The following is a 72089-nucleotide window of genomic DNA, read 5'->3' as shown; positions in this document are numbered from 1 at the left end:
GCTCTTGGGCTCCCTCCGGTGGTTTTAAGTGGTATGGCTGCTCCTTGGATTTAGCAGTCTGCAGCTGCTTCCACTGATTGTCTTTCTGCTCGGCTATTTATGCCTGGCTCTTCCCTTCAGCCAGTGCCACTTGTCAATGGTTCCTGGTTGGATTCACATCTCTCTTGGATTTCCCTGATATCCTGACCAGTTCAGCAAAGATAAGTCATTGCTTTGCTCTTTTCTGTCCACATGTTGTGGACTTATTCGTTCTGTGCATTCTATGTTTTGTTCAGCTTGTCAGTATGGATTAATTCAGTTAAGCTGGAAGCTCTGGGATGCAGATTTACCCTCCTCACCTTTAGTCAGGTGTGGAGATTTTTGTAAACTCTGTGTGGATTTTTGTAGTTTTTAATACTGACCGCACAGTATTCTATCCTGTCCAATCTATCTAGCTAGACTGGCCTCCTGTGCTTCATCCTGGTTTCATTCTGTGTATGTCTTTTCCCTCTCCACTCACAGTCATTATTTGTGGGGGGCTATCTATCCTTTGGGGATGTTCTCTGAGGCAAGATAGTTTTCCTGTTTCTATCTTTAGGCTATGTGCACACGTTCAGGAATTCATGCAGAAAATTCCTGAGAATTCCGGACATTTTCTGCATGAAATCCGCAAGAAAACCGCATACGTTTTTGCCGCGATTTTGCCGCGGTTTTAATGCGTTTTTGCCGCGGTTTTGACGCGTTTTTGCCGCGGTTTTTTCCGGACACTTCCCAATGCATTTTGGAGTGGGAAATCCGCAAAAGAAACGCAAAAAGATAGAGCATGTCCGGATTTTGTGCGGTATGCGTTTTTTTTGCGGAAAAAAACGCATCATGTGTACAAAACATCCGGAATTCATTCTAAATGATGGGATGCTTATTGTATGCAGTTTTTTTGCGGTTTTATAGCGTTTTTATCGGGAAAAACCGCGGAAAAACCGCGAAAAAAACGCAACGTGTGAACACAGCCTAAGGGGTAGTTAGTTCTCAGGCTGTGACGAGGTGCCTAGGGAGTGTCAGGAGCATCCCACGGCTACTTCTAGTGTTGTGTTGAGCTTAGGGACTGCAGTCAGTACAGGTACCACCTCCTTCAGAGCTCGTCCCATGTTGCTCCTAAACCACCAGATCATAACAGCCTGTGGGATTGCTGAAATAAGTGTGTCAAGTTCATTGTAAAACTTATCTTTAATGTCATCTGGATTAGTCATCGTGGGAGCATAGGCACTGATCAGAGCTGGCGGGTTTCCCATACAGCAGTCGACACACAATAAAGAAAAAGAAAATGATGGTACTCCACCTTGGCACATGGAATGTGAGAACTCTGCTGGATAATACCAAGACAGACAGACCAGAGAGAAGAACGGCATTGGGTGCTCGGGGGCTAGCTTGTTACAAGATTGATATAGCAGCACTCAGCGAAACACACCTGGCAGACAAGGGTCAATTGACAGAGCATAGTGGTGGATATACATTCTTCTGGAGTGGTCGAGGCAGCACTGAAAAACGAGAAGCAGGCGTGGGATTTGCTATCAAAACTCATCTTGCTCGTAAACTTACCAGGCTTCCAGAGGGCATCAACGACCGTCTGATGACATTTCAGCTCCCACGTACAAACAAGAAACACGCAGTCTGCACCGCACATCATCATACTGAGTGAGGGACTATGAGGGTCGTCACACTGAACAGGAACTGTCATACTGACTGGTGGGCCGTGGAGGCCAATATACTGAATAAGGGAGTGTGGAGGGCTATCATACTGAGTAGGGACCATCCTATTGAGTGGGGAGGTAGATAAGTAGTGTTTATTTTTAAATGTCTGTAGGGCCATCATTCTGAGTGAAACACTGTGGGGCCCATCATGCTTAGTGTGAGATTGTGGGGGCCATCATACTGAGGAGACTGTGAGGGCCACCATACTGAGTGAGGGACTGTGGGGACCTACTGACTGGTGGGGTCTGGAGGGGGTATGGGGCTGGGAGCCATCATATTAAGTGAAGGACTGTGGGGTCATCATAATGAGTGGGGAACTGTGAGACCATTATACCAAGGGGCCAGTATACTTTGTTGGGTGGAGGCCATTATACTGAGTGAGGGGCTATGGGGATATCGTGCTTTATTGACAAAATGCAATAATGGTGGATGGGCAGGAACTGTGGATAGTGACTGATACTCTGGTGCTGAACAGTATTCTTCATCCTATGTCTCTCCAGCTGTTGCAAAACTTACAACTCTCTACAACAGCAGGATTGCAAGATTGCAAGAAACTAAAGGACATGGCGCCACCTATTGTCATTGAGATTAATGGACAGCACTGAATAGTGTGTGTGGAGAAAATCCTCTCTCAGCACTGTTACAATGTGTCAGGCAGCCTTCCAGTCTGTTTATCTTTTGGGTAATCATCCTTAACTCCATGAAACCACGTAGCATAGGAGACACATGAGGGTGCTTTCACACTGCGTTTATGGTCATACATGAGAAAACATTTATTTTAAAAAAAAATTATTCTGATTACAGTTATTGATCAAAATATCTTGATGTGTGAATGGAGGTTTTTGTTATCTTGTTATACTCCATGACTAAGGGTGTGGAAAATAGCTGGAAACGCGTTAGTGTTTGTACCGTGTGTTGCGGTGGAATTTGAATGAATTTGGAGTAAAGATGTCCTCCTGATCGTTCTTCATGAAGGGAGTGGATGTGCCTTGAGCTTTTCGTGGCAGCATAAACTGTAGAGAATATCTCCTTGAACCTCTTGCGAGATCTGGTTAGTCTGCACCAGGCGGTGCTCGTGCTGACTGTCACTGGATGGGCCGTCTCACGGTAGGAAATGTTTATGAATTTTTCTGTCGTTACTCAGGAAGGAAGCATGGAAACTACTGAAAAGCCCAGCTGCCCGTGCAACCACTCCGGCCAGTAACTCCACTAGAAATGGGACCAGCGATGCCGAACCTTTGCCTGATAGTGCTGCCGGTCTTTGGGGTCTTTATCACCCCAGGTAAGCAGAGCTGGTGGTAATACATCCTGGGCTTGGTACTAATGGCTGACCATTCTGAAATCTAGGACCACCACTGATAGATGAGACCCTATCGGTAGATAATCTGAGACTAAATTCTGGGAATAGATTTGGGTTTGAATTCTTCAGGGGGAGTGAGGACACTGTGGTTAGGACTAATTTTACACTACTAGTATACAAAACCAATAATACCACCATATAGTGACTCAGTGCCTGCCAAAATAGTGCCACAGTCGGTGCCACCAATAGTTCCGCCCTCAAAATAATAGTGCCGCACACATACTGCCCTTAAAATAATAACATCACACTTATTGCATTCTTCTTAAAGTAATAGTGCCGTTTGTAGTGCTGAAGAAAAAATACAAACCCGGTGTCATGCAGCTGCAGTGCAATACAGCGCAACCTTCACCAGGGGGAGTTTAATAGGGACGCAAGACTGCACACACTGAGCAGCTGAACAGATGCCACCTAGTGGCAAGAGAGTAGTCAGAAAAAGCCGAGTCAGGGCACAAGATAACACGTCAGTACAAAAAGTATTAAAACAGAAAGGATAGTCAGGACATGGCAAGAGATCAGTAAACCAGGGCGAGCAAAATACGGTACAATAGGGACAAATCAAGACAGAGTCAATAGCCAAGCCAGGAGACCAGAATCAGAGAATCAATCAGAACAGACAAACGCAGGGAAAGGGCAGACAGAGGGGGATATAACAGACACAGGACAAGTCAGGGTTCACAGCAGGACAAACCAAGGGTTTCCAGAGTCAGGTTCACAAGCCGAAGACAGAACTATAACTGACACTGCCAGCAAGATTCATGGGAGCTAAATAGCAAACCCGAACCCAGAATGAGGCAGAACAAAGTTAACCCTTGACATGATCCATCCAAAAAAGGACAGACACTAATAAACTCTGGAACGGATCATGACACCCGGGTTGCCCAAGACAGGGCTACAATCCAAAAATTGTATCACTCATAAAGCGCACTACAAAATAAGAGTGCCACACACAATGGTGCAGAACGAGAGCTGCATTTAAGGCCTTCCAAATAAGATAATTGCTCCCATAATAATAGCGCCATGCTAAGTGCCTCCAAAATAATAATACTATAATAGAATGCCAAACCCAGTTCTCTGCCAAGATATGGCCAAAAACAATTTCCCCAAAATAAAGACACACATAAAGTCCTCTACAAAATAATACTACCACCCACAGTGCAATAAACTTCTGCAGTGCCATACTAAAGGCCTCCAAAACATTAATGCCGCACTCAGTGCCGGTGAAATAATAGTGCCACTATAAATGCGATTAAAAATTGTACCGCACTCAGGGCTTCCAAAATATTAGTGCTGCGATTATTGCACCAAAATAATAATGCCCCAAAATTGTACCGCACTCAAAGCTCCTGAAATAATAGTGCCACACACATAATCCTTCCCATAATGACACTGCTTCTTGACTGCATATTCCAAGATGGGACCTCCGAGATACCAGGCCTCTCTTACCACATTGATCCTTATACCCCCCAGACTAATTAATGCCCCTTAAATTAAAACACAACAATTAATTTCTTTTGGATAATTTGGCCACAGCGGCCATTTTATTAAATAACAAACATAACAACCAATTATACATTTGTATAAAACTTGAGGGGAGGGTTCTTGGAGCTAATAAATCTGGCACCTAATAGGCAAAGCCCAAAACCAACATGGAAAACCCCTTCTTTACCCTCAGCCGTAACCACCAGCTCGAGGGCACCATGTAACCCGTTTACCGGGCAAACCAACCCCAAAGCTCCCGAGGTCAAATCCCCGTCCAGAGCCAGTAAACCAAAGCCAGATCAGCCCCATGAAACCAACTCCAAGAACCCCGCCCCCCCGCCAACCAGCTACTGTGACAACACTGCAATATCAACCCTTACAAAAACAAATTTAGCATTTAAATCCCCAGCTATTCCCTCATTACGGACCAAAACAAGGGAGGGTGGGTGGGCTTCTCAGGTCAGTTATTCCAGCAGTAATGGCCCCTTTCCCGCACTTTCCCATGACCCGCCCCTCCCCCCCCCCAGCAGACCACCCCACTACTCCTCCCCATCCCCTGAACCAATCCCTTCTCCCTGCATTAATATTTAAAAATTTCTCCCCTGCGTTCCCTTGGCAACGCAGTCATGGGGGGCTTTCCTTAACTCCGTTCCTACAGCCCCCCCTCTCTAAATGCCTAGAAAATAATAATGGCGCATTCATTGCCAACCACATATTAGCACCGTAACTTTAAGCTTCTGGGCCACAATGCAAAATCTCCGCCAGGGCCCCCCAACTATTATTTATGTATCTTCTGTATACACTTCTCATATAAGCCAAAAATACTGCCCCTGCTCCCGCCACTGCAACCCGTATACCCACATTCAGTATCATCCCAAAAAATAGTGCCGCACTCAGTGTCACCAAAATAATAGTGGTGCATTCAGTGTCATCAAAGAAATAGTGCCACACTCAGTGCCCCCAATATATTATTGCCACACAATAGCACACCCCCAAATTATAGAGCAACATTCGGTGCCCACAAAATATTCTTGGCAATACGTCCATTTAACTCTGTTGTTCTGATCTATGTCCGAGCCTCTGCAGGCTGGGGCACATTGTTGCAGTCTCAAATGGATTTTTGTGGTTGCCTACATGTTCTAAGGGATCCTTAGTGGTCCCCCCTAGAGATATGGACCACCACAGGTGGAGTATCATTAGTGAGGATGAATGTTGATGTTTCCTCCAACAAGTCAATCCCATCCTTCCACTTCTCGCACTATACATCAAGTACGGGGCCATAGGAAGTATGGTGTAACTCTTTTGAGTTGTGGGCCATGTGGTCACCTAGGGTTGGAAACATGCCGTAACACTGATGCCATGTCTATCTCCAAAGTTGTCATGGATCTAGTTGATGTCTCTTCTACGATTTCAGTACAAGCTGTGGAGCCGTGTGAGCTGAGAACTCTTAGTTCTGAGATATTCGTCCCACTAGGAGAATGGATTGTCCTCAACTGCACCTTCACCTGCCCTAATAATCCCAACTGGGAAACCAGGTTACAGAAGAGAAATCATCAGTTGGAGCTAAACTGGACATCGGTTGAAGTTCTTGTTGATGACTGGGAGAAATCGAATCTGGTTTGTTTACAGTCATTAGTTGACGGAAGCGAAAAATATGACGTGACGGTGGTCATGGCTTATGGTAAGAGGCTCAAGTGGTCAAAGTTCATGAAAAGTCCGAATATTATGGCTATTTACATTTTGAAATTCTCCAAACCTATATAAACTGTTGGTTTATGATATGATGTTGGTCTATGATGCGATGGCGGGCTCTAATGTGATGGTGGTTTATGATATGATGGTGGTTTATGATTAAGGATGAGTGAACCTGTTCAGAAAATGATGGCCAAACATAAATTCGGCACGAATATGGCACATTCGGATTCATGATCGGAAACACGAGCAAAATTTTATACAATCGGTATATTTAAAGTAACAGACACGATTCGGACGCACGGGTATCAAAGTCCACTGATAATGAAAGTTTACACAAGAAATATGGTACAGAGCTTGATGATTGCACAACATGATGGTACAGGGCTTGGCTGTTACGCGACATGATGGTACAGTGCTTGGCTGTTACGCGACATGATGGTACAGTGCTTGGCTGTTACGCGACATGATGGTACAGTGCTTGGCTGTAATGTGACATGATGGTACAGTGCTTGGCTGTTACGCGACATGATGGTACAGAGCTTGATGATTGCCCAACATGATGGTACAGTGCTTGGCTGTTACGCACATGATGGTGCAGTGCTTGGCTGTTACGCGACATGATGGTACAGTGCTTGGCTGTTACGCACATGATGGTGCAGTGCTTGGCTGTAACGCGACATGATGGTACAGTGCTTGGCTGTTACGCGACATGATGGTACAGGGCTTGGCTGTTACGCGACATGATGGTACAGAGCTTGATGATTGCACAACATGATGGTACAGTGCTTGGCTGTTACGCACATGATGGTACAGTGCTTGGCTGTTACGCACATGATGGTACAGTGCTTGGCTGTTACGCACATAATGGTACAGTGCTTGGCTGTTACGTGACATGATGGTACAGTGCTTGGCTGTTACGCACATGATGGTACAGTGCTTGGCTGTTACGTGACATGATGGTACAGGGCTTGGCTGTTACGCAACATGATGGTACAGTGCTTGGCTGTTACGCGACATGATGGTACAGGGCTTGGTGATTGCACAAGAAAGATAGTACAGATCTTGGTGGTTGCAAAACACGATGGTACAGAGCTTGATGGATACACAACAATTATGGTACAGAGCTTGATGGTTGTACAACAATGATGGTACAGAGCTTGACAGTTTCCCTTTAAAAGAGATTCACAAACTTTGATGGTTACACAAGAACTCATAAGCTACTACCCACATCACCTCCTACGGACCACAAACCAGAGCCGCTGCCACCTGAATTACTCTAGACTGCCTAGAACCAATAAGCAGTGCTTTGGTGCCCACATGTGACCCCAATGTGCTCATGGGATAAGTTAAAATGCAGAGCCCTACATGTGACAACCATAATACCATAAATGTGCCTGGCCCATTATGTTCAGAAGGTCCACAGTTAGGTATTTCACCCAAGGTGCCTTCTTCTATGAAGGGCCATTACTTTTCTTAATGGAGTAGTGGCCACATTACATTTATGCATTAAGTGAAATCATTAGGCAGATAATAACTAAAATGACTGCTTACTTTACTGGTCTTGAACAACGCAGGGATGTTTTGTAAGAATATGCGATTGTAGTGGCGCTCCGGTGGTTCTCTTCAATTTACCGTAACTCCTTATGAGCAGTTACATTCCTTCTCATAGAATATAACGTAGAGTTTTCTGTACATGTGTGTTGTAACAGCAAAAATTCACCAATTTTTTTTTACTTTGAAAATGGTTGATCCCAATCTTGATTGAGAAGGTCCCTTCGAATGCTTTATCGAGAAACTATAACAATATATGAAGCCTATAAAAGTCTTTCGACTTTAAATGTGACCTCAAGGGTCACTGGCACACACATATTTTAACCCCAAGTCATTTTTATTTTTATCTGTTTCAGCCCTGCCCAGCAATGTGACAATAGACTTGGATCAGGATATGGAGGAGGGAAAGTCCCACCACGTCATCTGCACGGTCTATGATGTGGCTCCTGTGAAGATTCTCCAAATCCAATTGCTCAGAGACAACACGGTCATCCAAAATAAAAGGTTCAAAGAATATGGTCAAAAGGGCATACAGACGGTGAACAACACGTTTGAAGTCACAGCAAGTCGCTTGGACAATCTTCAGAACTTCTCCTGCCGAGCCACCTTAGATGCGCAACAAACATCTCTATCAGTTCTTCCAGTGTGACTGTAAGGACATATGGTAGTTTCCACCACAATCAGAAATAAGGCTGGTTTCCCAACAACAAGTTTTGCTGCCTGTTTATGACTCCATGTGAATCACAGAACAGGAATTAGACGATCTTCCAACAGAGCTTTTGAGTTGACTTCTGTCAAACTTTATTGTTGGACACTACACTGAAAAGAAGGAAACCATTGGAAAAGATGTCAAAATGTCCAAATTTTCATACTTTGGACTCCATCTCACTCTTAGAGGTCAATCGCTGCTCCTCAATGACATATTTGAATCCCATTTTTCAAGTATTCAAGCTGGAGTCTTTGATAGTCATTAACTGGCAGCCAAACGTGATGTGAACCGACCTCGGTGTCTGACTCCTCAAGGATCCTTGGTAATGAAGAAAACTTCAATTCTGCAGCTTAATGCAAAATGTTTTACTTTAGTCCCTTTGTCCCTTGGTCAACTCTCTTGGCCAAGGGGAACATTCAAACTTCATGCAAACATTCGGTAGAAGCCATGGATCTACATATAATAACGCAAAGCACAAGGCTTCTATTAGGCCCAAAGAACAAAACAATCCACCAAGTTTGAGAACTTATCCACGACAAACTTTCTGGAAAAATATATTGATACTAGGTACGATGATGGCGGAAGGGTTGTAGAAAGTCCATTGGGACCTTTCTGTCCATGCATTATGATGGGGACAAAATTGATTTTTGATATTGTGCCCTCTCTTTTTTATGAATACATCAGTGCAAATCAGGAACTCACGAGCATGAGCCTATGAACATGTTCCTCCTTTCCAACTGATCATTTATAGATTTCTAAATTCACAAATTTTAGTTGTTTCTCTTCTAACTCCCATTAAGAGTACGAGGCTGATTGACTTAATGCATAAGGTTCAAGTGATCGTGCAATCAACAGCAGTATGAGACAAAGGGGAGAGGAGGGGGATGCAGCTGCAGTTTCCATATCTGTGTGCAAGGCAGCTAGTATGAAGTTAGCGTGATGGGGAGAAAAGGAAATTAGACATTTAGTTGTCTCACAATGCTGAATCTTCTACCCACATATCCTAGTGAATGAGATTTGGAAGAGAATAACAAACGTCCTATCAGGAAAACCATGTCTAATCAGAAAACAGATAGAATAACATAATACATTCAATCTTGGAAAAAGCTTCAAAATAAATAAATAAGCAGATTAGACACTAAAAGCGTATTAGTCAGTATATGCTTTAAATTTTGTACTTTTGTAATAGGAAAGATATATATCTTGGTACCGTGTTAGCCAGTAGATAGAAAAATATTTAGAATTGAGAGTCCTCAGTGGTTGACACCATCTTTTCAGTTAACCATTAAAAGGTATCAACCACTGAGGACTCTCAATTCTAAATACTTTTGTTATATAATCGTTAGGTCCTCCAGATGTTCCTGTTGTCACCATTACTCCTGGACCAAATATCCAAGAAGGAGATTTCTTTAACATAACCTGCAAATCAGATGGGTCTCCTAAGCCCGAGTACGACTGGATCATCCCTACTGGTGCTGATGTGACCTACACTCAGAAGAAGTCACTAGTATCCGAGGGCTGGTGAAGTTCACAATGGAGTCTACACTTGTGAGGCCAAGAATGTACATGGACTGGTCAATGGTTCCATGAGTCTACAGATTACAACAAAGGGTATCTGCTTTTATCAATCTGTCTGGATTACCATGGCCACATGGCCAAAACGAACTGACGAACTCAAGAGATGAAGTTAGATAACTTCGACACACATTGATTTTGCAGCCGTTTGATAAATATTATATCCTGAACTCCGTCATTGCTTGAGTTCCTCCGCGTGTGTCCTCCAGCAGCACAAGGAACCCTCATCCAAATCCGCGCAGCATCACCTTAGAGGTGGCTTTTCAAGTCTTAGGTAATTCTGCAGTATTTGTAGGATCTGGTTTTTAGGGTTGCTGGATGCCTCGAATGTAGAAACCTCCCCCAGTGATCTGCCTGTCATGTCATACAGAAATCAGCGCGGGTCATTGTTCCCTCCTCTACAGGACCAGCAATATATAGATCTATAGACACCGAATACTTTCCTCTCCCTCACAAATGGCACACACTCCTAAAACAGTAATCACAGATGTATCCATTCTTTTCCTGGTTATACAACTTCCCAAGAACAGGCAATGTGGTGCCCGCCAACCACTGAATTGTCTTCCACTTCTCTACAGTACATTGAGCAATGTGACTCCTACCTCAGAATTGCCCTTTTATTTTCTCAGTGGTTCCATTAGCGCTTTCCTTTTCCCATTGATCACAGTAGGTTTTTTCTTCCTTCTTTCAGCTTCCCCAGTGGTCACAGCAGTGCTCCTCTCTCTTTCCCCAGTGGCCACAGCAGTGCTCCTCTTCCTTTCCCCAGTGGTCACAGCAGTACTTCTCTTCCTTTCCCCAGTGTTCACAGCATTGGTCCTCTTCCTTTCCCCAGTGGTCACGGCAGTGCTCCTCTTCCTTTCCCCAGTGGTCACAGCAGTGCTCCTCTTCCTTTCCCCAGTGGTCACAGCAGTGCTCCTCTCCCTTTCCCCAGTGGTCACAGCAGTGCTCCTCTCCCTTTCCCCAGTGGTCACAGCAGTGCTCATCTCCCTTTCCCCAGCGGTTACAGCAGTGCTCCTCTTCCTTTCCCCAGTGGTCACAGCAGTGCTCCTCTTCCTTTCCCCAGGGGTCACAGCAGTGCTCCTCTTCCTTTCCCCAGGGGTCACAGCAGCGCTCCTCTTCCTTTCCCCAGGGGTCACAGCAGTGCTCATCTCCCTTTCCCCAGTGGTCACGGCAGTGCTCCTCTTCCTTTCCCCAGTGGTCACAGCAGTGCTCCTCTTCCTTTCCCCAGGGGTCACAGCAGTGCTCCTCTTCCTTTCCCCAGGGGTCACAGCAGCGCTCCTCTTCCTTTCCCCAGTGGTCACAGCAGTGCTCCTCTTCCTTTCCCCAGTGGTCACAGCAGTGCTCCTCTCCCTTTCCCCAGTGGTCACAGCAGTGCTCCTCTCCCTTTCCCCAGTGGTCACAGCAGTGCTCATTTCCCTTTCCCCAGCGGTTACAGCAGTGCTCCTCTTCCTTTCCCCAGTGGTCACAGCAGTGCTCCTCTCCCTTTCCCCAGTGGTCACAGCAGTGCTCATCTCCCTTTCCCCAGTGGTCACAGCAGTGCTCCTCTTCCTTTCCCCAGGGGTCACAGCAGTGCTCCTCTTCCTTTCTCCAGGGGTCTCAGCAGCGCTCCTCTTCCTTTCCCCAGGGGTCACAGCAGTGCTCCTCTTCCTTTCCCCAGGGGTCTCAGCAGTGCTCCTCTTCCTTTCCCCAGGGGTCACAGCAGTGCTCCTCTTCCTTTCCCCAGGGGTCTCAGCAGCGCTCCTCTTCCTTTCCCCAGGGGTCACAGCAGTGCTCCTCTTCCTTTCCCCAGGGGTCTCAGCAGTGCTCCTCTTCCTTTCCCCAGGGGTCACAGCAGTGCTCCTCTTCCTCTCCCCAGGGGTCTCAGCAGCGCTCCTCTTCCTTTCCCCAGGGGTCACAGCAGTGCTCCTCTCCCTTTCCCCAGTGGTCACAGCAGTGCTCATCTCCCTTTCCCCAGTGGTCACAGCAGTGCTCATCTCCCTTTCCCCAGTGGTCACAGCAGTGCTCCTCTTCCTTTCCCCAGGGGTCACAGCAGTGCTCCTCTCCCTTTCCCCAGCAGTCACAACAGTACTCCTCTCCCTTTCCCCAGTGGTCATAGCAGTGCTCCTTTTCTTTTACCCAGGGTGTCACAGCAGTGCTCTTCTTCTTTCCCCCAAGGATCACAGAACTGCTCTTCTTCTTTCCCCCAAGGGTCACAGCACTGTTCTCCTTCCTTTCCCCAGTGGTCACAGCAGTGCTCCTCTCCCTTTCCCCAGTAGTCACAGCAGTGCTCCTCTCCCTTTCCCCAGTAGTCACAGCAGTGCTCCTCTTCCATTTCATATTACCTATAGAAGCATCTCTTACTTTACCCTTAAGCACAAGACCATTTTTCCATATTTTGCCAGTGATAACAGGGCTGTTAATTTCCCCCTCCTTATCACAATGAGGGTCCCTCGTTGTCTGATCATGTCTTTGTTTTCCACTCTTTCCTTAATAGTCACAGCAGTGTTCTCCCTTTTCTTCCAATAGTCACAGCAGAGCAATCATTATTGATTATTACAATTTCTGTGCTTTTTTTCCCCACATTTGATGCCTAATTTTTATATTTATGTCCATATTTTGTGTTTTGCAGGGCGACCCCACAGACACGTAGGAGTCATAATATCCTCAGTGCTCGTCTTTATCATCACTTCTTTCATCTTATGGAAGACACTAATCCGGCGGTCAGCCTCAAGAGATTCAGAATAGCAGTTTATGACTTGGACAGCCTGGAAAGTGGGAATATAACTAAAGGGGTAAATCCCAATATCTCACAGGTGAGAGTTTGTTACATATGCACCCAGGATGGACAATACTTTGGGGCAAATTTTTTATTGTATTTGTTTTTTTTCCCAATTGAATTTTTTTTGCAGGAATGAACCACAGTCTCCCTTTGCGGTGATTTTATATAAGCTAGAACATTTTTGTTCAATTTTTGCCACATTTTGTGAAATGTGTCCTAAAAAGTAATAAAAAAGGATAAAGAAAAAATCATAGACGATTTAGGTCCTTGTGCAAAATTTATGAACACGTGCGCCAGTTTTAAGAATTACACAGAATAAAGAGCAACAAATACCACAAGAAAAAAAGGAAAGTGACTTGGGAAAAAAAGCAAATGATAAATCGGAAGGCACTTGTACCCTAAGTACTTTAGCAATCTAAAGTTGCGCCCTTTTTTTAATGACATTTTTTTTGTTTATTGCATACTTAAAACCAAAAAATACATGAGAAATAACAACACCCCCCCCAGCATATAAATTTGCAAGTTATATAAACACTAGATGATGGCCCGATTCTAACGCATCGGGTATTCTAGAATATGCATGTCCACGTAGTATATTGCCCAGCCACGTAGTATATTGCCCAGCCATGTAGTATATTGCACAGTCACGTAGTATATTGCCCAGCCACGTAGTATATTGCCCAGCCACGTAGTATATTGCCCAGCCAGGTAGTATATTGCCCAGCCACGTAGTATATTGCCCAGTGACGTAGTATATTGCCCAGCCATGTAGTATATTGCACAGTCACGTAGTATATTGCCCAGCCACGTAGTATATTGCCCAGCCACGTAGTATATTGCCCAGCCAGGTAGTATATTGCCCAGCCACGTAGTATATTGCCCAGTGACGTAGTATATTGCCCAGTCACGTAGTATATTGCCCAGCCACGTAGTATATTGCCCAGCCACGTAGTATATTGCCCAGCCACGTAGTATATTGCCCAGTCATGTAGTATATTGCCCTGTCACGTAGTACATTGCCCAGCCACGTAGTATATTGCCCAGCCACGTAGTATATTGCCCAGTCATGTAGTATATTGCCCAGTCACGTAGTATATTGCCCAGCCACGTAGTATATTGCCCAGCCACGTAGTATATTGCCCAGTCATGTAGTATATTGCCCAGCCACGTAGTATATTGCCCAGCCACGTAGTATATTGCCCAGCCACGTAGTATATTGCCAAGTCACGTAGTATATTGCCCAGTCACGTAGTATATTGCCCAGCCACGTAGTATATTGTCCAGCCACATAGTATATTGCCCAGTGACGTAGTATATTGCCCAGTCACGTAGTATATTGCCCAGTCACGTAGTATATTGCACAGTCACGTAGTATATTGCCCAGTGACGTAGTATATTGCCCAGTGACGTAGTATATTGCCCAGTCACGTAGTATATTGCCCAGTGACGTAGTATATTGCCCAGTCACGTAGTATATTGCCCAGTCACGTAGTATATTGCCCAGTCACGTAGTATATTGCCCAGTCACGTAGTATATTGCCCAGTGACGTAGTATATTGCCCAGTGACGTAGTATATTGCCCAGTGACGTAGTATATTGCCCAGGCACGTAGTATATTGCCCAGTGACGTAGTATATTGCCCAGGCACGTAGTATATTGCCCAGTCACGTAGTATATTGCCCAGTCACGTAGTATATTGCCCAGTCACGTAGTATATTGCCCAGTGACGTAGTATATTGCCCAGTGACGTAGTATATTGCCCAGGCACGTAGTATATTGCCCAGTCACGTAGTATATTGCCCAGTCACGTAGTATATTGCCCAGTCACGTAGTATATTGCCCAGTGACGTAGTATATTGCCCAGGCACGTAGTATATTGCCCAGTCACGTAGTATATTTCCCAGTCACATAGTATACAGCACAGAGCCACGTAGTATATTGTCCAGCCACGTAGTATATTGCCCAGCCACGTAGTATATTGCCCAGCCACGTAGAATATTGCCCAGGCACGTAGTATATTGCCCAGTCACGTAGTATATTGGCCAGTTACGTAGTATATTGCCCAGTCATGTAGTATATTGCCCAGTCACGTAGTATGCAGCACAGAGCCACATAGTATATTGTCCAGCCACGTAGTATATTGCCCAGCCACGTAGTATATTGCCCAGCCACGTAGTATATTGCCCAGCCACGTAGTATATTGCCAAGTCACGTAGTATATTGCCCAGTGACGTAGTATATTGCTCAGTCACGTAGTATATTGCCCAGCCACGTAGTATATTGCCCAGCCACGTAGCATATTGACCAGGCACGTAGTATATTGCCCAGTCACGTAGTATATTGCCCAGTGACGTAGTATATTGCCCAGTGATGTAGTATATTGCTCAGTCACGTAGTATATTGCCCAGCCACGTAGTATATTGCCCAGCCACGTAGTATATTGCCCAGTGATGTAGTATATTGCCCAGTGACGTAGTATATTGCTCAGCCACGTAGTATATTGCCCAGGCACGTAGTATATTGACCAGTGACGTAGTATATTGCCCAGTGACGTAGTATATTGCCTAGTGATGTAGTATATTGCCCAGTGACGTAGTATATTGCTCAGCCACGTAGTATATTGCCCAGGCACGTAGTATATTGACCAGTGACGTAGTATATTGCCCAGTGACATAGTATATTGCCCAGCCACGTAGTATATTGCCCAGCCACGTAGTATATTGCCCAGCCACATAGCATATTGCCCAGGCACGTAGTATATTGCCCAGTGGCGTAGTATATTGCCCAGCCACATAGTATATTGCACAGCGACATAGTATACAGCACAGAGCCACGTAGTATATTGGCCAGTTATGTAGTATATTGCCCAGTCACGTAGTGTATTGCCCAGTCACGTAGTATATTGCCCAGTCAGATAGTATACAGCACAGAGCCACGTAGTATATTGCCCAGTCACGTAGTATATTGCCCAGCCACGTAGTATATTGCCCAGCCAAGTAGTATATTGCCCAGGCACGTAGCATATTGCCCAGTGACGTAGTATATTGCCCAGCCACGTAGTATATTGCCCAGCCACGTCACGTAGTATATTGGCCAGTTACGTAGCATATTGCACAGCGACGTAGTATACAGCACAGAGCCACGTAGTATATTGCCCAGTCACGTAATATATTGCCCAGCCACGTAGTATATTGCCCAGCCACGTAGTATATTGCCCAGTCACGTAGTATATAGCACAGAGTCACGTAGTATATTGCCCAGCCACGTAGTATATTGGCCAGTTACGTAGCATATTGCACAGCCACGTAGTATATTGCCCAGTCACGTAGTATATAGCACAGAGCCACGTAGTATATTGCCCAGTCACATAGTATATTGCTCAGTCACGTAGTATATTGCCCAGTCACGTAGTATACAGCACAGAGCCACGTAGTATATTGTCCAGCCACGTAGTATATTGCCCAGTCACGTAGTATATTGCCCAGCCACCTATTATATTGCCCAGCCACGTAGTATATTGCCCCGGCACGTAGTATATTGTCCAGCGACGTAGTATATTGCCCAGTCGTGTAGTATATTGCCCAGTCACGTAGTATATTGCCCAGTCACGTAGTATACAGCACAGAGCCACGTAGTATATTGTCCAGCCACGTAGTATATTGCCCAGTCACGTAGTATATTGTCCAGCGACGTAGTATATTGCCCAGTCACGTAGTATATTGCCCAGTCACGTAGTATATTGCCCAGCCACATAGAATATTGCCCAGTCACGTAGTATACAGCACAGAGCCACGTAGTATATTGTCCAGCCACGTAGTATATTGTCCAGCGACGTAGTATATTGCCCAGGCACGTAGCATATTGCCCAGTGATGTAGTATATTGCCCAGTCACGTAGTATATTGCCCAAGTCACGTAGTATAGAGCACAGAGCCACGTAGTATATTGTCCAGCCACGTAGTATATTGTCCAGCCACGTAGTATATTGCCCAGCCACGTAGTATATTGCCCAGTCACGTAGTATACAGCACAGAGCCACGTAGTATATTGTCCAGCCACGTAGTATATTGTCCAGCCACGTAGTATATTGCCCAGTGACGTAGTATATTGCCCAGTGACGTAGTATATTGCCCAGGCACGTAGTATATTGCCCAGTGACGTAGTATATTGCCCAGGCACGTAGTATATTGCCCAGTCACGTAGTATATTGCCCAGTCACGTAGTATATTGCCCAGTCACATAGTATATTGCCCAGTGACGTAGTATATTGCCCAGTGACGTAGTATATTGCCCAGGCACGTAGTATATTGCCCAGTCACGTAGTATATTGCCCAGTCACGTAGTATATTGCCCAGTCACGTAGTATATTGCCCAGTGACATAGTATATTGCCCAGGCACGTAGTATATTGCCCAGTCACGTAGTATATTTCCCAGTCACATAGTATATTGCCCAGGCACATAGTATATTGCCCAGTGACGTAGTATATTGCCCAGCCACGTAGTATATTGCCCAGCCACGTAGTATATTGCCCAGTCACGTAGTATATTGCCCAGTCACGTAGTATATTGCCCAGTCACGTAGTATATTGCCCAGTGACATAGTATATTGCCCAGGCACGTAGTATATTGCCCAGTCACGTAGTATATTTCCCAGTCACATAGTATATTGCCCAGGCACATAGTATATTGCCCAGTGACGTAGTATATTGCCCAGCCACGTAGTATATTGCCCAGTCACGTAGTATATTGCCCAGTCACGTAGTATATTGCCCAGCCACGTAGTATATTGTCCAGCCACATAGTATATTGCCCAGTGACGTAGTATATTGCCCAGTCACGTAGTATATTGCCCAGTCACGTAGTATATTGCACAGTCACGTAGTATATTGCCCAGTGACGTAGTATATTGCCCAGTGACGTAGTATATTGCCCAGTCACGTAGTATATTGCCCAGTGACGTAGTATATTGCCCAGTCACGTAGTATATTGCCCAGTCACGTAGTATATTGCCCAGTCACGTAGTATATTGCCCAGTCACGTAGTATATTGCCCAGTGACGTAGTATATTGCCCAGTGACGTAGTATATTGCCCAGTGACGTAGTATATTGCCCAGGCACGTAGTATATTGCCCAGTGACGTAGTATATTGCCCAGGCACGTAGTATATTGCCCAGTCACGTAGTATATTGCCCAGTCACGTAGTATATTGCCCAGTGACGTAGTATATTGCCCAGTGACGTAGTATATTGCCCAGGCACGTAGTATATTGCCCAGTCACGTAGTATATTGCCCAGTCACGTAGTATATTGCCCAGTCACGTAGTATATTGCCCAGTGACGTAGTATATTGCCCAGGCACGTAGTATATTGCCCAGTCACGTAGTATATTTCCCAGTCACATAGTATACAGCACAGAGCCACGTAGTATATTGTCCAGCCACGTAGTATATTGCCCAGCCACGTAGTATATTGCCCAGCCACGTAGAATATTGCCCAGGCACGTAGTATATTGCCCAGTCACGTAGTATATTGGCCAGTTACGTAGTATATTGCCCAGTCATGTAGTATATTGCCCAGTCACGTAGTATGCAGCACAGAGCCACATAGTATATTGTCCAGCCACGTAGTATATTGCCCAGCCACGTAGTATATTGCCCAGCCACGTAGTATATTGCCCAGCCACGTAGTATATTGCCAAGTCACGTAGTATATTGCCCAGTGACGTAGTATATTGCTCAGTCACGTAGTATATTGCCCAGCCACGTAGTATATTGCCCAGCCACGTAGCATATTGACCAGGCACGTAGTATATTGCCCAGTCACGTAGTATATTGCCCAGTGACGTAGTATATTGCCCAGTGATGTAGTATATTGCTCAGTCACGTAGTATATTGCCCAGCCACGTAGTATATTGCCCAGTGACGTAGTATATTGCTCAGCCACGTAGTATATTGCCCAGGCACGTAGTATATTGACCAGTGACGTAGTATATTGCCCAGTGACATAGTATATTGCCCAGTCACGTAGTATATTGCCCAGCCACGTAGTATATTGCCCAGCCACATAGCATATTGCCCAGGCACGTAGTATATTGCCCAGTGGCGTAGTATATTGCCCAGCCACATAGTATATTGCACAGCGACATAGTATACAGCACAGAGCCACGTAGTATATTGGCCAGTTATGTAGTATATTGCCCAGTCACGTAGTGTATTGCCCAGTCACGTAGTATATTGCCCAGTCAGATAGTATACAGCACAGAGCCACGTAGTATATTGCCCAGTCACGTAGTATATTGCCCAGCCACGTAGTATATTGCCCAGCCAAGTAGTATATTGCCCAGGCACGTAGCATATTGCCCAGTGACGTAGTATATTGCCCAGCCACGTAGTATATTGCCCAGCCACGTCACGTAGTATATTGGCCAGTTACGTAGCATATTGCACAGCGACGTAGTATACAGCACAGAGCCACGTAGTATATTGCCCAGTCACGTAATATATTGCCCAGCCACGTAGTATATTGCCCAGCCACGTAGTATATTGCCCAGTCACGTAGTATATAGCACAGAGTCACGTAGTATATTGCCCAGCCACGTAGTATATTGGCCAGTTACGTAGCATATTGCACAGCCACGTAGTATATTGCCCAGTCACGTAGTATATAGCACAGAGCCACGTAGTATATTGCCCAGTCACATAGTATATTGCTCAGTCACGTAGTATATTGCCCAGTCACGTAGTATACAGCACAGAGCCACGTAGTATATTGTCCAGCCACGTAGTATATTGCCCAGTCACGTAGTATATTGCCCAGCCACCTATTATATTGCCCAGCCACGTAGTATATTGCCCCGGCACGTAGTATATTGTCCAGCGACGTAGTATATTGCCCAGTCATGTAGTATATTGCCCAGTCACGTAGTATATTGCCCAGTCACGTAGTATACAGCACAGAGCCACGTAGTATATTGTCCAGCCACGTAGTATATTGCCCAGTCACGTAGTATATTGTCCAGCGACGTAGTATATTGCCCAGTCACGTAGTATATTGCCCAGTCACGTAGTATATTGCCCAGCCACATAGAATATTGCCCAGTCACGTAGTATACAGCACAGAGCCACGTAGTATATTGTCCAGCCACGTAGTATATTGTCCAGCGACGTAGTATATTGCCCAGGCACGTAGCATATTGCCCAGTGATGTAGTATATTGCCCAGTCACGTAGTATATTGCCCAAGTCACGTAGTATAGAGCACAGAGCCACGTAGTATATTGTCCAGCCACGTAGTATATTGTCCAGCCACGTAGTATATTGCCCAGTCACGTAGTATATTGCCCAGCCACGTAGTATATTGCCCAGTCACGTAGTATACAGCACAGAGCCACGTAGTATATTGTCCAGCCACGTAGTATATTGTCCAGCCACGTAGTATATTGCCCAGTGACGTAGTATATTGCCCAGTGACGTAGTATATTGCCCAGGCACGTAGTATATTGCCCAGTGACGTAGTATATTGCCCAGGCACGTAGTATATTGCCCAGTCACGTAGTATATTGCCCAGTCACGTAGTATATTGCCCAGTCACATAGTATATTGCCCAGTGACGTAGTATATTGCCCAGTGACGTAGTATATTGCCCAGGCACGTAGTATATTGCCCAGTCACGTAGTATATTGCCCAGTCACGTAGTATATTGCCCAGTCACGTAGTATATTGCCCAGTGACATAGTATATTGCCCAGGCACGTAGTATATTGCCCAGTCACGTAGTATATTTCCCAGTCACATAGTATACAGCACAGAGCCACGTAGTATATTGTCCAGCCACGTAGTATATTGCCCAGTCACGTAGTATATTGCCCTGCCACATAGTATATTGCCCAGGCACATAGTATATTGCCCAGTGACGTAGTATATTGCCCAGCCACGTAGTATATTGCCCAGCCACATAGAATATTGCCCAGGCACGTAGTATATTGCCCAGTCACGTAGTATATTGGCCAGTTACGTAGTATATTGCCCAGTCACGTAGTATATTGCCCAATCACGTAGTATGCAGCACAGAGCCACATAGTATATTGTCCAGCCACGTAGTATATTGCCCAGCCACGTAGTATATTGCCCAGCCACGTAGTATATTGCCCAGCCACGTAGTATATTGCCAAGTCACGTAGTATATTGCCCAGTGACGTAGTATATTGCTCAGTCACGTAGTATATTGCCCAGCCACGTAGTATATTGCCCAGCCACGTAGCATATTGACCAGGCACGTAGTATATTGCCCAGCCATGTAGTATATTGCCCAGTGACGTAGCATATTGCCCAGTGACGTAGTATATTGCTCAGCCACGTAGTATATTGCCCAGTGACGTAGTATATTGCTCAGCCACGTAGTATATTGCCCAGGCACGTAGTATATTGACCAGTGACGTAGTATATTGCCCAGTGACATAGTATATTGCCCAGCCACGTAGTATATTGCCCAGCCACGTAGTATATTGCCCAGCCACATAGCATATTGCCCAGGCACGTAGTATATTGCCCAGTGGCGTAGTATATTGCCCAGCCACATAGTATATTGCACAGCGACATAGTATACAGCACAGAGCCACGTAGTATATTGGCCAGTTATGTAGTATATTGCCCAGTCACGTAGTGTATTGCCCAGTCACGTAGTATATTGCCAAGTCAGATAGTATACAGCACAGAGCCACGTAGTATATTGCCCAGTCACGTAGTATATTGCCCAGCCACGTAGTATATTGCCCAGCCAAGTAGTATATTGCCCAGGCACGTAGCATATTGCCCAGTGACGTAGTATATTGCCCAGCCACGTAGTATATTGCCCAGCCACGTCACGTAGTATATTGGCCAGTTACGTAGCATATTGCACAGCGACGTAGTATACAGCACAGAGCCACGTAGTATATTGCCCAGTCACGTAATATATTGCCCAGCCACGTAGTATATTGCCCAGCCACGTAGTATATTGCCCAGTCACGTAATATATAGCACAGAGTCACGTAGTATATTGCCCAGCCACGTAGTATATTGGCCAGTTACGTAGCATATTGCACAGCCACATAGTATATTGCCCATTCACGTAGTATATTGCCCAGTCACGTAGTATATTGCCCAGCCACGTATTATATTGCCCAGCCACGTAGTATATTGCCCTGGCACGTAGTATATTGTCCAGCGACGTAGTATATTGCCCAGTCACGTAGTATATTGCCCAGCCACGTAGTATATTGGCCAGTTACGTAGCATATTGCACAGCCACGTAGTATATTGCCCAGTCACGTAGTATATAGCACAGAGCCACGTAGTATATTGCCCAGTCACATAGTATATTGCCCAGTCACGTAGTATATTGCCCAGTCACGTAGTATACAGCACAGAGCCACGTAGTATATTGTCCAGCCACGTAGTATATTGCCCAGTCACGTAGTATATTGCCCAGCCACGTATTATATTGCCCAGCCACGTAGTATATTGCCCCGGCACGTAGTATATTGTCCAGCGACGTAGTATATTGCCCAGTCATGTAGTATATTGCCCAGTCACGTAGTATATTGCCCAGTCACGTAGTATACAGCACAGAGCCACGTAGTATATTGTCCAGCCACGTTGTATATTGCCCAGTCACGTAGTATATTGTCCAGCGACGTAGTATATTGCCCAGTCACGTAGTATATTGCCCAGTCACGTAGTATATTGCCCAGCCACATAGAATATTGCCCAGTCACGTAGTATACAGCACAGAGCCACGTAGTATATTGTCCAGCCACGTAGTATATTGTCCAGCGACGTAGTATATTGCCCAGGCACGTAGCATATTGCCCAGTGATGTAGTATATTGCCCAGTCACGTAGTATATTGCCCAAGTCACGTAGTATAGAGCACAGAGCCACGTAGTATATTGTCCAGCCACGTAGTATATTGTCCAGCCACGTAGTATATTGCCCAGTCACGTAGTATATTGCCCAGCCACGTAGTATATTGCCCAGTCACGTAGTATACAGCACAGAGCCACGTAGTATATTGTCCAGCCACGTAGTATATTGTCCAGCCACGTAGTATATTGCCCAGTCACGTAGTATATTGCCCAGCCACGTAGTATATTGCCCAGCCACGTAGTATATTGCCCAGGCACGTTGTATATTGCCCAGTGATGTAGTATATTGCCCAGCCACGTAGTATATTGCCCAGCCACGTAGTATATTGTCCAGCGACGTAGTATATTGCCTAGTCACGTAGTATATTGCCCAGTCACGTAGTATATTGCCCAGCGACGTAGTTTATTGCCCAGGCACATAGTATATTGCCCAGTGATGTAGTATATTGCCCAGCCACGTAGTATATTGCCCAGCCACGTAGTATATTGTCCAGCGACGTAGTATATTGCCTAGTCACGTAGTATATTGCCCAGTCACGTAGTATATTGCCCAGCGACGTAGTTTATTGCCCAGGCACATAGTATATTGCCCAGTGATGTAGTATATTGCCCAGTGATGTAGTATATTGCCCAAGAATAAAAGAAAGAGCAGCGTCCATTCCAGGTGAAAAGTGTTCACGAAAAATCCTTATTTTGCCATCACAGGAATACAACGTTTCGGCCAAAATGGCCTTTGTCAAGTATATCATTGAGCGTGCACCATTTATCTGAGTGCTGTTGGTTGATTGCCTTATACAAGTAGTATATTGCCCAGTGACGTAGTATATTGCCCAGTGGCGTAGTATACAGCACAGAGCCACGTAGTATATTGCACAGCCCACGTAGTTTATTGCCCAGTCACGTAGTATATTGCCCAGTCACGTAGTATATTGCCCAGCTACGTAGTATATTGCCCAGCCACATAGTATATTGCCCAGCCACGTAGTATATTGCCCAGTCACGTAGTATATTGCCCAGCCACGTAGTATATTGCCCAGTGACGTAGTATATTGCCCAGTGGCGTAGTATACAGCACAGAGCCTCGTAGTATATTGCCCAGTGACGTAGTATACAGCACAGAGCCACGTAGTATATTGCACAGCCCACGTAGTATATTGCCCAGCCACGTAGTATATTGCACAGCCCACGTAGTATATTGCCTAGTCACGTAGTATATTGCCCAGTCACATAGTATATTGCCCAGCCACGTAGTATATTGCCCAGTCACGTAGTATATTGCCCAGCTACGTAGTATATTGCCCAGTCACGTAGTACATTGCCCAGTGACGTAGTATACAGCACAGACACATAGTATATTGCCCAGCTACGTAGTATATTGCCCAGCCACGTAGTATATTGCCCAGCCACATAGTATATTGCCCAGCCACGTAGTATATTGCCCAGCCACGTAGTATATTGCCCAGCCACGTAGTATATTGCCCAGTCACGTAGTATATTGCCCAGTCACGTAGTATATTGCCCAGTGACGTAGTATATTGCCCAGTGGCGTAGTATACAGCACAGAGCCACGTAGTATATTGCCCAGTGACGTAGTATACAGCACAGAGCCACGTAGTGTATTGCACAGCCCACGTAGTATATTGCCCAGTCACGTAGTATATTGCACAGCCCACGTAGTATATTGCCCAGTCACGTAGTATATTGCCCAGCCCACGTAGTATACAGCACAGACACATAGTATATTGCCCAGCTACGTAGTATATTGCCCAGCCACGTATGTCACAGGTTAAAAAATAAAAAATAAACATACCATCCGAAGAGCCCGTTGTAGTTCGGTCAAATGACCGTGACGTCATGGCAGGTCCTTCTCGCGCAGGCGCGCAGGGCCTGTGATGACGTCGTGGTCACATGACCATGACGTCATGGCAGGTCCTTCTCCCATACACGGCATCGGAACCTGCCGCTTGCATGGAGCGGTCACCGGAGCGTCGCGAAAGGTGAGTATATAATGATTTTTTATTTTTTTTAAATTATTTTTAACATTAGATGTTTTTACTATTGACGCTGCATAGGCAGCATCAATAGTAAAAACTTGGTCACACAGGGTTAATAGCGGCGGTAACGGAGTGAGTTACCCGCGGCATAACGCAGTCCGTTACCGCCGGCATTAACCCTGTGTGAGCAGTGACTGCGGGGAGTATGGGGCGGGCACCGGGGGGAGGGACTAATCGGACTGTGGCCGTCGCTGATTGGTCGCGGCAGCCATGACAGGCAGCTGGCGAGACCAATCAGCGACTTGGATTCCATGACAGACAGAGGCCGCGACTAGAGTTGAGCGACCTTGACCTTTTTAGAGTCGAGCCGGGTTTTGCGAAACCCGACTATGTCCAAAGTCGGGTCGAGTGAAATCGGCCGATTATGACGTAAAGTCGGGATCGACCGAAACACGAAACCCAATGCAAGTCAATGGGGCAGCATAGTCGGCAGTGAGTGGGGGCCAGGAAAACACCTAGAGTGGCCATTTTAATGTCAAAACCATCCATTCTTCTTAATGAAGCTTGTCAAGCGTAATTTACCTTATAATAATTGGAAGGCATTTGAAATTGGGGGTCATTTGGCTAAAGTTGTGGGGGGTAGGGCTGGTTCAAGTAATTAGTGGGCCCAGGAAATCTGGACCACGTCACGGCAGTGGAGCAGGGAGAGGTAAGTATTTCAACTTTGCAAGTGCTGTGAACCTGAGCAAGCAGGGGGGGCCCACTCGTTGGCATTGGCACTGGCACAGGGCCCCTCAAAGTACAGCGGTGTGTTTGCACGGCGGGGGCGCCTCCCACCGGCAGCAACACTTTTGCGTACTATGAGAGGCCCTGTGCCAGTGACGTCGCCAACTAGTATTCCTCCCCCCACCTGATGAAGGAACCTGCACTTTCATCTGCACCTTCCTCTTTGTCCCCGTGTAAGGTGGTATGGTATGCGGGAAGAGCAACCTGACTTTCAGCAGGGTCACAATGTTGTTGTGTAGCGTGCACGGGGAATGTTGCGTTATGGGTCAATGTACCAGCAGACTCATCTATCACTGGCTGGGCAATGGGCACGATGAAGTGGAAACACAGATATAGGCCCAAAGAAGAAAGTGGGCTAAATGCAGTTCAAAATTGGTAACACAGGAATAACCAGGGGGCATTGCAGTGGAGGACAACTGGAATGAGAGGCTGACACAGAGAGTAGGGCCAAATCAGTAAGTAGTCGAAATGCAGTTCAAAATTGGCAACCGTAGTAAACAGGCGGCACAGCTTTGTTCAGTGGAGGAGAACAGCAAGGAGTGGCAGACACCGATAGTAGGCCCCAAACCAACTAGTACGCCAAATGCAGTTGTTCCATTTAACCACAATTTAATGAGAGCCTGAAGATAGAAGCTCAGGAAAGGCAACCTGGGGAACACCTTGGAGTGTAACACACCATCTCTCTCCACCCCATACCCATTTTGTATGGCCTAATGCAGTGTACTTTTCTACAACTACTAAACGAGAGTCGGAAGACCGAAGCAATGGCAAGGAAACCTGGGGAACACCTTAGAGTGTAACACACCCTCTCTCTACACCCCATACCCAATTTGAAGGCCTAATGCAGTGTAGTTTCCAAGAACTACTAAACGAGAGCCGGAAGATCGAAGCTCAGGAAAGGCAACCTGGGGAACACCTTGGAGTGTAACACACCCTCTCGCTACACCCCATACCCAATTTGAAGGCCTAATGCAGCGTAGTTTCCAACAACTACTAAACGAGAGCCGGAAGATCGAAGCTCAGGAAAGGCAACCTGGGGAACACCTTGGAGTGGAACACACCATCTCTCTACACCCCATACCCAATTTGAAGGCCTAATGCAGAGTAGTTTCCAAGAACTACTAAACGAGAGCCGGAAGATCGAAGCTCAGGAAAGGCAACCTGGGGAACACCTTGGAGTGTAACACAACGTCTCTCTACACGACGGAAGGGCTGATTCTTAGGAAGGAAGGCTGTTGGAAATAAGCATTGCGCGTCCGAGGGTGATTATATTCTTATTAGGTATATACTCACCCTCGGACGCGCCCTGCTTCTTTATTTGGAATGAATGTTTATTTGCAATGTGGTGTTGACTTTCTCTATTATTTTGGTAATTAATGATTTTATTATTTTCATTATTTTGCATCTTCTCGGCAATAATATAAAGAAGACGCGACAGGACAACACTCGGTGGATGCCATATGTGTGTTTTCAATTTAAAAAAACTTTCAGTTAACTACTTGCAGGAGAAAGTAATTGTAGCTGGTGGCCATTTTTAGTACTGTACCAGATTAGAGTTGTGTGTTTGTTTTTAATGTTAAAATGTCTGCATTTGATATCTCACCAGTATTTTCTTTTTTATAAGCAAAATACTTATTTTTATATTTTCTGATGTTGGTTCCAGGGGTACACGGCCAGCAGTGCCCTGGTCAGTGTAGTAGTAGTTGAAAGAATGGACCGCAGACAGGCATCGAAGGCCTAAAATAATAACACATGGCTGTAGGCAATTTTAAATTGGTTCCAGGGGTACACGGACAGCAGTGGTGTGGTCAGTGGAGGCCTAGTGGAAGGAGTGACCGCAGACAGGCATCGAAGGCCTAACATAACAAACTTGGGCTGGCTGTAGGCACTTTTAAATTGGTTCCAGGGGTACACGGGCAGCAGTGGTCTGGTCAGTGGAAGTCTAGTGGAAGGAGTGACCGCAGACAGGCATCGAAGGCCTAAAATAATAACACATGGCTGTAGGCAATTTTAAATTGGTTCCAGGGGTACACGGGCAGCAGTGACCTGGTCAGTGTAGTAGTAGTTGAAAGAATGGACCGCAGACAGGCATCGAAGGCCTAAAATAAAAAAATTGGGCTGGCTGTAGGCAATTTTAAATTGGTTCCAGGGGTACACGGCCAGCAGTGCCCTGGTCAGTGTAGTAGTAGTTGAAAGAATGGACCGCAGACAGGCATCGAAGGCCTAAAATAATAACACATGGCTGTAGGCAATTTTAAATTGGTTCCAGGGGTACACGGACAGCAGTGGTGTGGTCAGTGGAGGCCTAGTGGAAGGAGTGACCGCAGACAGGCATCGAAGGCCTAAAATAATAACACATGGCTGTAGGCAATTTTAAATTGGTTCCAGGGGTACACGGACAGCAGTGGTGTGGTCAGTGGAGGCCTAGTGGAAGGAGTGACCGCAGACAGGCATCGAAGGCCTAAAATAATAACACATGGCTGTAGGCAATTTTAAATTGGTTCCAGGGGTACACGGGCAGCAGTGACCTGGTCAGTGTAGTAGTAGTTGAAAGAATGGACCGCAGACAGGCATCGAAGGCCTAAAATAAAAAAATTGGGCTGGCTGTAGGCAATTTTAAATTGGTTCCAGGGGTACACGGCCAGCAGTGCCCTGGTCAGTGTAGTAGTAGTTGAAAGAATGGACCGCAGACAGGCATCGAAGGCCTAAAATAATAACACATGGCTGTAGGCAATTTTAAATTGGTTCCAGGGGTACACGGACAGCAGTGGTGTGGTCAGTGGAGGCCTAGTGGAAGGAGTGACCGCAGACAGGCATCGAAGGCCTAAAATAATAACACATGGCTGTAGGCAATTTTAAATTGGTTCCAGGGGTACACGGACAGCAGTGGTGTGGTCAGTGGAGGCCTAGTGGAAGGAGTGACCGCAGACAGGCATCGAAGGCCTAACATAACAAACTTGGGCTGGCTGTAGGCACTTTTAAATTGGTTCCAGGGGTACACGGGCAGCAGTGGTCTGGTCAGTGGAAGTCTAGTGGAAGGAGTGACCGCAGACAGGCATCGAAGGCCTAAAATAATAACACATGGCTGTAGGCAATTTTAAATTGGTTCCAGGGGTACACGGACAGCAGTGGTGTGGTCAGTGGAGGCCTAGTGGAAGGAGTGACCGCAGACAGGCATCGAAGGCCTAAAATAATAACACATGGCTGTAGGCAATTTTAAATTGGTTCCAGGGGTACACGGACAGCAGTGGTGTGGTCAGTGGAGGCCTAGTGGAAGGAGTGACCGCAGACAGGCATCGAAGGCCTAAAATAATAACACATGGCTGTAGGCAATTTTAAATTGGTTCCAGGGGTACACGGGCAGCAGTGACCTGGTCAGTGTAGTAGTAGTTGAAAGAATGGACCGCAGACAGGCATCGAAGGCCTAAAATAAAAAAATTGGGCTGGCTGTAGGCAATTTTAAATTGGTTCCAGGGGTACACGGCCAGCAGTGCCCTGGTCAGTGTAGTAGTAGTTGAAAGAATGGACCGCAGACAGGCATCGAATGCCTAAAATAATAACACATGGCTGTAGGCAATTTTAAATTGGTTCCAGGGGTACACGGACAGCAGTGGTGTGGTCAGTGGAGGCCTAGTGGAAGGAGTGACCGCAGACAGGCATCGAAGGCCTAAAATAATAACACATGGCTGTAGGCAATTTTAAATTGGTTCCAGGGGTACACGGACAGCAGTGGTGTGGTCAGTGGAGGCCTAGTGGAAGGAGTGACCGCAGACAGGCATCGAAGGCCTAAAATAATAACACATGGCTGTAGGCAATTTTAAATTGGTTCCAGGGGTACACGGGCAGCAGTGACCTGGTCAGTGTAGTAGTAGTTGAAAGAATGGACCGCAGACAGGCATCGAAGGCCTAAAATAAAAAAATTGGGCTGGCTGTAGGCAATTTTAAATTGGTTCCAGGGGTACACGGCCAGCAGTGCCCTGGTCAGTGTAGTAGTAGTTGAAAGAATGGACCGCAGACAGGCATCGAAGGCCTAAAATAATAACACATGGCTGTAGGCAATTTTAAATTGGTTCCAGGGGTACACGGACAGCAGTGGTGTGGTCAGTGGAGGCCTAGTGGAAGGAGTGACCGCAGACAGGCATCGAAGGCCTAAAATAATAACACATGGCTGTAGGCAATTTTAAATTGGTTCCAGGGGTACACGGGCAGCAGTGGTCTGGTCAGTGGAAGTCTAGTGGAAGGAGTGACCGCAGACAGGCTTCGAAGGCCTAACATAACAAAATTGGGCTGGCTGTAGGCACTTTAAATTGGTTCCAGGGGTACATGGGCAGCAGTGTATGGTCAGTGGAAGTCTAGTGGAAGGAGTGACGGCAGACAGTCTTCGAAGGCCTAACATAACAAAATTGGGCTGACTGTAGGCACTTTTAAATTGGTTCCAGGGTAACACGGCCAGCAGTGGCCTGGTCAGTGTAGTAGTTGTAGAAAGAAGGGACCGCAGACAGGCTTCGAAGGCCTAACATAACAAAAATGTCAAAACAATGGTATTGTCAGTGCCAGGCATTGAAGGATGTCAGCGGCTAGACTACACATTGGTGAAGCTGTGAGAGATAATTTTGCTAGTGGTAGAGCACTGTTTGAGCTGGGGGGGGGAACTGTCTTGTGGCCGGCGGTACAGGCACAGGGCCCCTCATATTACAACGGTGTGTCTGACGTTGGGTGCGCACCACCACCGCCAGAGACACTTTATTGTACTATGAGGGACCCAGTGGCAGTGCCGTCGACCAAAAGCGGCCACACCCACCTCTTCAGACAAACAGCACTCTCAAGGGTCCAAGCGCAAAGTGGCGATAGCACGGCCCCGTGTGGGGAGTTTGGCCATTTCGTGAGGTGGAAACATGTCGTATGCTGGACAATCAGGTGAAGAAAATTACGAGATTGGAAAAGTCATTCAGAATAGTCCACAGGCAAGACCTTTTCATAGGAAAGCTAGGTGTCAGCCGGGCAGGGTGGGGCAAAAGATTTTGAAATCCAGTTGTGGTTCATTTTAATGAAGGTTAGATCATCTACATTTTGGGTAGCCAGACGAGTCCTTTTTTCTGTTAGTATTGAACCTGCAGCACTGAATACTCTTTCTGATAGGACACTAGCTGCCGGGCAAGCAAGCTCCTGCAATGCATATTCTGCCAATTCTGGCCAGGTGTCTAATTTGGATGCCCAGTAATCAAATGGGAATGACGGTTGAGGGAGAACGTCGATAAGGGATGAAAAATAGTTTGTAACCATACTGGACAAATGTTGTCTCCTGTCACTTTGAATTGATGCTGCAGTACCTGTCCTGTCTGCGGTCATAGAAAAATCACTCCACAACCTGGTCAGAAAACCCCTCTGTCCAACGCCACTTCTGATTTCTGCCCCTCTAACACCTCTGGTCTGCTGGCCCCTGGAGCTCGTGTGAGAACGATCACGGGCGCTGTGTGCAGGGAATGCCAGAAGCAAACGGTCAACAAGAGTTGATTGTTTTGTTGCTAATATTAGTTCCAAGTTCTCATGTGGCATAATATTTTGCAATTTGCCTTTATAGCGAGGATCAAGGAGGCAGGCCAACCAGTAATCGTCATCGTTCATCATTTTTGTAATGCGTGTGTCCCTTTTGAGGATACGCAAGGCATAATCCGCCATGTGGGCCAAAGTTCCCGTTGTCAAATCTGCGGTTGTGCTTGGTTGAGGGGCAGTTGCAGGCAAATCTACGTCACTTGTGTCCCTCAAAAAACCAGAACCCGGCCTTGCCACGCCACCAATTTCCCGTGCCCCCGGGAAAGCTTCCTCATTAAAAATATACTCATCCCCATCATCCTCCTCATCCTCCACCTCCTCTTCGCCCGGTACCTCGTCATGTACACTGCCCTGACCAGACAATCGCTGACTGTCATCAAGGCTTTCCTCTTCCTCTGGTGCAGACGCCTGATCCTTTATGTGCGTCAAACTTTGCATCAGCAGACGCATTAGGGGGATGCTCATGCTTATTATGGCGTTGTCTGCACTAACCAGCCGTGTGCATTCCTCAAAACACTGAAGGACTTGACACATGTCTTGAATCTTCGACCACTGCACACCTGACAACTCCATGTCTGCCATCCTACTGCCTGCCCGTGTATGTGTATCCTCCCACAAAAACATAACAGCCCGCCTCTGTTCGCACAGTCTCTGAAGCATGTGCAGTGTTGAGTTCCACCTTGTTGCAACGTCTATGATTAGGCGATGCTGGGGAAGGTTCAAAGAACGCTGATAGGTCTGCATACGGCTGGAGTGTACAGGCGAACGGCGGATATGTGCGCAAAGTCCACGCACTTTGAGGAGCAGGTCGGATAACCCCGGATAACTTTTCAGGAAGCACTGCACCACCAGGTTTAAGGTGTGAGCCAGGCAAGGAATGTGTTTCAGTTGGGAAAGGGAGATGGCAGCCATGAAATTCCTTCCGTTATCACTCACTACCTTGCCTGCCTCAAGATCTACAGTGCCCAGCCACGACTGCGTTTCTTGCTGCAAGAACTCGGACAGAACTTCCGCGGTGTGTCTATTGTCGCCCAAACACTTCATAGCCAATACAGCCTGCTGACGTATGCCAGTAGCTGCCCCATAATGGGAGACCTGGTGTGCAACAGTGGCAGGTGCGGATGGAGTGTTTGTGCGACTGCGGTCTGTGGACGAGCTCTTGCTTCTGCAGGAGGACGAGGAGGAGGAGGAGGAGGGGGTGCGAACGGCTACAGACAACTGTTTACTAGACCGTGGGCTAGGCAGAACTGTCCCAAACTTGCTGTCCCCTGTGGACCCTGAATCCACCACATTTACCCAGTGTGCCGTGATGGACACGTAACGTCCCTGGCCATGCCTACTGGTCCATGCATCTGTTGTCAGGTGCACCTTTGTGCTCACAGATTGCCTGAGTGCATGGACGATGCGCTCTTTAACATGCTGGTGGAGGGCTGGGATGGCTTTTCTGGAAAAAAAGTGTCGACTGGGTAGCTCGTAGCGTGGTACAGCGTAGTCCATCAGGTCTTTGAAAGCTTCGCTTTCAACTAACCGGTAGGGCATCATCTCTAACGAGATTAGTCTAGCTATGTGGGCGTTCAAACCCTGTGTACGCGGATGCGAGGCTAAGTATTTCCTTTTTCTAACCATAGTCTCATGTAGGGTGAGCTGGACTGGAGAGCTGGAGATCGTGGAACTAGCGGGGGTGCCGGTGGACATGGCAGACTGAGAGACGGTGGGAGATGGTATTGTTGCCGCCGGTGCCCTAGATGCAGTGTTTCCTACTACGAAACTGGTGATTCCCTGACCCTGACTGCTTTGGCCTGGCAAAGATACCTGCACAGATACAGCAGGTGGTGCGCTAAATGGTGGTCCTACACTGCCGGAAGGGATGTTGCGTTGATGACTAGCTTCATTGGCCGAGGGTGCAACAACCTTAAGGGACGTTTGGTAGTTAGTCCAAGCTTTCAAATGCATGGTGGTTAAATGTCTATGCATGCAACTAGTATTGAGACTTTTCAGATTCTGACCTCTGCTTAAGGAAGTAGAACATTTTTGACAGATGACTTTGCGCTGATCAATTGGATGTTGTTTAAAAAAATGCCAGACTGCACTCTTTCTAGCATCGGATACCTTTTCAGGCATTGCAGACTGAGCTTTAACCGGATGGCCACGCTGTCCTCCACCAGGTTTTGGCTTTGCCACGCGTTTTGGGCAAGATACGGGCCCGGCAGATGGAACCTGTGGCGATGTTGATGCCTGCTGCGGCCCCTCCTCCTCCTCTGCTTCAGAACTGCTGCCGCCTGCACCCTGTTCCCCCAATGGCTGCCAATCGGGGTCAAGAACTGGGTCATCTAATAACTCTTCTTGTACCTCCTGCGCAACTTCGTCTGTGTCACCGTGTCGTTCGGTGGTATAGCGTTCGTGATGGGGCAACATAGTCTCATCAGGGTCTGATTCTTGATCAGCACCCTGCGAGGGCAATGTTGTGGTCTGAGTCAAAGGACCAGCATAGTAGTCTGGCTGTGGCTGTGCGTCAGTGCACTCCATGTCAGATTCAATTTGTAATGGGCATGGACTGTTAACTGCTTCACTTTCTAAGCCAGGGACGGTATGTGTAAAGAGCTCCATGGAGTAACCCGTTGTGTCGCCTGCTGCATTCTTCTCTGTTGTTGTTTTTGCTGAAGAGGACAAGGAAGTGACTTGTCCCTGACCGTGAACATCCACTAACGACGCGCTGCTTTTACTTTTACCAGTTTCACGAGATGAGGCAAAAGAGCTAGAGGCTGAGTCAGCAAGATAAGCCAAAACTTGCTCTTGCTGCTCCGGCTTTAAAAGCGGTTTTCCTAATCCCAGAAAAGGGAGCGTTCGAGGCCTTGTGTAGCCGGACGACGAACCTGGCTCCACAGCTCCAGACTTAGGTGCAATATTTTTTCCCCCACGACCACCTGATGCTCCACCACTACCACTACCCTCATTACCAGCTGACAATGAACGCCCCCGGCCACGACCTCTTCCACTAGACTTCCTCATTGTTTTAAAAACGTAACCAAACTAACGTTATTTGTTGCAGTCACACAACTTACACGGTGAGCTATAACTTCAGTATGATTTAGCTACCCCTTTACAGGTTGGTGAGACCACAGCGAAAATCAGGCCCAATGTTACACACTCTTTTTTTGGTGGCTGCAAATTAGAGAGATGCCCCACACGCAGGACTGTCACTGAAGCACAAATGTTAATATTAATGTCACACTATTATTTTTTTTTTATTTTTATTTTTTTCAGGAACACTTTAGAAACCCCCCAAAAAAAAAAAAATAGATTTTTGCAGGGAGAATTTAGAAAACAAATGTAACAAACTATATGCTTTCTATGGGCCACTGAGTGAGAGATGACGCACACAGGAATCAGGAGTGGCACACAAGCCCAGAGGCCAATATTTTTCTACCAATGATTGATGGAGTTATTTTCTCTGGTAGATTTTGGAACCCAAATCAAGGAAAAAAAATGTAGGCTTTCTATGGACCACAATTGGAGAGAGAGAGAGAGAGAGATGGCACACCCAGGAGTCAAGACTGGCACACAAGCAGAAAGGCCAATATTAATCTCCCACTGTTTTTTTTGGTTGTTTTTTTTTTTTTTTTTTTCAGGGAGACTTTAGAAAAAAAAATAATAAAAAAAATATGATTTTATCAGGAAGAATTTAGAAACCAAATAAAATAAAATGATTTTTTCAGGGAGAATTTAGAAAACAAATAAAACCAAAAATAGGCGTTCTATGGCCCACTGACTGAGAGATGACGCACCCAGGAGTCAAGACTGGCACACAAGCAGAAAGGCCAATATTAATCTCCCACTGTTTTTTTTGGTTGTTTTTTTTTTTTTTTTTTTCAGGGAGACTTTAGAAAAAAAAATAATAAAAAAAATATGATTTTATCAGGAAGAATTTAGAAACCAAATAAAATAAAATGATTTTTTCAGGGAGAATTTAGAAAACAAATAAAACCAAAAATAGGCGTTCTATGGCCCACTGACTGAGAGATGACGCACCCAGGAGTCAAGACTGGCACACAAGCAGAAAGGCCAATATTAATCTCCCACTGTTTTTTTTGGTTGTTTTTTTTTTTTTTTTTTTCAGGGAGACTTTAGAAAAAAAAATAATAAAAAAAATATGATTTTATCAGGAAGAATTTAGAAACCAAATAAAATAAAATGATTTTTTCAGGGAGAATTTAGAAAACAAATAAAACCAAAAATAGGCGTTCTATGGCCCACTGACTGAGAGAGAGAGAGAGATGGAACGCTTAGTACTGGCACACAAGCCCAAAGGGCAATATTAATCTCCCTTTTTTTTTCCAGGGAGAATTTCTGAAACCCAAAAAAAAAATAAAATAGGCTTTCTATGGCCCACTATTTGTGAGAGAGATGGGACGCTCAGGACTGGCACAGATGGCACGCTCAGGACTGGCACAGAAGCCCAGAGGCCAATATTAATCTCCCTTTTTTTCTGGGAGAATTTATAAAACCAAAAAAATATTTAAATAGGCTTTCTATGGCCCACTATTTGTGAGAGAGATGGCACGCTCAGGACTGGCACAGATGGCACGCTCACAACTGGCACAGAAGCCCAGAGGCCAATATTAATCTCCCTTTTTTTCTGGGAGAATTTATAAAACCAAAAAAATATTTAAATAGGCTTTCTATGGCCCACTATTTGTGAGAGAGATGGCACGCTCAGGACTGGCACAGATGGCACGCTCACAACTGGCACACAAGCCCAGAGGCCAATATTAATCTCCCTTTTTTCAGGGAAAATTTATAAAACCAAAAAAAAAATTAAATAGGCTTTCTATGGCCCACTATTTGTGAGAGAGATGGCACGCTCAGGACTGGCACAGATGGCACGCTCACAACTGGCACACAAGCCCAGAGGCCAATATTAATCTCCCTTTTTTCAGGGAAAATTTATAAAACCAAAAAAAAAATTAAATAGGCTTTCTATGGCCCACTATTTGTGAGAGAGATGGGACGCTCAGGACTGGCACAGATGGCACGCTCAGGACTGGCACAGAAGCCCAGAGGCCAATATTAATCTCCCTTTTTTTCAGGGAGAATTTATAAAACCCAAAAAAAAATAAAATAGGCTTTCTATGGCCCACTATTTGTGAGAGAGATGGCACACTCAGGACTGGCACACAAGCCCAAAGGCCAATATTAATCTCCCACTGTATTTTTATCAGGGAGAATTTATACACCCCACAAAAAAAAATACAGAAAAATGAAAAGGCTTTCTATGGCCCACTATGTGAGAGAGATGGCACACACAGGGATGGCACTCTAGCAGAAATGCCAAATTGCCAATCTTAATCTCCCACCAAAAAAAAAAAAAAAAAAAAAACAGGGAATGTCCTACAATTACTATCTCCCTGCCTGCAGTAATCTCAGCCAGGTATGGCAGGCAGCTACTATCTCCCTGCCTGCAGTAATCTCAGCCAGGTATGGCAGGCAGCAATAAGGAGTGGACTGATGCACAAATGAAATAAAAAGTGTGGACAAACAAAAAAGATAGCTGTGCAGAAAGGAAGGAACAAGAGGATTTGTGCTTTGAAAAAAGCAGTTGGTTTGCACAGCGGCGTACACACAGCAATGCAGCTATCAGGGAGCCTTCTAGGGCAGCCCAATGAGCTACAGCGCTGAGGGGAAAAAAAAAAAAAAAAAAAATTCCACTGTCCCTGCACACCGAGGGTGGTGTTGGACAGTGCAAATCGCTGCAGCACAAGCGGTTTTGTGGTTAATGGACCCTGCCTAACGCTATCCCTGCTTCTGACAAAGCGGCAGCAACCTCTCCCTAAGCTCAGATCAGCAGCAGTAAGATGGCGGTCGGCGGGAACGCCTCTTTATAGCCCCTGTGACGTCGCAGACAGCAAGCCAATCACTGCAATGCCCTTCTCTAAGATGGTGGGGACCAGGACCTATGTCATCACGCTGCCCACACGCTGCGTTTACCTTCATTGGCTGAGAAATGGCGCTTTTCGCGTCATTGAAACGCGACTTTGGCGCGAAAGTCGCGTACCGCATGGCCGACCCCGCACAGGGGTCGGATCGGGTTTCATGAAACCCCGACTTAGCCAAAAGTCGGCGACTTTTGAAAATGTTCGACCCGTTTCGCTCAACCCTAGCCGCGACCAATGAATATCCGTGACAGACAGAAGGACAGACAGACAGAAAGACGGAAGTGACCCTTAGACAATTATATAGTAGATCATATGCACAGCCCAATTGGAACATAAACCTGTTGGCTCATGAGATCAGAGGCAAGCACTAAATCAGTAATAGTATGAATGACCGCTCCCTAGCATAAGGGGTCAATAACCCATGAGGTGACTCATAGTGAGTCCCATATGCATATATATGTAAAGACAGTGAGATCCAGCCCGGGATAACATTACCCGAGGTGCAGCATATGAAGAGGGGAAGGTGACAATGATATCCCACGTGTATCACTCCCTGACGAAGCTCTTCTCGTGTTGTTATTTCTCAGGTATTTTTTTGTTTTAAGTATGTTTTAATTGTTGTGCTGTGTTCATATCCACAATAAATATTTTTGGTATGTGATTTATCCTATATTGGTGTGGTGCGCATTTGTTGCAGCCGTGCCGTGCTTTTTCCCTATTGTGGCATATGTTCTACTGCTGATTTTCCACCCCCATTTGGTATATATGTATATATATATATATATATATATACATACACATATATATATATATATATATATATATATATATATATATATATATATATATATATATATACAGTGGGGCAAAAAAGTATTTAGTCAGTCAGCAATAGTGCAAGTTCCACCACTTAAAAAGATGAGGGGCGTCTGTAATTTACATCATAGGTAGACCTCAACCATGGGAGACAAACTGAGAAATAAAAATCCAGAAAATCACATTATCTGTTTTTTTAACATTTTATTTGCATATGATGGTGGAAAATAAGTATTTGGTCAGAAACAAAATTTCATCTCAATACTTTGTAATATATCCTTTGTTGGCAATGACAGAGGTCAAACGTTTTCTGTAAGTCTTCACAAGGTTGCCACACACTGTTGTTGGTATGTTGGCCCATTCCTCCATGCAGATCTCCTCTAGAGCAGTGATGTTTTTGACTTTTCGCTTGGCAACACAGACTTTCAACTCCCTCCAAAGGTTTTCCATAGGGTTGAGATCTGGAGACTGGCTAGGCCACTCCAGGACCTTGAAATGCTTCTTACGAAGCCACTCCTTCGTTGCCCTGGCGGTGTGCTTTGGATCATTGTCATGTTGAAAGACCCAGCCACGTTTCATCTTCAATGCCCTTGCTGATGGAAAGAGGTTTGCACTCAAAATCTCACGATACATGGCCCCATTCATTCTTTCATGTACCCGGATCAGTCGTCCTGGCCCCTTTGCAGAGAAACAGCCCCAAAGCATGATGTTTCCACCACCATGCTTTACAGTAGGTATGGTGTTTGATGGATGCAACTCAGTATTCTTTTTCCTCCAAACACGACAAGTTGTGTTTCTACCAAACAGTTCCAGTTTGGTTTCATCAGACCATAGGACATTCTCCCAAAACTCCTCTGGATCATCCAAATGCTCTCTAGCAAACTTCAGACGGGCCCGGACATGTACTGGCTTAAGCATTGGAACACGTCTGGCACTGCAGGATCTGAGTCCATGGTGGCATAGTGTGTTACTTATGGTAGGCCTTGTTACATTGGTCCCAGCTCTCTGCAGTTCATTCACTAGGTCCCCCCGCGTGGTTCTGGGATTTTTGCTCACCGTTCTTGTGATCATTCTGACCCCACGGGGTGGGATTTTGCGTGGAGCCCCAGATCGAGGGAGATTATCAGTGGTCTTGTATGTCTTCCATTTTCTAATTATTGCTCCCACTGTTGATTTCTTCACTCCAAGCTGGTTGGCTATTGCAGATTCAGTCTTCCCAGCCTGGTGCAGGGCTACAATTTTGTTTCTGGTGTCCTTTGACAGCTCTTTGGTCTTCACCATAGTGGAGTTTGGAGTCAGACTGTTTGAGGGTGTGCACAGGTTTCTTTTTATACTGATAACAAGTTTAAACAGGTGCCATTACTACAGTTAATGAGTGGAGGAAAGAGGAGTCTCTTAAAGAAGAAGTTACAGGTCTGTGAGAGCCAGAAATCTTGATTGTTTGTTTCTGACCAAATACTTATTTTCCACCATAATATGCAAATAAAATGTTAAAAAAACAGACAATGTGATTTTCTGAGTTTTTATTTCTCAGTTTGTCTCCCATAGTTGAGGTCTACCTATGATGTAAATTACAGACGCCTCTCATCTTTTTAAGTGGTGGAACTTGCACTATTGCTGACTGACTAAATACTTTTTTTCCCCACTGTATATATATATATCTATATATAGAGAGAGAGAGAGTGGTGCACCCAGTCTATCTTTATATACTCACTCAGTATTATGGCCCCCTTCCAGAACCCCACTCAGTATGTTAGCCCCCACCAGTCCCCCTACTCAGTATTATGTCCCCTAACAAACGCCCACTCAGTATTATGTCACCCACCAGACCGCCACTCAGTTTTATGGCCACCACCAATCCCCCACTCAGTATTATGACCCCCACCAGATCGCCACTCAGTATTATGGCCCCCTACCAGAACCCCACTCAGTATGTTAGCCCCCACCAGTCCCCCTACTCAGTATTATGTCCCCTAACAGACCCCCACTCAGTATTATGTCCCCCACCAGACCACCACTCAGTTTTATGGCCACCACCAATCCCCCACTCAGTATTATGACCCCCACCAGATCGCCACTCAGTATTATGGCCCCCTACCAGAACCCCACTCAGTATGTTAGCCCCCACCAGTCCCCCTACTCAGTATTATGTCCCCAAACAGATGCCCACTCAGTATTATGTCACGCACCAGACCGCCACTCAGTTTTATGGCCACCACCAATCCCCCACTCAGTATTATGACCCCCACCAGATCGCCACTCAGTATTATGGCCCCCTACCAGAACCCCACTCAGTATGTTAGCCCCCACCAGTCCCCCTACTCAGTATTATGTCCCCTAACAGACCCCCACTCAGTATTATGTCCCCCACCAGACCACCACTCAGTTTTATGGCCTCCACCAATCCCCCACTCAGTATTATGACCCCCACCAGATCGCCACTCAGTATTATGGCCCCCTACCAGAACCCCACTCAGTATGTTAGCCCCCACCAGTCCCCCTACTCAGTATTATGTCCCCTAACAGACCCCCACTCAGTATTATGTCCCCCACCAGACCGCCACTCAGTTTTATGGCCACCACCAATCCCCCACTCAGTATTATGACCCCCACCAGATCGCCATTCAGTATTATGGCCCCCTACCAGAACCCCACTCAGTATGTTAGGCCCCACCAGCTCCCCTACTCAGTATTATGTCCCCTAACAGACCACCACTCAGTATTATGTTCCCCACCAAACCCCCACTCAGTATTATGGCCCCAACAAGTCCTCCTACTCAGTATTATGTCCCCTCCCCTAACAGACCACCACTCAGTATTATGTTCCCCACCAAACCCCCACTCAGTATTATGGCCCCCACCAGTCCTCCTACTCAGTAAAATTGCCCCTACTCAGTGTAATACTCCATAATTACTGAAAAAGAAAAAACACTACTCACCTCACCCCATTCCCCTGATGCGCTGCTCCTGTCTGTGTAGTGCGAGTACTGAGATTTCAGCACAGCAGTCATGTCATGATGTAGAGATGTAATTGCGCCTGCAGTGCAGAGTCTCAGAATCACAGGCACAGCCTGATTGGTGGATCGGGGAGCCACAGGATGAGGGATCCACCATCCTATTCTCTGGATATGCATCCTGAGGATGGAAATGCTGCTAAAATCGTGATGATAGGAGAGTTGAGTGGGCCGGGTACCGAGCAGTTCCGTTCCTCCGCTGACTCACGGGCCCCATAGCGGCCACGTGGGCTGCCGCTATGGACGGTACGACCATATTTGTCTAGGTTTTCTTTGTCTCCTCGCGTTAACACTACAGTTTCCCCCAATCACAAACCACCAGGGCAGCGGCTGCGCATCCCGTTTCCTAAAGGCTGGATTCACATTTCCAACTTTTATGGATGTGGGGTCTTCTTGGAAGAAAGCAGCCATGTGTTTTTTTTTTTTATATTAAGCAATCCCTTTACGATCCAAAATAATTTTGTCTCTTTATTCCTGCGATCATAACATTTCCATTTTTTTAAGAAGACCCTTTTTTTTGGTGGGAGTAGCCGTAGTCTTCTTTGGGTTGTCATGTTGGGGTAAATAAGAGGTGCGAAAGTCATCTTTTAGGTATCTATATACAGGGAAAATATTTTTTTCTAGACGGTGTGTATAATATTTGGTGTTTTGTTATCGCTATGTAATAAAATGGATTAAATGTGAAAAGATTACATTTGGAGGTTTTTTATGTTTTATATTTTTTAAAGTCACAACGGAATTTTTATTAATTAGTTAAAATTATTCATCAAACTTGTGTTAAAGTCGGTGTCGATATTCCCTGAGCCGACCAATCAGAGCAGGCCATGGGAGATTTTTTTTTTTTTTTGAGGCGGTCAAAAGCGACAAGTTTTGTAGTGGAATCTGCTGCAGAAAACGCTCATTCTTTGGGGAGTTTTTGAAGGATTTTTTTGTATCTTGAAGCTGTTTTAAAGAGTTTTAGAAGTGTTTTTGCAACCTTTGGACTAGAGGGATTCTGCGGGGGCACTCTGCTTCCTTTGGCAACCCTTACTATGACTATTTTACAGCCCAAAAGTTCAGGCCCTCATTGACTTCTATGGGTTTTGGGTCCAAGTTCTGGTACCAGAACCAAACTCCAAGGTTTGGTCGAACGCGACCATCCACAAGTCCACTCATTCCTACTCAAAACTTAAAAGAGAACATGTCAACAGGTTTTTGCTATGTAATCGGAGAGCAACAAAATGAAGAGGCAGAGACCCTAATTCCAGTGATGTATCACTTAGTTTACCGGATGGAGTTTTGATAAAAATCCCTATTTTCTCTGCTGTAGATGTATGTAGCAGTTGTTCGAACGTTGAGCCCTGTATAACCCCGCCCACACCCCTGATTGGTAACTTCCTGTGTACAAGCTGCCAATCAGCCGATGGGGTGGGGTTAACAGGTTAGCTGGACTGCCCGACACTTCACGCCTAGCCTTGCAGCGATAATCTCCTGCTGTTAAAACCCTGATTGTATTGAAACTAAAGCAGGCTACTAAGAAAGTGACACATTGCTGGAATAAGGGTTTCTGCCCTTACGTGTTGTTGCTTTCAGGTTATATAGGAAAAACACTTTGGATACATTTCCTTTAATAGGCATGGGAATGGGGGGACACACAAGGTAATTAAATCTAAGGCCTCATTCAGACATCACTTTTTCCAAGTACAAGGACGATCGTTTTTTGTCGCCTATGACACTCTATGAAGCTGTTCGCATGTCCGTGATTTTTTGCGGACCGGCAAAATGCAGAGACATGTCCGATATTGATCCAAGTGTCAGATCAAGCTTGGCAATGAAAATCCACGGGTCCGTGAAAAAAAAAAAAAAATCGGGCAGCACCCGTATCCCATCCGTGTGCGGTCTGTATTTTAATGGTTTGAATAAAATGTTGAACTTTGAAAATAAATTTGTTTTATGCAGTTTTTATCGATGTTTTCATCTCTTTATATTTTTTTCAAACGGGAGATTCGGTAACTGACAAAAAGGCCTTGTAGACGTTTCCCTTTATTGCTTTACGCCATTTACCCAATCAATTAAATAATTTTCGACTCTGATCTATTGGATATTATTTCCTTATTTTTGAATAGTGAAAAGAATAAGTTTTATTTAAATTTTTTTTTTTTTAACTTTTTAATTTATTTTTTTAGTCCCCATAGGGGACTCGAACCTGCAATGGTTTGATTGCTTTTACTATATAGTCAGCCCATAATTCAAATATGATCTTTAAGCCTAGACTGTGGCTGGTCTTTACCAGAGTAGCAATGCCATGGCATCGAGTGATTGTCTCATGGGGGGAGCTGGAATGGACTGCCCACCCGAATTCCTCCACAGATTGACAGCAGCATTTCAAGAATAACCGTTGTTTTTTTTTTCATAAATCAATGCTACATGTGAATATAAGAGACTCTGTAATAGATGTTATCAGAGAAATCTCATTTTTTTTTTCTCCTCCTAGACTATTTTCAGTCTCAAAATTCTCAACTCAAGGATAAAATCTGTCTCCAGTGACTACAGACTTTTCTGTTGGAGATAGAAGTAACAGTTGGTGCTCATAAAGTTCTGTGGAGAACTGTGACTGTTTCAGAACTTGCAGCGGAATGTCCGAGTTCCTCTAGCTCATCTCTCCTCTGGCTGTGTCGGCCTCTAGCTCCTCCCTCCTCTGGCTGTGTGGCCTCTAGCTCCTCCCTCCTCTGGCTGTGTGGCCTCTAGCTCCTCCCTCCTCTGGCTGTGTCGGCCTCTAGCTCCTCCCTCCTCTGGCTGTGTGGCCTCTAGCTCCTCCCTCCTGTGGCTGTGTCAGCCTCTAGCTCCTCCCTCCTCTGGCTGTGTGGCCTCTAGCACCTCCCTCCTCTGGCTGTGTGGCCTCTAGCTCCTCCCTCCTGTGGCTGTGTCAGCCTCTAGCTCCTCCCTCCTTTGGCTGTGTGACCTCTAGCTCCTCCCTCCTCTGGCTGTGTGGCCTCTAGCTCCTCCCTCCTCTGGCTGTGTGGCCTCTAGCTCCTCCCTCCTCTGGCTGTGTGGCCTCTAGCTCCTCCCTCCTCTGGCTGTGTGGCCTGTAGCTCCTCCCTCCTCTGGCTGTGTGGCCTCTAGCTTCTCCCTCCTTTGGCTGTGTCAGCCTCTAGCTCCTCCCTCCTTTGGCTGTGTGGCCTCTAGCTCCTCCCTCCTGTGGCTGTGTCAGCCTCTAGCTCCTCCCTCCTCTGGCTGTGTGGCCTCTAGCACCTCCCTCCTCTGGCTGTGTGGCCTCTAGCTCCTCCCTCCTGTGGCTGTGTCAGCCTCTAGCTCCTCCCTCCTTTGGCTGTGTGACCTCTAGCTCCTCCCTCCTGTGGCTGTGTGGCCTCTAGCTCCTCCCTCCTCTGGCTATGTGGCCTCTAGCTCCTCCCTCCTCTGGCTGTGTGGCCTCTAGCTCCTCCCTCCTCTGGCTGTGTGGCCTCTAGCTCCTCCCTCCTCTGGTTGTGTGGCCTCTAGGTCCTCCCTCCTCTGGCTGTGTGGCCTCTAGGTCCTCCCTCCTCTGGCTGTGTGGCCTCTAGCTCCTCCCTCCTCTGGCTGTGTGGCCTCTAGCTCCTCCCTCCTCTGGCTGTGTGGCCTCTAGGTCCTCCCTCCTCTGGCTGCGTGGCCTCTACCTCCTCTGTCTGTGTGGCCTCTAGCTCCTCCCTCCTCTGGCTGTGTGGCCTCTAGCCCCTCCCTCCTCTGGCTGTGTGGCCTCTAGCCCCTCCCTCCTCTGGCTGTGTGGCCTCTAGCTCCTCTCTCCTCTGGCTGTGTTGGCCTCTAGCTCCTCCCTCCTCTGGCTGTGTGGCCTCTAGCTCCTCCCTCCTCTGGCTGTGTGGCCTCTAGCTCCTCCCTCCTCTGGCTGTGTGGCCTCTAGCTCCTCCCTCCTCTGGCTGTGTTGGCCTCTAGCTCCTCCCTCCTCTGGCTGTGTTGGCCTCTAGCTCCTCCCTCCTCTGGCTGTGTGGCCTCTAGCTCCTCCCTCCTCTGGCTGTGTTGGCCTCTAGCTCCTCCCTCCTCTGGCTGTGTGGCCTCTAGCCCCTCCCTCCTCTGGCTGTGTGGCCTCTAGCTCCTCCCTCCTCTGGCTGTGTCGGCCTCTAGCTCCTCTCTCCTCTGGCTGTGTGGCCTCTAGCTTCTCCCTCCTCTGTCTATGTTGGCCTCTAGCTCCTCCCTCCTCTGGCCAGGTTTGCCTCTAGCTCCTCCCTTCTCTGGCTGTGTAGCCTCTAGCTCCTCACTTCTATGGCTGTGTAGCCTCTAGCTCCTCCCTCCTCTGGCTGGGTTGGCCTCTAGCTCCTCCCTCTTCTGGCTGTGTCGGCCTCTAGCTCCTCCCTCTCCATAGAATTTTAAAAGCACCAACTGTCATCTCCTATCTCAGTAATGGGGAATTTGGTCTTCACTGAAAACTGATTCTAACCCTGAATTTAGAATGAATGATCTATCCAGAAGGAGAAAGAAGCAGATTTCTATGATAAGATATATTACAATGTTTCTGATATTTATGTGTATTATTGATAAATGAAATAAAAAAAAATAAAGAGACAGTTACTCCTTTAAAAAAACATCATGGATCGGAGCTAATGAGCCCACTCCGTACACTTGGACTCTCCCCTAGGACTTATTACATCAAGATGCTAAAGTTGTCCAGGTACGAAAAAAAAAATGTCATAATCTTTGTAAGTAAACCGATAAGGGCTCCTCACGTTATCTCAAAGTGAAAAGTGTCTACAATGAGCGTCTCTCGCTCTGGAGGACCCGTCTGGTGTTACAGACATTCAATGATTTGAATCGACATGGTGTAATACCTCATTTCTCCACTACTCCATCCATCTGGACCATCCAGGGTTGCTCGACACTCATCAGTAAACAAGACTGTTTGGAAATTAGTCGTCATGTAATTAGAATCACCAGGAAAACTAATTATCAATGTGTTTAAGATTGATGTCAGTGATCGAGCCCTGAGACACAATACCATCCATGAGTTTATTTGAAAAACAATTAAATCTTTATGAAATTTAAATCCAATTTGCATAATAATTTGGAACACGGTATGAAGGCTCATAGATGACATTGAGATACGTTGTGCACATCCTTTGTTTGGAAGCATAAACTATATTCTTCAGCCATGTGCTATAACGTAGGTATAGAGATCAAGGGACCCCTAACTGATAAGACCACCTCTCCCGTGCAGACAAGGTGAGGAAAGGCGCCGACTACCCGCTATATGGACATAATAAACTAATGGAGAAAGGGACTTTACTTTTATTGAAACGTTATTATGTACAAAAGCTGGAGGCGCCGGCGTTCAGGGGAAGTCGCTGTAGGGTAAAGTGAACGGGTACAGGGCCGAGTAGCGGACGTCCTGCCACAGTAACTTTTCCTCTAGGAAATCCACGGCTCCGATAGTCAGCAGGACGGTATCGTGCTTCAGCATGCTGTAGACATTTATACCTGGGAGCAGACAAAGAGGAAAGGGTTAATGGCCAAAAACGCGTCAGACCAGTCCTGGGGGAAAAGGGCCGCTAATTATAAATGTATGGATCCGATTCATATGGCAGTAATACGGGCAACGCAGGCCAATCGACAATGGTCCATCAAGTTGTCCCCGTCTCCACCAGTCCTGTGTTCTCTATCGCTAATGTATTGGAATACTGGGATTTTAACTTTTTATACACCCTAAAATCTTGTTTGCTTTTGCGGCTGCTTGACATTGAGCACTGCTGCTCAGCTTACTGGTAACCAGAATACCTGAGTCCTTCTCCTGTTCTGTAGTCCCGAGTATGCTCCCATTTAATGTATATGCAGCTATAGGATTACTCCGTCCTAAGTGCATAACTGTACATTTATCTACATTAAACCTCATTTGCCAAGTGTTTGCCCATTCAGTCACAGATCCTCGTGGACCCCAATGCTCCACACGCACATCCTCGTGGACCCCACTGTCCCCCATGCATATCATCAAGGTCCCCACTGCTCCCTACGCACATCCTCAAGGCCCCACCTCTCCCCAGGCACATCCTTGTGGTCCATACTGCTCTCCACGCATGCATATCCTCGTTGTCCTCATTGCTCCCCACGCATGAACAACCTCGTGGTCCCCACGCATGTACATCCTCGTGGTCCCCACGCATGTACATCCTCGTGGTCCCCACGCATGTACATCCTCGTGGTCCCCACGCATGTACATCCTCGTGGTCCCCACGCATGTACATCCTCGTGGTCCCCACGCATGTACATCCTTGTGGTCCCCACTGCTCCCAATGCATGTACATCCTCGTGGTCCCCACTGCTCCCCACGCACATCCTCGTGGTTCCTACTGCTCCCCACAGAACCTCGTGGTCCCCACTGCTCCCCCACACACATCCTAATGGTCCTCACGGCTCCCCCACACAGAGCCTCGTGGTCCCCATGCACATCCTCATGGTCCCCACTGCTCCCTACGCACATCCTCATGGTCCCCACTGCTCCCCACGCACATCCTCATGGTCCCCACTGCTCCCCACGCACATCCATGTGGTCCTCACACACATCTTCGTGGTCCCACTGCTCCCCACGCACATCCTCATGGTCCCCACTGCTCCCCACACAGAGCCTCATGGTCCCCACTGCTCCTCCACACAGAGCCTTGTGGTCCCCACTGCTCCCCCACAGAACCTCATGGCCCCCACACAGAGCATCGTGGCCCCCACAGAGCCTCATGATCCTCACTACTCCCCCACACAGATCCTCATGGTCCCCACTGCCCCCCCCCCCCACACAGATCCTTGTGGTCCCAACTACTCCCCCCACACAGATCCTCGTGGTCCCCACTGCTCCCCAAATAGAGCTTCATGGTCCCCACTGCTCCCCAAATAGAGCCTCGTCGTCCCCACTACTCCCCACACAGAGCCTCGTGGTCCCCAATGCTCCCCACACAGAGCCTCGTGGTCCCCACTGCTCCCCACACAGAGCCTCGTGGTCCCCACTGCTCCCCACACAGAGCCTCGTGGTCCCCACTGCTCCCCACACAGAGCCTCGTGGTCCCCACTGCTCCCCACAGAGCCTCGTGGTCCCCACTGCTCCCCACACAGAGCCTTGTGGTCCCCACACAGAGCCTTGTGGTCCCCACACAGATCCTAATGCTCCCCCTCAAACAGATCCTCGTGTTCCCCATTGCATCATGGTCCCCACTACTCCCCACACAGAGCCTCGTCATTCCCACTGCTCCCCCACACAGAGCCTCGTGGACCCAACTGTTCCCCACAGAGCCTTGTGGTCCCCACTGCTCCCTGTACAGAGCCTCGTCGTCCCCACTGCTCCCCACACAGAGCCTCGTCGTCCCCACTGCTCCCCACACAGAGCCTCGTGGACCCAACTGTTCCCCACAGAGCCTCGTGGTCCCCACTGCTCCCCACACAGAGCCTCGTGGTCCCCACTGCTCCCCACACAGAGCCTCGTGGTCCCCACTGCTCCCCACACAGAGCCTCATCGTCCCCACTGCTCCCCGCACAGAGCCTCGTCGTCCCCACTGCTCCCCGCACAGAGCCTCGTGGTCCCCACTGCTCCCCGCACAGAGCCTCGTGGTCCCCACTGCTCCCCACACAGAGCCTCGTGGTCCCCACTGCTCCCCACACAGAGCCTCGTGGTCCCCACTGCTCCCCACACAGAGCCTCATCGTCCCCACTGCTCCCCGCACAGAACCTCGTCGTCCCCACTGCTCCCCGCACAGAGCCTCGTGGTCCCCACTGCTCCCCGCACAGAGCCTCGTCGTCCCCACTGCTCCCCGCACAGAGCCTCGTGGTCCCCACTGCTCCCCGCACAGAGCCTCGTCGTCCCCACTGCTCCCCGCACAGAGCCTCGTCGTCCCCACTGCTCCCCGCACAGAGCCTCGTCGTCCCCACTGCTGACTTTAGAGAATACACCATTTATAACGTTCTGTCACCCTGTGCCTGCAGTGTTCCCTGGTCCCTCAGTTTGGGTATAATATGCTCGGTCCATGCACCAGGTCATTGTTACCCAATGTATAAATTATATCTCCCCATAACATGTGAAGGAGTTTTATCCTCAAAATCTTAAAGGAAAAAAAAAATTTCAGGAGGCGTAAAATAATAAAATAAATAATAAAATAAATAATGCATGAAACCGTTACCGATGGCTGGAATTAGATTTATCTTCTTGGAATCAATTGTGGCACTGAGAATGTTTTCAGACATGTCTTCATTGCTGTGAAAAACACATCACATCAGTAATAATATTATCATCACATCTACTATATAATCGTCTAAGGGGTACTTTCGTCTGTCTGTAACGGAAATCCAGCGTCGCTGATTGGTCCGCAACCAGAGACAGGCTTAGTCCGGCCGTGAATTGGCCCCTCCCTAATCTCCTCCAGTCAGTGCCAGTGTGTTGCCAACTTTTTACTATTAATGTTGCCTATGCAGCATCAATAGTAAAATGATATGTTAAAAATAATAATAGAAAAAAAATTGTGCTATGCTCACCTTTCGCAGTCCACCGATGCGCGCGATGCTGCCGCCAGCTTCCGTTCCCAGTGATGCATTGCGAAATTACCCAGATGACTTAGCGGTCTTGCGAGACTGCTAAGTCATCTGGGTAATTTCGCAATGCATCGCTGGGAACGGAAGCTGGCGGCAGCATCGCGCGCATCGGGACAGCTTCGGTGGACGCCGAAGGGTGAGTATATAACTTTTTTATTTTATTTTTTTTTTTTTAATAGGGATATGGTGCCCACACTGCTATATACTACGTGGGCTGTGCTATATACTGCCCGGCTGCTATATACTACGCGGGCTGTTTTATATACTAACTGGCTGCTATATACTACGTGGCTGTCTGTGTTATAGACTGCGTGGGCTGTGTTATAGACTGCGTGGGCTGTGTTACAGACTGCGTGGGCTGTGTTACAGACTGCGTGGGCTGTGCTATATACTGCGTGGCTGCTATAGACTACGTGGCTGTGCTAAGCGCGACGTACATACACACATACATATTCTAGAATACCCGATGCGTTAGAATCGGGCCACCATCTAGTTGTTACATATATGTCCAATACTTCGGAGAAATGCTTAAAGAAAAAAATATATATATCAAAATACTTTCCATAATATCCCTTTATGAAGCTGAAATGGTCGCTGTTGGTTTGAATAACCGACAGCGAATGTAAGAAACTTTGTAATATATCTGATCAGAGAAATCGGCTTCTTTCTCCACTTATGAGCCACTTGACCTTTCCCTTCACTCCCGAAAAAGTGCAAAAATCTATCTTGGTCAAAACAAAACGGACTGCAAGCTCACTGAGGGGTCAGATTATAGCTAACGAAAGAAGGAGGAGCAGGACAGTCAGGATCATGTTGAAGCTTTTTAGTGTTTTATTTCCCCTCAGTGTTGGATTCACAGCTACACTGCTCAGTACTTCTGTATAATGTCCTCCATGTGCTATGTAGGGACAGAATCCCTTATATCTGTGTGTACTATCTATGGGACACATCACACCTGCTAGTCTCCACCAGAGCCCCGATATCCTTGGTCCTGTCTTGGATGGCCACTCAGCCAACTACTGACCCTATGGACTGAGAGGGCAATTCCTGGGGGCTGTACAAAAGTATTTATTTTTTTCTCATTCTAAACCCTCTATAAAAGGCAACCCCTTTAATTTTCATTAAAGGAATAATCAAGCTCCTCTCACTTCTCGTAGGGTGGTGACGTCACTTCTACGGACGTGTGCCGACTGGTACTTACGCATCAACGATCAACACGGACTCCCCCCAATGTTGCCGATTAATGAGATCTAAGAGGTACTGAGGGTCCGGGGACGGGATCTCAGTGGAGTCAATTATGTGAAGATCGTTCTGTGGGGTGAAAGGATAAATAATCAACGAATGAACTGCAGGAATAGATCAAAAAGCTTCTTTACAAACATGAAACTGCTCAGCACTTCTAACAATTCAGATCTGGAGCAAACAATCTAAAGTCAATCACAAGGAGGCAATATTTTTACTTTTCTGCCCAATAGAAGCCCATTAGCTGTACATGATGAAGGTGAAAACGCTTCTTCAATAAGTTACTTCTATGCTGAGAAATTACTAGTTCAAGATGCAGGCTCAAGGCCTGAGGCTGCACTACTGAGCCCTCCCGATGTCCCCGGAAAAATAGTGAAGTCTGCTGACATCTAGTGGAGAAAGGCTACACTACGGATAGAAACCACAAGGAAAAAGAAAAAGTGCTTAGGCAGGTGGTAGCTAAGATGCAGCCATGTCACACACACCTTACACAACACACAGTGGCGAAGATGTAGGTGTGACTTGTGACTAAAAGCCAAGCAGGTTTGGACTACTGGCAAGTCACGTGGTGGTGACACGACCACACTGATGCACATGGCGATCACCATCTCATGTTATCAATGTCTCTGTGTTGCTCTGGCCCTTTAAGGACAATTTTAAAAAATATATTTTCTCCCCTTCTTACAAGAGCCAAAATGGTGTGTATGGTGAAGTAAAAATAGCCCGGAAACACCGTCCGTCTGGTCCAGAATGATCATGGTGATAGCAACTTTGTTTTTTTCATAATTTAAAATTTCAAAATTCTGAACTTTGTATAAAAAAATAAATAAATATATATGTATAATTGGTTTGTGAACAAAATAGCAGACCACAAACTACAAAATAAAAAATGTATATAGAAAATATATAAAATATATATATATAATAGAAGACGTAATCATATGGCTGCTATAGCATATGAATGGCAAACCATTCGGATTACTGGTAGAAAGACTAGACCCCAGAAATGAAAATCAAACATAAAAAATGGTGTCTCAAATAACGAAAGGCAAGTATGGTATAATAATATAATATTTCTTTATTGAATTATAAAAGGTGGCACTATAAAAGTGTGCCTGTGCTTGGAGACATAAATATATATAGAAATTATGTGCTATCAAAATGGCCTATAAAAAGGAAATATTCCAATACCTGTAGCATAAAAAAGTGAGCGGACACAACAGAAGGTAGAATTACAATATTAATATAAAGCCACTTCATTACCTGGACCTAAGGCGTGCAAAGATGCATGTAAATATACCTATATGCCTGTGATCACAGAGGGAAATAAAAAGTAACCACGTAAAAAACTATATGTTGCAGAGTGAAATCACAAAAGTGCACAGTGCTAATAATAAATATATACCCACTATGTACAGTCGAAGGAGTATATCCGAAACGCGCGTCGGGGTGCGCTGTGCTTGGAGTGAACGGACCGTGACAGGTAGTGACCTATTGTCTTTATTTGGGCATTTTTTGACATATATATCACTTGGAACCGGGCGGACTCTGATGCAGGGTTTAGGCACATATTGTGCTGTTTCCACAGACGGATTCAGGTTCTCACACACATTTATTCATTTGTTTGGACATATTATACGTTTTCAGCTGTTTATATTGCGCTGATGCACTTTTTGTAGTATCACACACATAGTTGTGATGTAATACACATATATATATATTACATAGTGGGTATATATTTATTATTAGCACTGTGCACTTTTTTGATTTCACTCTGCAACATATAGTTTTTTAGGTTGTTACTTTTTATTTCCCTCTGTGATTACATGCATATAGGTATATTTACATGCATCTTTGCACGCCTTAGGTCCAGGTGATGAAGTGTCTTTATATTAATATTGTAATTCTACCTTCTGTTGTGTCCGCTCACTTTTTTATGCTACAGGTATTGGAATATTTCCTTTTTATAGGCCATTTTGATAGCACATAATTTTTATATATATTTATGTCTCCAAGCACAGGCACACTTTTATAGTGCCACCTTTTATAATTCAATAAAGATATATTATATTATTATACCATACTTGCCTTTCGTTATTTGAGACACCATTTTTTATGTTTGATTTTCATTTCTGGGGTTTAGTCTTTCTATGTATAATTGGTTTGTGTAGCTATTTACACTTGCTTAGTCCCCTCTAGTCCCAGCAGTTGTGTGACGGCTGGTCCTGTGATGGATGCACAGCTGCACTGCTTGCTGCAGTGGTTATCAGAGCTGTGTGTCCACTGGTCCTGTGAAGGATGCACAACTAATCAGAGCTGTGTATCCACTGATCCTATGATGGATGCACAGCTGCACTGCTCGCTGCAGTGGTTATCAGAGCTGTGTGTCCACTGGTCCTGTGAAGGATGCACAACTAATCAGAGCTGTATGTCCGATGATCCTGTGATGGATGCACAGCTGCACTACAGCAGTATCAGAGCTGTATGTCTGATGATCCTGTGATGGATGCACAGCTGCACTGCAACAGTATCAGAGCTGTGTGTCCGTCACAGGCCCAGAACTGATTCGTAGTCCATGTAGGTTCCTACATTACGACAACAGGCACAGATTTTGAAAACTTTGCGAGATTATAGCATAAAGCTTATTAGCAATTCCCATAGATAGAATGCACACAGCGGCGTCATTCCACCTTCCCTCCAGCAGAAATGCACAGTTATGACCTGGGTGAGTTTCGTGGTTAACGCAGTCTTCAGCCCCAGAACACGGAGCTTCATGGGTAACATGTAATAATAGCTTGTGGGGCCCCGGGGACCGTGAGCAACTCCACCTGTAAAGAGACAGAGAGCACAGGACAATGAGTTCCCATTCACTGACAGCAAGCAGAGGCCAGAGGAGCCCAGGAGACCGACCTCCTCTCCACAGCGGGGACCTGATGCTTCCCTGCCGCGCTCGCCCCGTTCCTTTCTGTGGCCAGGGTTTCCTTCCTCCTCCTCTCACCTCGGCTCGAGTTTTCGTCTTGGCATAACTCTGGAAAAAAAAAAAAATCATCAGTGTAAAATAAGGGTCTCTGATAGCGGCGATGCCCGCCCTGCGGACCACCCTGCCGCAACACGACTTGGCAAGATGTAAAAAAGAATTTTTGGCCAAATCCTCCTGCTTCTTACATGAAGAAGAGCAGAAAAGAGCTGAAAATTGTACACGGGTGCAGGAGGCATGCGGGGGGCCACGCTTGTGGGGGGCCACGTGGGAGGTAGCGACTGCACTGTATATGGGGGAACTGCCATGAGGGGAGAGGGGGTCTCTGTGTAACAGCGCACGGCACCTGGCTCCGGCTTGGAGGACCGGGATACTCACAATTCTTTTGAAGTTGCGCTGCCATGTTACCACTTGGTGAAGGACATCGATCCTAGATGGAAAGACAGAAGACAGAGCCGTCACTGTGACACCACCAGACATTGTGGGGGAGTCACTATGTACCAGGCTGTGATTGTGGATGCCCCCGGCAGAGCTGAGAAGACCCTAGAGCCTCCCGCCATGTATGCCAGCCACCCCTAGGGGGCGCTCCTGCACACAGCAATGTCTGGCATCTCCTGACCCCGGGCCCTCACCTGGGGGGGACATCAAACACGTCGGGGTGCAGCTGCACCAGGCCCGTGGGCTCATCCTCCTGCTCACTCAGGGACTCCAACCATACGGTCCGCGCAGACAAATGGGGGGGCACCGGGACCTTACATACCCGCTGCACAGGCCGAGAGAGGTCCACCGGGGGGCGCTGGACTGGGGGATAAAGAGACAGAAATGGCTGAGACACCGCTTCTGCCTGTAAATGGGGAAGCATGGCCTCCAATAATCCCCCCGTACACCTCACTCACATTTCACAGGTCCGTCCTTCAATCCCGGAGGCAGAATGAGGTTGGGAGGAACGATGGGCTCAGAGGAGAAAGACGAGAGAAGCTGCGGAGAAGGAACACCGGTATAAGAAGCCGTTACTACGCCCAACAGCTGCTGAAAATGGCTCCTACGTAACGCACTGCTGCAAAACTACAACTCCCAGCATGCCTGCGGGCTGTCAGCTCATGCGGGAGGTTATAGTTTCACAACAGCTGGAAAGAAAACGGGCTGGGGACCATTAACCGAGATCGTTAGTCTGTAATGTGCCTTAAACTGATGTGAAACTACAAATCCCAGCATGTCCCGATAGACTTATGCTCCCACTGCATGCTGGGAGATGTAGTCTCACGACATATTGAATAGAATGGTATCGTCCTGCCATAGGCATTCTATTTCACAGGACTGTACCATCACAAAAAACAGGTAACATCACGGATGCACCCAATGGTCACTATCACTCACACGTATCCCGGGCCCCTTCGTCCCGCAGATCAGCAGGAGACCCCGCAGCATCATCCCGGGCTCAGCTACTCTCACATGAACGCAGGAAGGTCAATTCTGCGGCATGACAAACTGACTTCCGGCGCACACTACATGACGCGACGCCGAAGTCGCTACTGCCAGTACTGTGGACGACGCTGCCCACAGTCTGACGTCAATGCGTTCTTGCGCATGCGCCGACAAAATGGAGGGAGTGTACACCAGAGAGCGCTCTAATAAAACAGGTGAAACGTGTAGAGCAGATATATGTCTGTGTGCAGGAGATTATACAGATGTTATAATGCTTTCCATCACATTATAAAAGGAATATGTGACAGACATCATAAACATGCCATAAATATCATTCACTAGACTGCCCCTTTAACTCAGATTTTCATTTTATTATTATTAGTAGTAATAGTAGTATTATATTATTATTATATTATTAGTAGTAGTAATATGAATATATTATTCTATTATATTATTATATTAATATTATTTTAATTAGTAGTAGTATTATATTATTATTAGAAGTAATATGAATATATTATTATTATATTATTATATTAATATATTATTTTAATTATTATTAGTAGTATTATATTAGTATTATATTATTATTAGTAGTAGTATTATATTAGTATTATATTATTAGTAGTAGTAATATGAATATATTATTTTATTATATTATTATATTAATATATTATTTTTAGTATTATTATTAAGTATATTATTATCATATTAGTATTATATTATTATTGTTATCAATATATTATTATATTAATATATTATTTTTGTTCTTATTGTTCTTATTAATATTTTAATATTTCCCTTTGTCTTATTTTTAATAGTACTCTAATTTCTCTTTCATCTATTCTGTAATTTTTTGGGGAGGTTTTTGTTTCTTGGGATTCGTTTTTATGGCGTTCATTTCTGCTGGTTGTTACCGTTGCAATTAAACAATTTTTTTTTTTATGTTTTACTGATTCTTCAATAAAGTTCCTTAAAAATCCTTTTATAAAATATGAATATTTATTTTTGCATCACTTTTTATTTTCTTTTTGTCTTTCAGTGTGAGGTTTTGTTTTTTTGAGGAGCGAGTGTCATTGGTACCATGTTGGGGCACTTAGGCCTTTTTGATCACTTATTTTGGCGATGAGATAGTAAGAAAACGGAATTTATCCTTTTATTATTTTGTCGTAAACGTGACGGTTCCAGTTCTGCAATCTTTTTTGATGCAATAAGTCTTTTTTTTATGTGAATTTAATTTTTTTAATAATTTTTAAACGCTTTCTTTTTTACAGCAACACAGATATAATGAAATATATCAGCATATAATACCTGTGGGATTAATAGGTGTAGTAAGGCGCAGATCTTGGGACCATTGTGAGGCCCACGACTGCCCTCGCGCCACATGCAAGTCAAATGATCACAGCCGATACCAAAAACTCATCATCCACCATCCATCAACCATACGAATAACTATGAAACTTTGTGATACGCCCCTCAGTCCAGAGTCTGAACCTACCTGGATGTGCCGGACAGGTGGGAATGAGCCCACTGAAAACAAGAAGGTCATGCACATGGGCAGAAGAAATAAAATGTATAACTGTGTACTAAATGATAAAACGTCACTGGAAAAGACGGATGTAAGGTTGGATGACATACTCCACTTCAGTGATAAGCAGCACTGTGGAGCTGGAGTCGGAATTGGAGTTGGTATAAAATGGACCAACTCCGACTACTAACATATATAATACATTAGGTACAGTAGTACAATGCAGGATGTACAATGCAGGATGTGCTGTAAATGTTTTCATAATTTGGGGAAGCTATGAAATGTCTGTTCTGTTCCTGATCTAAGGATCTGTGTAGGATTATGTACATGCTCAGTAGTGACCAGTGCTGTGGAGTCACAGATGAGATGAATCTGCGCTGCACTTTATGTACATGCTCAGTAGTGACCAGTGTTGTGGAGTCATAGATGAGATGAATCTGTGCTGCACTTTGTGCACATGCTCAGTAGAGACCAGTGCTGTGGAGTCATAGATGAGATGAATCTGTGCTGCACTTTATGTACATGCTCAGTAGTGACCAGTGTTGTGGAGTCATAGATGAGATGAATCTGTGCTGCACTTTATGTACATGCTCAGTAGTGACCATTGCTGTGGAGTCGTAGATTAGATGAGTCTGTGCTGCACTTTATGTAAATGCTCAGTAGTGACCAGTGCTGGGGAGTCACAGATGAGATGAATCTGTGCTGCACTTTATGTACATGCTCAGTAGTGAACAGTGCTGTGGAGTCACAGATGAGATGAATCTGTGCTGCACTTTATGTACATGCTCAGTAGTGAGGCCAGTGCTGGGGAGTCATAGATGAGATGAATCTGTGCTGCACTTTATGTACATGCTCAGTAGTGACCAGTGCTGGGGAGTCACAGATGAGATGAATCTGTGCTGCACTTTATATACATGCTCAGTAGTGAGGCCAGTGCTGGGGAGTCATAGATGAGATGAATCTGTGCTGCACTTTATGTACATGCTCAGTAGTGACCAGTGCTGGGGAGTCGTAGATTAGATGAGTCTGTGCTGCACTTTATGTGCATGCTCAGTAGTGACCAGTGCTGGGGAGTCGTAGATTAGATGAGTCTGTGCTGCACTTTATGTGCATGCTCAGTAGTGAGGCAATGCTCTGGAGTCGTAGATGAGATGAATCTGTGCTGCACTTTATGTACATGCTCAGTAGTGAGGCAATGCTCTGGAGTCGTAGATGAGATGAATCTGTGCTGCACTTTATGTACATGCTCAGTAGTGACCAGTGCTGTGGAGTCACAGATGAGATGAATCTGCGCTGCACATTATGTACATGCTCAGTAGTGACTAGTGCTGTGGAGTCATAGATGAGATGAATCTGTGCTGCACTTTATGTACATGCTCAGTAGTGACCAGTGCTGTGGAGTCGTAGATTAGATGAGTCTGTGCTGCACTTTATGTACATGCTCAGTAGTGATGCCAGTGCTGGGGAGTCATAGATGAGATGAATCTGTGCTGCACTTTATGTACATGCTCAGTAGTGACCAGTGCTGGGGAGTCATAGATGAGATGAATCTGTGCTGCACTTTATGTACATGCTCAGTAGTGACCAGTGCTGTGGAGTCACAGATGAGATGAATCTGTGCTGCACTTTATGTACATGCTCAGTAGTGACCAGTGCTGTGGAGTCACAGATGAGATGAATCTGTGCTGCACTTTATGTACATGCTTAGTAGTGAGGGAGTGCTGGGGAGTCATAGATGAGATGAATCTGTGCTGCACTTTATGTACATGCACAGTAGTGACCAGTGCTGGGGAGTCATAGATGAGATGAATCTGTGCTGCACTTTATGTACATGCTCAGTAGTGACCAGTGCTGTGGGGTCATAGATGAGATGAATCTGTGCTGCACTTTATGTACATGCTCAGTAGTGACCAGTGCTGTGGAGTCACAGATGAGATGAATCTGTGCTGCACTTTCTGTACATGCTCAGTAGTGACCAGTGCTGTGGAGTCACAGATGAGATGAGTCTGTGCTGCACTTTATGTACATGCTCAGTGGAGCACCCCCGCGGGCAGTGGGGTACTCGGTACCGGGTCCTTCGGTTCTCAGGGTGGATGTCACAGTGGCTGACCCGGTCCGTGGCCCGTGGGACGTCCATGTATATGGGAAAGATCTTTAAAGGGATATGTTCGTGACGCCACCTGAGGTATTCGGTCAGGGTGACCAACGCTGCTTTAAGGGGTCCGCTGGGGTGATGTTATGGCAGCTAGATGGTATACGTTCCCACAGGTGAAGTGTGTCCCCATGGCTTCCCAGTGCGTAGATGTTGTGAGGCGCAGTGAAGAACGAGGACACAATGTTGCAGTCTCTTTACCTTTTACTGAAGGCTTCAGCATCCACAGTCCAGAGCACCAGATCACAGGGCAGGCAGAGTCCGGCTGGTTTGGAGGCAAATCCAGAGTCCCCTTATCCAGGTGGAAATCAGCAGCCTTCCTCTAGTGCCTTGGTGTTGTGGTACCTTATTGATAAGCCACTCATAAGGTCTATAATGAAACAGCTACAGCTGGGGAATACCAGGCTGTTGCACAACTCTTGGGGTAGACGATAGAAAGAGCTAGAAGAGCATAACCCAATAGAATAAAACGTAACTTTTACTAATAATATTAAAAAGTGGACAAAACAATACAACATATAAAATAAGTGCTCACGCCGAAAACTGTGCTCAGATAAAAAATGGTTTGATCTCACCAATTATGGACAAAGGGTCCCATGCCAATGATGAAGGGTCCCCGGGAGGGTCCAGTAGTTGTGGGGTAGAGATATGGGGGCGGAGAACCTGTTTCCTAAACCCCTGTCGTGCCCCAGTAATGACTCCTGTCCTCACAAGGACAGGCCCAAATCAGTCCCACTACGGACACCCTCCAAAAAGTATTAGATGTAGATAGCGCCTCCCTACGCGTTTCTTCTCCAATCGCGGAGATTCATCAGGGGAGTTTTCAATGGCCAACTGGCCCAGATATAGCTAACAAGTCTGTGGATAATAGTTAACAGTCCAAATGAGCAGAGCCTATACGCAGTGGCTGTACGGCTTCCCAAGTAAAGGCAGACCTGTGTGCTGTCTGCCAGCAAAAATTGAGTGAGTCAGCTCCACATGGCATCCGCTGCCTCCTAATAAGCAGGAGACCACTCCCCCCCGGCCAGCTGGAATAATCAATAGTCACTCCCACCAACCTGTAACATAGCCTTTGGTTGAAGTCAGGTCCCCGCCGCGCTCCAATCCTGAAGCGCACAGAGCTCCCCCATGCCGCCAGGACACGACCCGCTCAATACGGCGAAACCGGAAGTGTCGGCGCCATATTGGATACGCGACTTCCAGTGCGCCGCTGATATAGTGCGCTCCAAAGGTGAAACGCAAGCTCCGGGCGCCTAGAGATGACAAAGGCGTCCAAAGGAGCAGTGTCAATATACAGCGCTCCACCCGTGGAGCGCCGACCCTGGGCGCCATTTTGGGTACGCGACTTCCGGTGCGTCGCTGCTGTAGTGCGCTCCACAGGTGAAACGCAAGCTCTGGGCGCCAAGAGATGACGAAGGCGTCCAAAGGAGCAGCGTCAAGATACACCTGTGGAGTGCCAAAGGAGCAGCGTCAAGACACACCTGTGGAGTGCCAGGTCGGCACTCCACAGGTGTATCTTGACGCTGCTCCTTTGGACGCCTTCGTCATCTCTTGAGCGGCTCGTGTCCTGGCGGCATGGGGGAGCTCTGTGCGCTTCAGGATTGGAGCGCGGCGGGGACCTGACTTCAACCAAAGGCTATGTTACAGGTTGGTGGGAGTGACAATTGATTATTCCAGCTGGCCGGGGGGAGTGGTCTCCTGCTTATTAGGAGGCAGCGGACGCCATGTGGAGCTGACTCACTCAATTTTTGCTGGCAGACAGCACACAGGTCTGCCTTTACTTGGGAAGCCGTACAGCCACTGCGTATAGGCTCTGCTCATTTGGACTGTTAACTATTATCCACGGACTTGTTAGCTATATCTGGGCCAGTTGGCCATTGAAAACTCCCCTGATGAATCTCCGCGATTGGAGAAGAAACGCATAGGGAGGCGCTATCTACATCTAATACTTTTTGGAGGGTGTCCGTAGTGGGACTGATTTGGGCCTGTCCTTGTGAGGACAGGAGTCATTACTGGAGCACGACAGGGGTTTAGGAAACAGGTTCTCCGCCCCCATATCTCTACCCCACAACTACTGGACCCTCCCGGGGACCCTTCATCATTGGCATGGGGACCCTTTGTCCATAATTGGTGAGATCAAACCATTTTTTATCTGAGCACAGTTTTCGGCGTGAGCACTTATTTTATATGTTGTAATGTTTTGTCCACTTTTTAATATTATTAGTAAAAGAGTTACGTTTTATTCTATTGGGTTATGCTCTTCTAGCTGTTTCTATAGCCACTCATAAGGTCCTCACAGATGTTGTAGATGTTATCGATGTTATCTCTCTCTGTCCCCCAGATGGATAGGACAAACGCGTATGACCAGTGGCTTAAGGCATTTTACAGGGACTCTATCATGCCCCGGCCTCCTGTGGGTGCCACCTTGCCTCCTGGGTGTGGGGCGGATCAGTAACATGAAATTAGCTGTCCTGCTGGTGTCTGGAGCAAGGAATAAAGGACTATTGCTCCCTCGATGTTCCGGCTACCGGGATCCTGCGCCTAAGAAGGAGGCAGCCTGTGTTGGGCAGAACTCCTTCTGGTATCCACTCCTTTGCTATGACTTCTTCTCACTCTCTACAATACAGTTCTCTGTTCATGTCCTTTCTTAGCAACTGTCGCATGTGGGGCAGGCGCAGCTCTGTACCCTTCTGTCTAGGCCTCTGACAGGCTCCCACCCCTTTCAGGGACCAATTACCTGAGCAAAGCTCAGACAGCAACTGCCTAACTTCCTCCCCAGGCAACCAGTTTTACCTAAGTGTGAAGAGTGCCCCAATAAATAGGAGCATAGCCCCCCCTGGTGGCCTGGAGTGCGAAATGTGTTGCATGTTTGTGTTACCTGGTAAAGAGATCTCCTTCATTGCCTCCAATCGTGACATCACTCCCCCCAAGAGGAATGATATTACTGCAATGACCAGGACCCAGGAGCGCTGCACTCAGTAGTGAGGCAGTGCTGTGGAGTCGTAGATGAGATGAATCTGTGCTGCATTTTATGTACATGCTCAGTAGTGACCATTGCTGTGGAGTCATAGATGAGATGAATCTGTGCTGCACTTTATGTACATGCTCAGTAGTGACCAGTGCTGGGGAGTCATAGATGAGATGAATCTGTGCTGCACTTTATGTACATGCTCAGTAGTGACCAGTGCTGGGGAGTCGTAGATTAGATGTATCCGTGCTGCAATTTATGTACAAACTTGGGAAAATCACAAAAATAAATCGGTTTTACATCCTGCTTTACCTGCATTTTTTCACCAGAAACACTGCAAAAGCTGATATAGCTGCTTTTTTTTGCATTATTCATCGCTTTCTATGGGTGAAAAACACTGCAAAAACACAGAAAGATTTGACAAGCAGCAGTATTCCAATTCAGTCAGGAAAAAAATCAAGCACGTGCCTGAGCTTTCTGAAATCTCATAGCTTTTACAGCTACTGTAAAAAGCAGCTTTTAGTTTGCATTACAAAAAATGCAACATGTGAACATAGCCTAAAATTATCAAGGAGAACATTAACTTCTTGTAGGTTTTCTCTTTAGAAGAGCTTTCACTAAGTATACTGATTTGTTCAGGTCAGGGCTAGTGTTGAGCGATACCGTCCGATACTTGAAAGTATCGGTATCAGATAGTATCGGCCGATACCCTAAAAGTATCGGATATCGCCGATACCGATATCCGATACCAATACAAGTCAATGGGACACCAAGTATCGGAAGGTATTCTGATGGTTCCCAGGGTCTGAAGGAGAGGAAACTCTCCTTCAGGCCCTGGGATCCATATTAATGTGTAAAATAAAGAATTAAAATAAAAAATATTGATATATTCACCTCTCCGGCGGCCCCTGGACATCACCGCGGGTAACCGGCAGGCTTCTTTGTTTAAAATGAGCGCGTTTAGGACCTGAGGAATGACGTCGCGGTTTCTGATTGGTCGCGTGCCGCCCATGTGACCGCGACGTGACCAATCAGAAGCCTCGACGTCATTCCTCAGGTCCTAAATTCCTAGAATGAGGAGTTTAGTGCCTGAGAATGACGTCGCGGCTTCTGATTGGTCACGTCGCGGTCACATGGGCGGCACGCGACCAATCAGAAGCCACAGCGTCATTCCTCAGGTCCTAAACGCGCTCATTCTAGGAATTTAGGACCTGAGGAATGACGTCGCGGCTTCTGATTGGTCGCGTCGCGGTCACATGGGCGGCACGTGACCAATCAGAAGCCGCGACGTCATTCCTCAGGTCCTAAACGCGCTCATTTTAAACAAAGAAGCCTGCCGGTTACCCGCGGTGATGTCCAGGGGCCGCCGGAGAGGTGAATATATCAATATTTTTTATTTTAATTCTTTATTTTACACCTCACTATGGATCCGATACCGATACCCGATACCACAAAAGTATCGGATCTCGGTATCGGAATTCCGATACCGCAAGTATCGGCCGATACCCGATACTTGCGGTATCGGAATGCTCAACACTAGTCAGGGCTAATTTTAACTGTGTTTATAACCAGAAGTAGCTTTTCCTAATTTTTAGGATGGACTCAACCACTGTCCCGTCTTTATATAAACAGATAGGGGAAGACAGGCTGTGTTATCAGCACTCCGAGCCCTTAGCTATTTCAGTGATCACAGCCTTGGGCTAACGTTATCAGATTGCGCACTAGATATTTGCCACGTATCTCGTGTCTCTTGGCATTAGACCCTCATAAACTCTTATAGACACAAAATCTCTGATAACCGTATTATGTCTCTGAACCAAGGAGGCCCACTACAGACATAAGACCAATGTCGACAGAGCCCACCAATATGGATGGGTTTTGCCGAGAGGGGAGATAAGGATCTGGCATGTTCAATTTCAGGCTGTGGATCTTGGATTTTGTTCTTCTTAAAATAAGCTGCCACCAGAGGAGTCTGACAGCGGCAATCTCAAAGAGAACACAGAAGCGCTCACCAAAGCAAGCACTCCTGTGCATGGGAAAGATGGCCGAGATAGCTTCCAGCCGAAACATCAGCTGACAGTCATCCGTAGTGTATGAGGGACATTAAACTGCAAGTTTGGCAGATTTTCCTGGGTATAAAATGTGACTGCTTTCCTCGAATTATGATGTGACACCTATGTATGGGTCATGTCTGGTATTGAACTTCAGCTCCTTTTAAGTGAATAATGTATAAAAAGTAAGTTGTCAGCAAAGCTACCAGACCATGTTGTGCTTAGTGCAGGATCCTTGGGGTGGTGCTGGACACAGGAATTCTCTCTTTGCTCAATAAACTTGTCTGCTCAGAAGTGATTCTGGATCGCCCCCAGACACAGGGCCGCGCGTTCTCGGTACCGGGCCTCTCTGGTTCGGTTCTGAGGCTGTCACGGTGGCTAGACCCGGTCCGCGACACTGCTAAGGGGCGTCCAATAAAGGTGGTACAGTCTGTCAGGGATTCGTGACGCCACCTGTGGTGTTTGGTCAGGGTGACCGACGCTGCTGTGGGGTCCGCTGGGGTGATGGAATGGCAGCTGGATGGTATACCTTCCCACAGGTGAAGTATGTCCCCAGGGCTTCCCAGTAAGGTGGATGGTAATGGTGTGAGGTGCAGGCAATAACGAGGACACAAGGTTGCAGTCTCTTTACCTCTTTACTGAAGACTTCAGGATCCACAATCCAGAGCACGTTTAACAGTGCTATCAGAGACCTGCCGGTCTGATGGGCACTTCCAGAGTTTCCCTTGCAGATGGAAATCGTCGCCCACCACTAGCACCTGTGTGTTGTAGTCCTACCCTGCTGAGCATTCGGAATAGTCCTCACAACTGCTGTTCTCGTTCGTTCGTTCGTTCTCTACAGCTCTATCTCTCTTTAGTTCCAGATGTTACTAGTTTCTCGTCCCCCAGTATGTTTTGGCTAGGATGCACCCGTATGATGGGAAGGCCTGGAGGTCTTCCGGGACCCTACAGACGCCCTTCTCCCACTGTTGCCCCCTATGTCTTCTTAGGAAATTTAAGGTAGACAGCCAACCTATAATTAACTGTCCTGCGGAGTTTGAAGTAAGGCCTAAAGTCAGTTACTCCCGCGGTGTTCCGGCTACCGGCTACGCGCCTCAGTAGGATGTTGCCTCGGTCTCACGGCACGACTCCTACTGGTACTCCTTTTTGCTTGATCTCGTTTACACTGTTCCACAATATCCTTCGCTTCTTGTCTCTTTCTTAGGATACCGCCGCAAGGTAGTGCAGGCGCGGTTCTGTAACGTTCTGTTCTGTTCTCTAGGCACTTGCCAGGTTCCCACGCTTGACAGGGACCCCCCTGTGTCTTCTCCCTGCAACACCCCCTGCCACGGGATGTTGCCTGAATCCAACCCAGTCAGCTTCTGACTAACTTTCTATCCAACCCCTAGTTTTACCAGTGTGAGGAGGGGCCCAATAAATAAAGCCTTTTGCTCCCCCTAGTGGCCGGAGTGTGAAGTGTAATGTGTGCTGGTGATACCTGGTCAGGAGAATTCCTTCAGTGCCATCAGACGTACCATCACTCCCTTTAGTGGCAGAGCGTCATACTGCAACGACCAGATCTCTGGGGCGCTAAAATTCCACAGTCGGACATTGTGTTGGCCACTCTTTCACTCTCTTCACTCTCTTATACATATAACTGGATTTTGTAACAGGTTGTTTCTTGAGAATGGTCAGTGACTGTATGAATGTTATCAAGTAATGGATAAAGGCAAAGAATCACAAAACAAGGAGAGAAAAAAATTCTAAGAAAGTTGAGGATAGCTCCAGAGTGGGAATTCAAGAGTTAATGCAAAAGAGTGGTCAAGTAACAGTCGAGTCACAGAATGCTAAAATATTGCGCACGATGGTATCAAATAGAATACGATAGGGGGCACAAAGGAAACGCAGACAAGAAAACATAGCCAACCCTCCTGAGCCGTCTATATGGGCATGCAGGTCGTAGGAAGCTGAATAAAATGATACTTTCATGTCTACAATCCGATTGTGATGACGGTAGGTGTGGTGGACCAACTGAGCCACTGGCCGGGCTTACCTTGAAGGGGAGTAACTAAGTGATGCCAGAGGCCAAAGACAGAGACTCGGTCAGACAGCTTGAGGATGGGGTGGGCAGCACAGGTTCAAAATACAAAGTCGGGGTCAGGAGCGGAGGGATCAGACAAGACGAGAAAACAAGCCGAATCAATAACAGGAGAGTCGAAGTAGTAATGCACCTTGACAGGGAACTAGTGACCAACTGCATCTAGGACCTAAGCTCAGGCAGGGTGTGGAGGAAGAGCTGCCTAACATATCCCCTGCTGGCAGGGGATAGGCCATGGAAGCAAAACTCTGCAGAACACAGTGATTATAAATTCCTGCAGAGTCTGGTCACATCTCCCTATAGCCGGGTGGAGACAAATGGAGGATGTAGCAATGTTGGACATGTTGCATGAGGCAGCTCAGCCAGACGGTTTGACACTGGGAGGAGCAGAGCCGTGCACACAATGAGTAGGACAGCGCTTACAAACCATGCTTTAACGGTATGCCCTCACCCCATCCCCTTATTATGTGGCACCCCAGGAGTTCGGGTACCACAGTGGTGCTGCCTTCCTCTCTGGGAGGGTAATGTCATGCCTGGAGACAAGAGGGATCCCTTTGACAGGTAAGCTTACATGCAACACATTCTGACTCCAGGCCAGAAGGGGGAGCTCTAAACCCGGTTTAAGGGGAACTTCCCTATATACATCCTAGTCTGGAGGAGGAGTCAGTCAGTAGACAGTTCGTAGCAGACAGTGAAGGAGCACAGAGACTAGACCGCTCTAAGCAGAGCGCAGAAACGGCACCGAGAGCCCAAGGCTGTGGGGAACTGGAAGTCCCACAGCAGAACCGGAGGGCAGGAAGCTAAAAGTGAATAGCAAACATAATACCTGAGGTACAACAGCATTCCAGAGCCCGGAGTCACTATGTACAGCTCAAGCTGCCTACCATGCAGGTACTGTCCCAGGACAGGAGAGAGAGGACTTTGTCAGCAAGCCACAGGCAGCAAGGACCTCGCAAACCAGCGCATAGTGGAAGCTCCCAAACTGACCTGTCAAGGGGATTCCCACTTGTTTTCAGGCCTGGACTCCATCCACACATGTTGCCGGTACCCTGGACTAAGGCTGACTACAACTTCAGTAAACCAGGTAAAGACTGTAACCCTGTGTCCTCCATTTATTTGCTGGCATTCATCATCCCTGCCAATCACACCGGGAGCCCTGGGGACACCGCTTCACCTGTGGGATGCGTCACCATATTTGCTGCAGTAACATCGCCCTAGAGGACCCCTTTAAGCAGCGTCGGTCCCCTCTGACCAAGAACCACAGGTGGTGTCACAAATGCAAACATTATTAAACCCTTTAAAGACCTTTCCCCTTTTACTTGAGTGCCCAGGGCCACGGACCAGTTTGCTGCCACCGTGACCACCCCTTTAATTGCGACTGAAGCCGGTACCAAGTACCCCATGGCCCTGGCGGGTGACTCAACTTTGGCGTCACGAACCGGATTTCATGCCCCGGCATCGCCGGGTACTGTGTGCCATAGACTGCGTTGTATTTGTATGTGAGCCGCCATTGCCGCTCAGTGTGGAGCGCGAGGAAAAGAAGGAGGAGTGCCTTCATGGGCGGAGCCTGCAAAAAGAGCGCAAAGAGGAAGCGAGTGCCGTGCTGACAGGAGGGCCACAAGTGAGGATGCCGGAAGCCCCAGAAGGAGGACCAGGAGAAGAACCTGACCACGTGCAGGAGGAACCACTGCAGACTCCGGAGGAGAGACGTCAGGCCTCTGCAAGGTTAGCACGGGGGAAGGGACATGTCTGACCCAGGAGGAGAACTGGCGGCGGTCTCAGTCACAGGCCCCATGATGCCCCGAAGCCCCACGGTGGACGCATCCGCAGGCCCCATGATGCCACCTGGCCCCTCAGTGCCCGCAGCTCCTGTAAACCGACCGGACCCCGCCGCAGTAACAGCTCCTATAATGCCGCTATCCATGCCCTATATACCAGGAGCGGCCTGGCTGCCACAATATTCAGGGGAGTCCCATACGCTGAGTGACTTTAAAGAAAGGCTATGCAGCTTATTTGAAGTACATTCCCTGACAGAACATCAAAAGGTCAACATTCTAACTGGTCAATTAATTGGCGCAGCCGAAAGAGAAGTGAAATCATGGCCGGATATGGAAAAAGGAACTGTTAAGCAGATATTTGCCAAACTTAAAACCACTTTTGACACTTGCACCGCTGCAGAAATCAAAATGAGGTTTTTCGGGTGCAAACAAAGAGCACAGGATAGCATACGGGACTATGCCCTTAATCTCCAGAAGGCACTACGGGCCTTCAAACAGGTTGACCCTAAGAGCATGCAGGATGGGGACAAACTATTAAAGGAGCAGTTCATTGAGGTACTCCTGTCCAGTACCCACAGGGCACAACTGCGCATCCTAGCCTTAGAAAACCCTGACCTGGACTTGGCATATTTTAAGGACAGGGCCATCCGGGTGCTGCATGAACCACTTTCCAGCCGCACAGTGACCCCTAGGCGTCCAGCAATCACGTACCACCAGGAGGTGGCATCCTTTCAGCAGGCCCCCATTCAGGCCGACGCACAGATCCTGGATGATGATCCCTCCACAGGACTGCGCCTCCAGGTCCAGGAACTGACTAAAAGCGTAGCTGCACAAGCCAAAACAGTGCAGTCCCTGCAGGAATCCCCAAAGGAGAAAATCCAGCTGGCTTCCAGTCCGGAGGATGTCCCCTGGCGACGACAGAAGAGGATCCCACCGATCAGAGGAAGAGACAACTACCGCTATCATCAGGACGGACGACCCATCGGTTGCTGCTGCAACCAGGCAGGACACATCTCAAAGTTCTGCCTTTTAAACAAGCAACCCCTGGGGCAGAGGGCCAACCCCCAGGAATAGGACGACCAGGCCCACAAAACTGGCGAGCCGAGGACAACCGGTCCTCCCCATTGTGATCGACTGCATCCCAATGAATGCTTTACTGGACACTGGCTCTCAGGTGACGACTATGTCTTACATTCTTTATAAACATTATTGGGCTGACTCGGACATTACCCTATTGAGAAGGCCTCTTTCAAGTGCTGAAAGGTTGATATGGCCGACTCAGACCAGAACCTGGCATTAGCCCCATTCTTGGTTAGGTTGGAAATAGGTGCCATAAGGGATGAGAAATGTAGACTAAGCTGCCTGTAAAAGTGCCTTCTTTTCACAAAAGATGTCTGCAAAGGCATGATAATAGATGGGCAGGGAAGAAAGGTTAGAAGGCATGGAAGGTGTAAACCTGAGCACGACCTTGGTTAGGCAGTTGGTAGTACAAAATGGTTCCCACTGTAGAACCTAGCCAATGGACCAGTCAACAGCCAATGCATGTAATCACAACCAAGAAAGGTCCAGAAGAGCCGAGTATACAGATTTCGGTAACACATAGAAAGAAATTATTTTTAAAATGAAGGGCTCCGATCTGCAACGTTACTGGCAGCATGATAAATTGGATCGACTCTGCCAGTAGTTGGAGGCAATAGCCAAGGGATAATCTAGCTGTTGTGTATGAAGCTCAAGAATTAGGTCTTGATAGATTAATTTGTCAGTGGATCCAGAGACTTTAATTTATCAGTGGATCCAGAGACTAAATGGGAGAGAGACCTCTATTCCCTGACCAGGGTGACCTCGGTTAATAGTTTTGGAGAGAAATCTTTTATACTTAGGGTCATCTGTCCAGCCAACCCTGGATGCTGGAGTTTTCCAGCCTTTGTGGTCACTGATGAACATAATGCTCTTTGCCTGTACAGTACATGCACTCATTCTCTCTATACTTTTTCTGTCACCCTTGTACAGAACGTTTGGCTTGCTCAACTTGCATTGGCTCTATAGCAGCAGGTGTGGCCTGTGCCAGCAAGGGGCACTGGAAAGTTGAAACCAGCCTAGGTGCTCCTTTGACATAAGAGGATACTTGAGCTTGTTCTCCAGCTCGCTGATAGAAATGGAGATCAATCCTAATAGCCAGGTGTATACTGGTATCCAGAGAGGATGGTAGATCTGTCTGCCAAGTCATCCTTAATATGATCGGATAGACTTTGCCAGGAGGTCACCACCAGGGTTTCTTCATTCCAATCCAGCTCCACAGCCAGGGTATGGAAGTGTAAAGCATACTGAGCCATTGTCCGCGCCTTGTCTTAAGGTACCTTCACACTAAGCGACGCTGCAGCGATACCGACAACGATGTCGATCGCTGCAGCGTCGCTGTTTGGTCGCTGGAGAGCTGTCACACAGACAGCTCTCCAGCGACCAACGATCCCGAGGTCCCCGGCAACCAGGGTAAACATCGGGTTACTAAGCGCAGGGCCGCGCTTAGTAATCCGATGTTTACCATGGTTACCAGCGTAAACGTTAAAAAAACAAACACTACATACTTACCTTCAGCTGTCTGTCCTCCGGTGCTCTGCTTTCCTCTGCACTGTCAGCGCCGGTCAGCCGGAAAGCAGAGCGGTGATGTCACCGCTGTGCTTTCCGGCTGGCCGGCGCTGACACAGGATGCAGGAGGAGTGCAGAGAAGCAGAGCGCCGGGGACAGACAGCTGAAGGTAAGTATGTAGTGTTTGTTTTTTTAACGTTTACGCTGGTAACCAGGGTAAACATCGGGTTACTAAGCGCGGCCCTGCGCTTAGTAACCCGATGTTTACCCTGGTTACCAGTGAAGACATCGCTGGATCGGCGTCACACACGCCGATCCAGCGATGTCAGCTGGAGATCCAGCGACGAAATAAAGTTCTGGACTTTCCTCAGCGACCAACGATCTCCCAGCAGGGGCCTGATCATTGGTCGCTGTCACACATAACGATTTCCTTAACGATATCGTTGTTACGTCACAAAAAGCAACGATATCGTTAACGATATCGTTATGTGTGAAGGTACCTTTACAGTCAAGGTGACTGATGAGATGTAGCCTGGAATCTCGAACACCACTTGGAACTTCTCCAGGAACTTCCCTAAATCACGGGTAATTGGACCCCCACACTCCCAAATTGGATTTTCCCAAGCCAAGTCTTTTCTGAACAGTAGAGAGACCATAAACACAGTCTTGGTTCGGTCTGATTGAAAGAGATGGGCACGGAGTGTAAAATGGATTTTGCACTGGTTTTACCCCTTTCTGATGTTGGGTGTAATAGCATGCCCACGTCGGACTCCCTCCCTTTGATGTGGGCTCCGGCAGTGAGCCCACTTCTTTCCTGGTACATGTCAGCTGTTTTGAACAGCTGACATATGCCCGGAACAACCGCGGGTGGAATTGCGATCCACCCGTGGCTATTAACCCGTTAAATGCCACTGTCAAACACTTACAGCGGCATTTAATATGCATTTCAAGAATAATAGGCAATTGCAACGGAAATCCGCCCATTGATGGCCCTTGTCACGTGATCGCGGGTCACCAACGGGTTGGCATTACAACCAGAGGTCTCCTGGAGACAATAACCATATCTTTATAAATCCTTTTTACAAATTGAAAGGGAGGGGTGTTTGTTACTAGAACCAATCCTTCACTTAATTTGCATGCTACTCTTAATTGGTTTAACTCTTTAGCACAGGTGGATTTATAAAGACATGGTTATTGTTTCAGTATAGATGTATATTTTACCTGATGAAAGCTTTTTTTTTTTAAGCGGAAACGTGTTGTTTTTACTTGGTACATTTCAGAATAAAAATCTTTTTACATTAAAAAAAAATAAAAAATTAAATAAGCCAATTTATCACATGTTACAATTTTCGGGACCGCCGGCACCAGACTGGATTTCTGTTTCTTTTTATGGAGACTATTAAAACATGCCAAAAGTGAAAAAAAGGGTTTTTAAAAATGTAGTTAAAAAAATATAGAAGTTCAAATCACCCTCCTTTCGCCCCATTCAAAATAAAACAATACAAAAAATCAAACATACACATATTTGGTATCGCCGCATTCAGACTCGCCCGATCTATCAATAAAAAAAAAGGTTCAACCTGATCACTAGACGGCGTAGCAATAAAAAAAGTAAAAACGACAGAATTACGTTTTTTTGGTTGCCGCGACATTGCATTAAAATGCAATAACGAGCGATCCAAAGATCTTGTCTGCACCAAAATGATATAATTAAAAATGGCAGCTCGGCGCGCAAAAAATAAGCCCTCACCCGACCTGAGATCACAAAAATGGAGACGCTACGGGTATCGCAAAATGTCTCAAATTTTTTTTTTTTAACAAAGTTTTTTTTTTTTTTTTCACTACTTAGATAAAAAAGAACCTAGACATGTTTGGTGTCTACGAACTCATAATGACCTGGAGAATCATAATGGCCGGGTCAGTTT

The 72089-nt window shown here is 46.7% G+C and overlaps 2 protein-coding genes across 2 annotated transcripts; one reads left to right on the top strand and one right to left on the bottom strand.

Annotated features, from left to right (window-relative positions):
• The first annotated feature begins 2874 nt into the window (after positions 1–2874).
• LOC138677166 (intercellular adhesion molecule 2-like) lies at positions 2875–13004 on the top strand. The gene is made up of 4 exons (XM_069767080.1): positions 2875–3010; positions 5982–6248; positions 8170–8477; positions 12706–13004. The coding sequence occupies exons 1-3, from the start codon at positions 2944–2946 to the stop codon at positions 8460–8462; spliced, it is 627 nt and encodes a 208-aa protein (XP_069623181.1). The 5' UTR covers positions 2875–2943; the 3' UTR covers positions 8463–8477; positions 12706–13004.
• A 32807-nt stretch (positions 13005–45811) lies between these two features.
• On the bottom strand, positions 45812–55128 carry MRPL4 (mitochondrial ribosomal protein L4). Its single transcript, XM_069767079.1, has 9 exons — positions 54977–55128; positions 54496–54577; positions 54232–54400; positions 53978–54029; positions 53533–53650; positions 53344–53450; positions 50582–50691; positions 48972–49045; positions 45812–46293 (listed from the first exon to the last, which is right to left on the bottom strand). The coding sequence occupies exons 1-9, from the start codon at positions 55028–55030 to the stop codon at positions 46148–46150; spliced, it is 912 nt and encodes a 303-aa protein (XP_069623180.1). The 5' UTR covers positions 55031–55128; the 3' UTR covers positions 45812–46147.
• Between the last annotated feature and the right edge of the window lie 16961 nt (positions 55129–72089).

Source organism: Ranitomeya imitator, chromosome 4, assembly GCF_032444005.1.
Source record: "Ranitomeya imitator isolate aRanImi1 chromosome 4, aRanImi1.pri, whole genome shotgun sequence".
Taxonomy (NCBI): Eukaryota; Metazoa; Chordata; class Amphibia; order Anura; family Dendrobatidae; genus Ranitomeya; species Ranitomeya imitator.
The sequence above is the reverse complement of the archived record's forward strand: the minus strand, read 5'-3'. Positions and strand labels throughout refer to the sequence as shown.

Coding starts and splice junctions, on each gene's coding strand:
- LOC138677166 (XM_069767080.1), top strand. CDS start 2,944: ATGGGACCAGCGATGCCGAACCTTTGCCTGATAGTGCTGCCGGTCTTT. Junction 3,011..5,981: donor TGGGGTCTTTATCACCCCAG/GTAAGCAGAGCT, acceptor CTACGATTTCAG/TACAAGCTGTGGAGCCGTGT. Junction 6,249..8,169: donor GACGGTGGTCATGGCTTATG/GTAAGAGGCTCA, acceptor TATCTGTTTCAG/CCCTGCCCAGCAATGTGACA.
- MRPL4 (XM_069767079.1), bottom strand. CDS start 55,030: ATGATGCTGCGGGGTCTCCTGCTGATCTGCGGGACGAAGGGGCCCGGG. Junction 54,401..54,495: donor GAAGGACGGACCTGTGAAAT/GTGAGTGAGGTG, acceptor TTTATCCCCCAG/TCCAGCGCCCCCCGGTGGAC. Junction 53,651..53,977: donor AGCGCAACTTCAAAAGAATT/GTGAGTATCCCG, acceptor TTTTTTTTCCAG/AGTTATGCCAAGACGAAAAC.